The sequence below is a fragment of the Hakea prostrata genome, chromosome 4 (genome assembly GCF_041222555.1).
Source record: "Hakea prostrata isolate BN-2017 chromosome 4, UWA_Hpros_2, whole genome shotgun sequence".
NCBI classification, from domain to species: Eukaryota; Viridiplantae; Streptophyta; class Magnoliopsida; order Proteales; family Proteaceae; genus Hakea; species Hakea prostrata.
The window spans coordinates 18,068,127-18,140,215 of NC_142603.1; the positions used below are offsets into that span (position 1 = coordinate 18,068,127).

The window sequence follows — 72,089 nt, forward strand, 5'->3', positions numbered from 1 at the left end:
CCAATCAACTGCCTCAAGCAACCGCCCTTAGTACTTTCAGTACTTGGGCACTTCGTACTCCCAGTTGATCCCTAACATTGCTGCAAGCTTAAACATTATGTAGGATGCTCTTACCTTGCTCATTGACATCTTTTTAACTGGACTCTCTTGCACTAGATATCTACCTGCCCAAACCATCTGGGTTCCGACTGAATTTTCTTTTGGTTCTAAATAAGACAGGTTCTTCACCATCTTCATCTAGATCCATGGGTTCTTGAACCAATTCATGGGCTTCAATTCGGAGGACCCACAACTTCTTCCAACTGGAGGCTTGGGTACTCGGACCTACAATTCGGGTTCCGAGTTAGTATCACAAGTGTTATTACAATAATGCATATGCAGCTTCTAAGATGGAATCCTGAATTCAATTGATGGAGACTGGTCCACTAGTTGTTGCTTGATTGCAATACAAGGGTGGCGATAAGTCCATGGACACCTATGGTCTTGTCAAGCAGATGCATACTTGTATGTCAATGTAGTCAAGGCTAAAGATCTCCCCACCATGGATTGAACAGGGAGTCTTGATCCATACGTCGAAGTGAAGCTTGGGAACTACCAAGGAACAACAAAACACCTAGAGAAGAATTAGAATCCTGTGTGGAGGCAAGATTTTACTTTCTCAAAGGATAGAATAGAGTCTTACTTGCTTGAGATTGTGGTGATGGATAAGGATATTGGGAAGGATGATTTTGTTGGTCGAGTCTTCTTTGATCTTTTGGAGGTTCCACTTCAAGTTCCACCAGACAATCCATTTGAAATGCCCATTTTAAACAGAACGTGATATCATTGCACTCCAAGTAATGTAGTTCCTTTTACAGATTTCTTTGAACAACCGAGCTGATAGCCCCAGCTCACCGCTCTTGGCGTGTAAAAAAAGGATTCTGCATGTTCACCAAACCAAATCTCTATGATGCATTTCATCAAACACTTGACGAGCATGTCCACTAAAAAGACACATTGTTTTCAAACCCTATCTGAATCACAGGAGAGTGAACCATTTCTCCATAAAAAGGCACTGTCTAGATTGTCAAACATGGTGTAAAGGTTTATTAATTTAAGGGCAATAGCAGTGCATTCAAACCCATTGGAAAGGTTTGTTTTAGCCTTTGTAGGTTTGAGCATGAATTCAGCGGCAAAGAACACATGGTCTGGGCGAGATTCCGTAAGATGCCATGAACAAGGACCCTAATATCGAACAGCCGAAGGCGAGAGATTCCAAACAAAATAGTCCCTCGAAGCAAAATAAAGTAGCAGCGCTGAGAGATTCATTTATTGCAATGGGGGTTTCGATTGATATATTTTGACGATAAGATTTGAGAGGAGAAGAAGAGCCAGGAGGTTACCCGAACACATCGAGTTGCAGAGAAATTGTTGAGAGAAAAGCAAATCCTCCCACGAAAGTACAGTTACAACAAAACTGTTTTTGGAATGAAAACTAGTTTCGCAAAACCTATTTTTCCAGCTAGAATTAACACCGGTTCCGTTTTTTTAACACGTAAACACGAACCAGTTTACCAAACATATTTCAGTTAATTAATTTTTCGTTCTCACAGCACATGAAAGCATGAAAAACATTTTTCGGATTTCTACCTCCATTAAACTGAAGCAATTATTTGTTGTCAAATTTATTTAATACTAGATGTGTCCAAAATCTGCTCAGTCTTGAGATGCTTGAGGAATGACTTGCAAAACAGTATTAGACGTCGAGCAGTGGCTCGACTGTGGGGTCGGGAGGCTACCTCCGATGACTAAGTCAATTAAAGAGGCCTCTGATGGCTAAGTCAGTTAAAGAACTGATCGCAAAGCTCTGGCTAGTTGCAGAGCAGAAATTGAATATGATAGTATAGATCGCTTGTTTATATAGGTTTTATTTCTTGTTCTCGGTCGCTGGATTCGTTGATGATCATTCTTGGTGGTCATCCGATTGTAGGATTTTACCATTTTTCTCGGGGTGGAAACAGTTTCTTTATGAGACACGATTTCTCCCATGCATCAGTAGTAGTTTTCATGTTTAACACAATTTCTGACTCTTTTGAGTAGTAGTAACTATTTATAACTCAATCAAGTATTCCAAACTCTTTGGATTCACCTTCATTCTTAGATTCGCAAGGTTCCTTGTGTAATGATGATTCAACCAGGTGTTCGAACCTGACCGTGGCTAAGCCGTATTTGACCGGAGTCAAAGATTGAACCAAAGGTAGACTTTATTTAGTAGTAATTTTTCCAATCAGATTCGATAATATTTTATCCACATCACTACCAAAAAATTTAGTCCCAGAAAATTTAGTTAGGATAGCAGATATGCATGGGAAACTCAGAAAGTTTGTCTTTCACCAGAAAAAGCTGCACCATTTTTTATTATTATTTTAAATTCGTAATTAACAATAAATTAATTTGCATTTTTCAGTTTGTGATTTCTTTTTAGGGGTAAGTTCTTGTTTTTGTTTTTATTAATTACTGGTTTCTTCAACTGCCAGCAATCCTCCTAAACGTCAACGCCAATCAATCCCCACTTTTCTTAATGCTGCGTGACACACATTTCCTCTATCTCAACGCATCTGAATTCTGCATTCGTTGGTGGGAGGTGAGTTGTGAATGGGACCATAACCATTCTTGGGTATTAAAAAGTTGTGGCAAAAAACAAAAATAATTTGAAAAAAATTCAATCGAAAAGCAAAGAAATATACAATTCTTTTTTTTTTTTTTGAGTTAGAATCTCTCATGTCTTACTAAACTGATACATCAAAGTTTCTTTTTGGCTGAAAAGGCTTTCCTTTAAAGAAGAAGAACAAGAAGTTACAGGGGAATAAAGACCTTGTAGCCATGAAGAAGAAGGGGCTAAGATAAGATATCTCATTCTGTAGGGATAATGACTTCTGGGTTAGGGAGTTAGATATAACTATGAGGTTGATGGAAATAACTGTTGTTCTCTTACAATTTGAGTCAATAGGTATGAAATTTGAATTTGGAACCCTGTTATCACTTATTAGTCTTAAAAAAACCATAGTTACTAATGACAGCAAAAGCTTGAGGGCTATGATTGTTACAACTGAACACCTTTTTTAAGAGACATATCGTCTTGTATCGACTATTGTATCGCTCTAGCTAACGTATTTTAGTATAACTCAATGGAGAGACATATTAAGATGTATCGTATCGGTTGGTCAAATATGGATACATATCGGCTAGTATCGTATGGTATCGTGGGGTACTTTAAACCTTGGTCATACCAGATTGACTCAACTGGCTCACACGTACTTCTTTTTCTTTTTTTTTATAAGAACTCACACACGCTTTGATGGAGATCTTCCTTCGAGTGATCGACTTCTATGGGCCTTGCATGCAGCATGACCTCTTTATTAAATTCCTTCTTTTGTTTTTTTTGGGTAACCCTTTATTAAAGCCAATTAAAGGGCTCACCTTTAAAGATGGAGCTTTTTGCCGTATCTGCCCAAAAGTTTCATAACCATTTGAATATTCAAGAAGATCACATGCAAGAGGGTGATAAAGATTCTTTCCTTTCTAGTTTGGTTATTAGATTTTGTTCCATTTGGTTTTTATTGGCCTTTGATGCTATATTTCCAATATCAAAAAAGAGAACACTACTGTCTGGCCATGTTTCCTCTACACCACTATTAAGGTTAATAGAAATATACACAAACATACATCCATGAGTATCAGTTTTTAGTAGTAAGACCAAGAAGATTTAGAATTTGAATTTTATTTTCCCACACTTTCTCTTCCCGAACAAATCTAGTATTCAAGGCTTATGCACAAGTAGAATTTATGAGAATAATTTTTCTGTGCAGTTTTATCTCAACGGTTTCTATTGAAAGATTGTTTTGATACCTTAATCTCAAGCTACGCTTATAGTCCATCAACCATTATGCTCAGAATGCAATTTCCTTTTTAGTGTCATTATATGTGAATTATACAAAAGCACAAGAACTTTTTCCCCCTACTTTTTTATGGAACTGAAAATTTCCTTAGTAGTTAAGGATATAACAGGAGTCTCTGCACTTGAATAATTTAACTTTTTTTTCTTCTTTTTGGTAGAAGAATAATTTGACAGATGCATAGCTTTAAAGAGCACTTGACCAAAAATTAATTGGGTTCAAAGGATTGACTCGGGTTATTGACTCAGCTGAAATAAAAAACCACTCAGGTAGTTGCACTTGTATCATAAAGCATTCATTTTGAGTTTTTCTTTTCTGCTTTCTACCTGGGTTTCACTTTTCTCTTGACCTTTTTGAGGGGTAGAAAATGACCCACTACACCTAACTCATTCCTTACAGTTCTGCCTAACACTCTTAGAATGGAAGTATTCTCTCAATAACACAAGGATTGTGTGGTAAGATTTCTTTATTTCTTACTACCCAAAACAAATTATTTATTTATTTATTTTCAACTTACTTAGTGATTAATACTTGTTTATCCCAACTAAATTACTGATTAATACTTGTTTATCACTACTTAGCTAGCCTTTCCTTCTTCAAAAGATGATTACATCACTTCCTTACATCATAATCTCAAAGAAAGAAACCAAAACCAAAACCAAAGAGTCTCTCTCTCTCCCCACCAGATATTCTCAAGCAAAGTGTACAACTCCTTGGGACCCATTTCATTCCACCAAACGACAGTTCCTCACTCCTCACACAATCCCTGGCTTCTTACTTCAGAATGAACTTTTCATCAGCTACCGACCATTACAGTTCTGTTTAGTTTCCACTTCTACACACCAGTCTCTCCCATTAACCATTTCCAGTTCTCAGAACTTGGGCGAGGTGAGGTGAGATCAATTATCCTGCCATGACAATGTTAGTGGTGGAGGTTCTTGATGCCAGTGATCTCACGCCCAAAGATGGGCAGGGATCAGCAAGTCCATTCGTGGAAGTTGAATTCGATGGTCAGCAATACCGCACGCAGACTAAAGCCAAAGATCTCAACCCAGTGTGGAATGAGAAGCTTGTGTTCAATGTGTCTAACCCAATAGACCTTCTTACCAAGACAATTGATGTAGTTGTCTACAATGACCGCCAAGGCCATAAGAATTTCCTTGGCAAAGTCAGGATTTCTGGTGTCTCTGTTCCCAATTCTGAATCAGAAGCATCAATCCAACGTTACCCACTTGAAAAAAGAGGCGTCTTCTCCACAATAAGTGGTGACATAGCTCTTAAAATCTATGCTGCTCATGACAATTCCAACTCAGTACCACTACAAGCCAATGCCACTGCTGAGTCTCCTCCACAAGGATCCCACGCTGGTAACACGGGCAGCGAAATCAAGTCCAATGAGAAGAAGCAGCAGCAGCAGAAAAAGAAAAAGGAGAAAGAAACAAGATCATTCCACTCCATTGGAGTCAATAATGGTGCTCCATCTTTTGGTCCTCCACCTTCGCTGTTCTCTGGTTTTGGGATTGATTCACAACACATGGAGAAACCAGAAACCAGGACTGATTACGGTCGTGCAGCTCAGCCTAACCCTCCAGCTACTGTAATGCATATGCAGTTTCCAAGACAGAATCCTGAATTCAATTTGGTGGAGACTAGTCCACCACTTGCTGCTCGATTGCGATACAAGGGTGGTGATAAGTCCATGGGCACCTATGATCTTGTTGAGCAGATGCATTACTTGTATGTCAATGTAGTCAAGGCTAGAGATCTCCCCACCATGGATGTAACAGGAAGTCTTGATCCATACGTTGAAGTGAAGCTTGGGAACTACAAAGGAACAACAAAAACACCTAGAGAAGAATCAGAATCCTGTGTGGAAGCAAGTTTTTGCTTTCTCAAAGGATAGATTACAGTCTAATTTGCTTGAGATTGTGGTGATGGATAAGGATATTGGGAAGGATGATTTTGTTGGTCGAGTCTTCTTTGATCTTTTTGAGGTTCCACTTCGAGTCCCACCAGACAGTCCATTGGCGCCACAGTGGTATAAATTGGAAGACAAGAAGGGAGAGAAGACAAAAGGAGAGGTGATGCTTGCAGTGTGGATGGGTACACAAGCTGATGAAGCATTCCCTGAAGCATGGCACTCTGATGCTCACTCCCTCAATCCTGAGAACCTCTCTAGTACTCGGTCACAGGTCTACTTCTCACCTAAGCTCTGTTACCTTCGCATTAATGTCATAGAAGCTCATGACCTTGTACCTTCTGATAGAGGAAGGGTTCCTGAGCCCTATGTGAAGATTCAATTGGGGAACCAAACCAGAATAACTAGGCCTCCACAGATACGGTCTGTGAATCCATTGTGGAATGACGAACTCATGTTTGTGGCTTCAGAGCCATCGGATGAGGTCATGATCATCACAGTAGATGACAGAGTTGGACCTGGAAAGGATGAGATCTTAGGGAGACTAATCCTTCCTGTTTCAGTTGCTGGCCTGAGATTAGACCACCAAAAATTTCCTAGTGCCCGTTGGTTCAATCTTGAAAAGCCTTCTCCTACTGAAGAATCCATTGCTGTTACTGAGAAGAAAAAAGAACCAAAATTCTCAAGCAAAATTCAACTCAGGCTTTGCTTGGATGCTGGTTATCATGTTCTTGATGAGTCCACACATTTTAGTAGTGATCTCCAGCCATCAGCAAAACACCTCAGGAAGCAAAGCATTGGAATTTTGGAACTAGGCATCTTAAGTGCTAAAAACCTGCTGCCCATGAAAGCCAAGAATGGGAGGACTACAGATGCTTACTGTGTTGCCAAGTATGGTAACAAGTGGATCAGGACCCGAACACTTCTCAACACTCTGCATCCTCGGTGGAATGAACAGTACACCTGGGAGGTCTATGATCCATGTACAGTCATCACCATTGGTGTTTTTGACAATTGCCACATCAATGGAAGCCACCATGAAGCAAGGGATCAAAGAATTGGAAAGGTGAGAATTCGATTATCAACATTGGAGACCGATCGTGTATACACTCACTTCTATCCTCTGTTAGTCCTTCAGCCCCCTGGTCTCAAAAAGACTGGAGAGCTTCACTTGGCAATTCGCTTCACCTGCACTGCATGGGTGAACATGGTAAGCCTGTATTCCATGCCACTGCTACCAAAGATGCACTATATTCAACCTATTCCTGTTCGCCACATTGATTGGCTCCGTCACCAGGCAATGCAGATTGTGGCGGCACGGCTTACACGTGCTGAGCCGCCTCTTCGAAGGGAGGCTGTGGAGTACATGCTTGATGTGGACTACCATATGTGGAGTTTGAGAAGAAGCAAAGCCAACTTCAATCGCATAATGTCACTCCTCTCTGGGTTAATGGGAGTTGGAAAGTGGTTTGCTGATATCTGTAATTGGAAGAACCCAGTGACAACAGTTCTAGTTCATGTGTTGTTCCTGATATTGGTCTGCTACCCAGAACTAATTCTACCTACTGTCTTCCTCTATTTGTTCGTGATTGGGATATGGAACTATAGATTCAGGCCAAGGCATCCACCCTATATGGATGCTCGCCTATCCCATGCAGATCGAGCTCACCCAGATGAGCTGGACGAGGAATTTGACTCATTCCCAACGTCACGGCCGGAGGACATTGTGAGGATGAGGTACGATCGGTTGAAGAGTGTGGCAGGGAGAGTGCAAACAGTGGTTGGAGACCTGGCAACACAAGGTGAGAGGGCTCATGCTTTACTAAGCTGGCGTGATCCGAGAGCCACAGCAATCTTCATCTTCTATGCGTTGGTTTTGGCAATTTTTCTGTACGTTACACCTTTTCAGGTCACAGCGGTGTTAGCAGCGCTCTACCTGTTAAGACATCCCAGGTTCAGAGGCAAGCTCCCCTCTGTCCCTTTCAACTTCTACAAGAGGTTACCTGCAAAGGCCGATATGCTTCTCTGAGTATTAAAGTTTGCAAATATGTTACTAGTAGGTACTTCTCTGCCATCACGCACCATTCTAAGTTTAATAGCAAGTACAAAGAACCTTTGCTACTGCCACTCAAGAAAGGATTTCCGGCTTTCCCTCAATGCATATATGTTATCCTTTCTGCATTACTATGAAACAAATTATTCTTTTTGGCTCTAGCTCAGAAATTCCAGTTATCACATAGCAGTACGAAGATAAGAGTCAAATCTGTTACTTGTCAAATACTGCTGGTCTAACCTGGGTTTCCATAGCAGTAGAAAGAAATAAAATCAATCTACTGATTAATACAAACATAAAACAGTGCCTGGAAAATCACTCACAGTAGCAGTTCATATTGGAATTGGTATCAACTGGGGTTTCGATGAGTTCTTCCCATCACAAGATAACACTCCAACCATAGAAAAATGGACATATGGTAATAGAGATCCAAGAAACAAAGTAGATTGAGATGTTCACAACCCAAAAAAACCCTATATACATCCAAGGGGTCCAATAACTACCAATTAAATAACAGCAACAGCACGGATTCAGATCCACAGAAATAAAAATAAAATAAAAAAAAGAAAAAGAAAATATAAATAACTCGGTATTATTGCTCCAATAAATTCAAAATTGCGGATTCCTGTCAGTAATCCAACTCAAAATTGACTGGGTTAATGATGTTATAATACACTCAACGTACTCTTCACTATGACGATAATGTCTGGGAACTCAGAAGTAACAGTACAGTTACAATTGTAAGGGAACTAATAAATATCCCACCTAGTAGAGCCCAGTCAGTAAAACCCAAGTTGCCAATGCTTCTACCCTGCGTCTGTTGCTTTTCCTTTGATTCAAAGAGGTGTCCCTTTGTCTTTTCTGCTCCATGGACTTTTCGCCTCCTCAGGAACCATCCGATGACATTTCTTTTGTTGTGATCTTCCAGCCAAGTTTGTTCCTTTTGGATACTGCTTTTGCACAAACTATCTTGTTTTTCACAGCTTTGCACAGCGCAAGAACAAGTCTCCTCTAAATCCAAGCTAGAAAGACATTCAATGGGGAAGGTTTTGGTCCCAATGGACTTAGTGTCCACTTTCAGATGATCAGGAGTATGAATAACCTCAGCAAACACTGACCATCTTCCAACAGATGTGATCTTCACATCAGTTGAAGTCCCCAGCATGCTTTCAGAAGCAGCAACAAGCACCTGCACATATCCCTTGGTATGGCCAACCTTAAACCACAACAGGGAAAAGAGAAGGGGAAAGATTAGAGGAAAAGATCAAACAATACAGAGCCCACACAATGGGTAAGAACAAAATTGGCGCCCTGAAAAGCTGGTAAAACTAGAATCAACTTAAATCATTGCACCATAAACACCATGAGTCAACATGTACAAGCTTCTTGCCCTAATCTGTAAACTAACACATCTTTTTCACCCAACTGATGTGTAAACCAAGGCATGTTTGGCCAAATTCAGCAAAAGAAACCAGAAAGTCATTTCTGGTTACTATTTTGGATGGGCTACGCAAATGAGCAGGAAAAACAAAAGATAATATTGCAGCATAAAAGTTAACCTAGAACCTGTAGGCCATGAGTTCCAATTTAAGCAGTTGTCTTACCAAGTGAACTCCGTCAGTGGCAATTTCAGTAATCCATATCTTCTCCACTTGCCCTTCCATTCCTTGATAAGGAGAGAATGATTCAAAAACAGAAGTTAATTCACGACTCCGCTTCTTAACTACATTACTAGGAACTTTTTTCATCCTTGCAGCAGGAGTGCCTGGATCCACAATAAAATAATGCCAATTGAATTAACTACATTAGCCAGTAGCAATATTATTAACAACAACATAAGTTTCAAATGTATAATTTATTACTAGAAAGGATCTAATCAATATTTCCATTTTACAGAACCAAAGCAATGAATAAATCAAGGTTTGGTACAATATATTGGTAGAAAAAGCTCAATCACCTCCCTTTAGTGTGGATTATTGACAAAGGAACCTGAGCATCACTCTGGTACCATTTAATGGTTTGATTTTTCCTGGGAAACACGAAATAAAAGCTCCTAGCATCTTTTTACTTTTTTTTTGGGGGGTGGGGTACCACCCAATCCAAAACATAGTCGGGACCAAAATGATCTCCCACCCCCATAAAAGGTGAAAACCCTGCCTCCCATAATGCTCCTGCGTATGTTGTATTGACCCGTGCACAGACGGGAGCCACACAGCCGCCACAGAAAATGCTACTCTTAAACAATTCGGGTTTCATTTTAAAGGATTGTATCGAACAAGCATACGGTGAGAGTTGCACCCTTCTATAAAATCTCTATCTTCAAAATGCCCTCTCACAATTTGCTACAAACAAATTACTTTGCTATCGGAGAGTTTCTGTTACCCAATATTGTGTCGGAGACATGAAAACATTACTTTGGTTTTGGTACCCAGTAACATTTTTCACCCTCCAAAGAAGGCACTAAAATAAAGATGTGCCTTCTAATATACTATTCAATATCAGTAGAATCTAATCAATCAATTCAACAAAATTAAGCATTCAATAAATTAGGCTTTCAGTAGAAGATACCATGTAGATATATATGCTGAGAGCCTTTATACTATAATCTTAATCTTCAAAACCCAAACAACTTCCTCTTCATTTTCTACTTGTAGAATCTCTTCAACCAACCTACTTAACAAAATCAAGGTATCTAATATGTTAGGCTTTCAGTTGCTATAGTTGTGATTTAGAAGTAAATGTTAGGCAAGAGTTGGGTACAGCACTTGTACAGGGTTAGAAAAAAGAAGTTTATTTTGTTCTTCTCCTTTGTGGAGATTCAGTGATGTAAACCCCGTTTTAGGGTTAGGGTTGTAGTAGAATTTCCCTAAAACTAAGGAATGCCCAGGATTTTCCAGCAAAGAGAACGAACTATATAGGCTGTATAGGGTGAGTTTTAGCACCTGAAACCTTGCTGAATCACGCATTCCAGATCTGATTTTTAACAAGAAAGGACAGAAACATCGAGTTTAAGGGCTTCGGCTAGGTGGGAGAAGGGATTATTACTGCTGTTTTGTAATTTCAGAACTCTTCCCAAGGGTTTAGAGTTTAGGAGAGGGACTAAGTTGGATTAGGGCTTAGGTTTTAGAAGTAGAAGAAGAATTGCAGAATTTTCTGTTGAAGAAGATGGAAATGCAGGAAATTTCAGACTTAGGGAAACAGGATTTGTTAAGGTAAACAACAGTAGTACTAATGCCTAGAGGTAGGTGCGATCCTAGTGGGAGGAAAAGGGAGGCTCAGAGGCTGGTGAAGAGCAATTGGCAGAGGGGTGGGGTTTGCTGCTATTGCAGGGAAGGAGAAGAAGTGGGGAGACTTGCAGATGCTAGGGGTGGGGTGAGGTGGAGAAGGGGAGGGGATTATCGTCTTGCGCAGATGGGGGAGGGGTTCAATGGGTGTTGGGAGGGTAGGAAGGGGATGAGGGTCTACTGTACTTCTAGTCTGGTGTAATTCTTGAAGAAAATGGAGGCTTGAAGAAAGTGCTGGAATTTATTAATGGCTGCTGGAACTTGAAATTGATTGCTGATTGTTGATGAAGAACTCTTCAAAAATCTGCCCTGGCCCTCCCAAACAGAACCACGACCCTATGTCTCACACAAACTTTATTTTTTTTTATTCAATCAGACTTAAGTTTACAAAGAAATAGTAGGCTTATGTATAGCCCACTAAAAGACCTTAACTCTAAGTGGGATTCCTTTATAGATTAGGATCCCCCACATGATTCAATCTCAACTGACCAAAATATAAGATCTAAGGGACACCAAAGATACATGCTGAAATAAAACTTTACATAACTTAAAACTCTAATTAGCACATGCTAAATCCTATTGAAGTAGAACTCTAATTGACATGTGTTGGACTAATGACTCAAAACAAACTCAATATAAGAAATAAAACCAATTCAAACTCTAGAAGTAGAGCTGGAAATAATTCCAGCAATAAAAGAAGGCTAAAAATGCCTACATATCCCTACTAGGGGGTTGGGCCAGCTCAAGGGGGCTACTTGGAGCCATCTAGTGGGCCCCATTTAGAGTTCAGCCAAGGGGGGTCTCTCTGCTCACATCATTCAGTCTTGGTGTGCATGTCACAGTAAAATTTCAATTAGAGGCTGCAAGTTGGGCTGAACCAAATAAAGTGTAATAGGGGCCAATTTCATTTCCACCTTCTTGCTAGGGTATTCATATCCAGTCACCGTTTTGGTTAGATTGCAAAAAGCAAAGCCACTATCGCTATCAAACAACACAGATTCATATGAAGGGTTTAGCACATCAACAGTTGTCAAGTCATCACCTGGCTATCATGCAGTTCTTTTAAGATTGAGGTGAATGTCACCTTAGTGCAAGTTTATTGGCATCAAACCAAGTACTGAAGTAACTTGTGACAGATATTACTTAAGTAAATATTTTTATATTTATAATTGTTGTCAAGGTGTCGCCGCCTAGGCAGCCAGGCACTTTAGTGGCGGCGCCTAGATGTCTAGTGTCACTTTGTCCCCTAGGCGACGCCTTCATTTAAGATGCCATGACAATGATGATATTTATACTTTCATTTACTCATGAGATTATTCATGAATAAGCAAATACCATTTATTTCAATCCAACAAAAATAGCCAACAAAAAAAAATTCTAAATGGAAAATTGAAACTGGTCAAAACCACCAAAACTCGTTGAAACTTGTTCGAACTGCTGAGATTGAGTTGGTTGAAATTGGCGATGACTCGGCATTTATTGCTTGAAACTACCGAAAATTCCAAAATATGAAAATATTAGTTGAAACTACCAAAATTTCTGAAATATTGTCAAGACATGTTGAAATCTGTTCTCAGCAATTCCAATTCCATTTTGATAACATAAGGGCTCAAAAGGAATCTCTTCAATAGAAAAAAGAATAAAGAGTAAGGATAAGGAATATCTTTTTGATTTCAGATTTCAAGTCCTTTCTTTTATTATTCCCTCACAGCCATCAGTTCTAGCTCTTGCCCCTTACTTTACCTATCTTACTGGTCTTGACTATCTTTCAAAGCTAGCAAGAAGGCTAGCTCTTCCACCCTCAGCCCAAGGAAAAAAGTACCTCTGCCCCCAACAAGTCCATACATAAGGCGGCACCTTCTTCTTATTCGGCGGGTGAAAGAGTTGATAATTTATTCGGGTATCCAGCTTTTCGTTGCGTATAGTATACAAAGAGAGGCTCAAAGAAAGAAAAAGAAAAAAAAAAAAGAGTTGATGGAAGCAGCACTTTAGGTTAGCTGCAAGCAAACTCCGGCTCTAACAAGCCCCATTATTAGTAAGGGTAGCGAGCCAATCGGCGATTGAGAATTCAATCAAACTTGGGAACAAAGGGTGCAAAGCAGGAGACTTTTAAAACTAACCACAGTTTTGTCTTGGTTTCCCAGGGAACCGAGATTTTACCCAAAATTTTAGCCCATCTTGGTCGAAATTTGAACCATCATGATGGGTGAAAATTTTCAAATGATTATACCAAAGCATAACTAACAATTAAAAAAAATGATCTAATGACATTTTTGTTTTAATGTCTAAAAACTTATTTTCATCCAGAGCTATCTTAGATAGCATTCATGCACATCATACAAGGAGTGACTAGAACATAATTCCCTTAAGATAAATCAGACTTTAACCAACCTTGAATTTGTTAGAAAGCAAGCTTTGCATAAGGTTGCTCCATTGTGACCAAGTGGACATAGGTTTAAGTTCGGGAACAGCCTCATTATGAAAGTAGGGGTAAGGCTGTTTACATTATGAGCCTGCCCAGAACCTAGAGTGGCAGGAACCTTGCTAACTTCATACCTGTTTTCCTGGTTCTGCACTTTACTGAACACAAAATGTCTCAGCTAAAAATCAAAATCATTTGACCAATCCCACTTATTCGAGAATTTCCCTTTTTTTAATCAAGAGCAGTTTAATTACTTGGAGGTAAAATTATAATATCCATGAACTATACTATAAAGCAAAAGTAGAAGGCAGACCTTGATGCAATGGTAAAGGTTGTTGATCTGTAACCCAATTCTAGGGTTCGCCCTTCTTTATGATTTCCTTAAAATTAGGGGGGCTGCCCAGGATCTTCCAGCAAGTAAGTATAATATTATGGGATGTTTGGATGGTTTTAGGGTTCATAAGCGTTAGGTAAAGGCGAAGAAGAATTCGGCCAGGCTTGGGTTAAGGAGCTGAGGGTTTTAAACTTGAAACCTTATTGTAATGACAATTTCAGATATGGATTTAACAGTTAGGGTTTAGAAACTAGGGGCTTAGGGTTTTGGTTAAGTTGTGAATGGGGCTGTTGATATTCTGTAATTTCAGAATTGATCCTAATGGGTATACGTTTAGTTGGAGGTTTCCTACTCAGCATGGGACAATTAGGAAGTCAACTACGGATAGGATTTGGAAGGGGAAGTAGAGTAGGTGTAGGAGAAGCTAATCCTAAGTAGCTTGGGACTGTGGCTGAGGGTTTATGTTGACCTAAAGTTTAGGTCTGGAGGTTAAAGATGAATTGCAGAATTTTGATGAAGAAGATGAAGTGCAGGAAGTTTAGAAGGGTTAGGGACTCAGACTTTAGAGGGAACCATGGTACAAATTTCGGTCGAAACCAACGAAATTTAGGATTTTGGAAAAAAGAGAGAAAACCTGGGTGGAATTGAAAAAGTACCAGGTTTCAACTGAAATGGTCAAAATTTCCACCGAACCAGTCGAAACCTGCAAGATTTTGCAGGTTTTGACAGCTTCCGCCAGGTTTTGCCCTTTGAGTTTCTACCCTCAAACCACTTTTTGGCTGGATTTTGTGATTTCCACCTCTGTTTCACCTAAATCAACAACTCATTTGTCAAAACTTGGGGATAAATGCTGGAAATTTGTCAAAACTTATCAAAACTTGGGGAAGAGTTCCATTCGATCAAAACCCCCATATCTCTGATTCTTGGATGGTTGAAATCGGTCTCGAAACCAAGACTGCGGTCCTTGATTGTAATCAGGTGTGGAGATTTGGGAGTTCTACTCCGCTTTGATCTTTTATAAATACGGGAGGACATGAGACACTAAATCCCATAGGTTGGATTCTACTATTTTCATCTCTCTTCACAGTAGCAGGCATTGGTTTCAGGCCCAGTTCTCCAGAATGGAGAAACAATACAATACCTTATATTGCAACTGCTAATTTATTATCATGTACAAATGTAATTTTATAAACTAAGCATAAAATCTTTTTTTTTCTGTACTAAACTACAGTAGATTTTTAGATTTTTTTTATTCATTTGGTGTGTCAATGCCTATTAATTTTCATACCAACAAGTTGGATATACTACCATCTTATGGTGTATCTATTTTTTGTTCAAGAACTGAACTTTGCTCCTTTGTTTTCTTGATGGTAAATAACAATATTGATAAAAAGAACAAGTGGTATAAACAACAACATTAGGTCAACCAAGAAACGCAATGCAGCCAAATATCTAGAGTCCCATCAGTGACATTTTCTACACACTGTTTACTCAACCACTTCACCCAAACAAGAATTCGTTACTTCTATTTCCCTTCCCTAAAAATCCCCCCCATCCCCTTTCTCTTTTTTCTTCTTCTTCTTCTAACTATCAAATGCTTTTCTTTACGGCCTATAGATTTCATTTTAGGCCATTGCCACAGGATTTGTTCTTTAGATCTCCTACATCAACCTTTCTCTTACTGTCACGACAACGTTAGGTTCGTTAACAATATGTCATACATATACATGTAACGACGTGTATGCAGATTACTCGGGTGCTTAGGAGGAACAGAAGACCAGATAAAAGAGTAATTTAGAAAAATGATTACTTTTTCCGTGGCAAGAATCTGCAGTAGAAAAAGGGAATGGCAATTGCAGGCAAATGAAGCTATATAACACATCAATGAGTTGATTTAAACTAGGAGAAAAAAAATAAAAGCCAAAGGAAACTAACCAGGCCTGGGATAGAACTGGGAAATATGAACTTGAGGGAACTTGTATTCAGTAATCAGGCTGACTGTTTGGCCAAAATCTTCATCCGTTTCACCTGTGAAGCCAAGACATGAGAATCATATTTAGTGCTGGGAATGCAATAGCCATGAGCTTCTAATCAACTGGTAGAAATTTAGGTATTCAGAAGAAATATTTGTACAAGCAAGGAGTACATGTTTAAACTCAAGCACAAAGTTGAAAATGTAACCGTTTCATGTGGCAGGCAAAAAAAGCTTGAGTTATGGACACTAACCAGGGAATCCACATATGATATCTGTTGCAATCTGCATCCCTGGTACAAGCTGAGAAAGAGTATTTACCACTGTTCTGAATTCACCCACAGTGTATTCCCGATTCATTGCCTGGTAATAGATAAACAAGAAAATGAGCATGCAACCGTACCATCAGCATCCTACACCCATGGATCAAATTGGTTGTCAAGGCGACCAAGGCGGGTGGGGCTCCGCCTAGACGATTAGGTGACAAAGCGGTGGCAATAAGACAACCAAAGCGGTTGGGTAAAAATTTTTAAATACATCTACTTTTAGATTACTTTTCACTACAACTACTTTCTATGATAAGCTAAACAAACATTCAATAATCACATTCATTTAAAAAAATATATCTCATTATTCCAATTTCCAAGTCATTGCCCATTCAATAATTCATTGATACTTGATGTTGAGTATGGCTCATGGTTCACATTCTGTTGCCAACAGACACGGGGGTTCCTTTGCAATTTGGGCCTCGATTCCGAAATGACTAACTATTAAATTTATATATGATTTTGTAGAATAAATTTTGATTTGAAAATTTTAAATTAAGAAGAAAAAAATCTTGTACAAAATGTCAAAAAAGGGCGGCTTTAGTGTCTAGGTGGCAAATCGGTAGTGCCTAGACAAAGTGGTAAAAAAAAACAGCACGTCAATTAAGCGGTTCAAAACAAGGCGGTTGAAAAACTGCCCTTGCCACCTAGGCAAACGCTTTGACAACCATGGATCAAATATGGCCAGACTAAATGCATTCAAAGCAAGATAATCATATGATTTCCACTTACACTTAAAACAGAGTCGCTGCCAGATTGGACAGGTACATGTAAAAATGAATATACACATGGGTGACAAAGAATTTTGGCAATTTCTTTCAAGTGTTCAAGAATAAAAGGAGGATTAGTCATCCCAATCCGAAGCATTGTGCTTCTATCAGGTGGAAGTTCCGCAACAATAGCATTCAGTAAAATTGGAAGATTACTACCAATATCACGACCTGTAAGATCATCCAAATTGGGGAGTTAGACAAGATTAAATACATACAGCACTTGTCTGTTAGCTATATAGTTAAGAGGAGAAGCTAGTACAGAGACAAAAATATAACATCAGAAAATTTTGACTTTATCAATTGTTATGCTCAAGAAAGTTGTAACGATCTAAGCAGCATAGTGGAAAAATCAGGTAATTGTCCCTACATGAAAAGAAAAACTAAAAGCAACAGATGCTGGTAATACAACATAAGATCAGCAGTAAAGGTTGAGCAGTCACTCATATCTGGGAGCTCTTGAACCAAGAAACCATTTAAAGTAAACAGATTAAGAAATCCTGAAACTTCTAATCATTCAATGTAGCAATGTCAACATATAAATAGGATCTCCGGCACCAAAGATAGAGGAAGAGAAGCAATGCCTCTACATACTGTTGTCACTGGAAGCCTGTAAATAACAACAGTAACAAAAATCATCATTAAATACCATATGCTCCAGTATCTTCACTGCTTAACCATATCTCCTTCACCCCCTCCAATATAACAGTTCGTACACGGTCTACCTGCACATGAAGCTTTGAATGATGACTACACAGTTGAAACTAATTATCATAGAGTAAATGTAATGGTACTTACAAGGCTGTCCACTGTGTAGCTACCTAAATGTCCACGAGCATGTTTCGTCTTGCAATATGTGCAAGCACCTAAACAACCAACATTAATTGGAAGAATCTCAATAAACTTGTTCTTTCTCACCTGTCAGAAGAATCAAAAAAATTACTCTTTTTAATAAATAAAATATACATAACATCAAAACAATATGAAAAATAAAATAAAAAGTAAAGGTGAAAGTATAAGAGAAGAACACAAATATTGATGTGGATAAATGTGTAAACTGCAGGAGATTTATATGTCATGCCTTTGGAAGATCAAGTGCCGGCAAAGTCTTCCGAGTCAAAAGCCGGACTTCATGGCCTTTTAGGGTCTCTTCCACTACTTCAACTACACGATCAATTTGTTGTACCCCAACTATACTAACCCCTTCAAGCTCCTTCAAATCTCGACTCCCCTGAGGCACACATCCAGCCACCACCAGGGGCTTTTTTGCACTTTTGCACTTTGATATCAGTGTATCCATGGCAGACTGGCTAGGAGATTTTACTGTGCATCTGTGTTGGAAGAATGTTCATTAAGATGACAATGATATGAGAGAAAATACAAAATAAAGCTTGAAAACTTGAAATTCTAGACTTAATAGTATTATCACTTGAATTTTCGTATCAATCAAAGACTGGGAAGGAGATTTTACCCTGCATCTGTGTCGGAAGAAAGTACATTAAGATGAAAATGGCATGAGCAAATATAGGATAAAGCTTGAAACTTGAGATTCTAGACTTAAAGTATTATCACTTGACTTCTTTTTTCTTTTTTCTTTTTTTTCCTCGGATGGGGGTGCGAGGTGGGGGCTAGATGATCATTTGTATTAAAAGAAGATGGGAAAATAGTGAGGAAGTACAAACCCTGCTAGGATTTCCCAAAGAGAAAATAAAAAACCAAACTGCACAAGCCCTCCCCCACCTTCGGCAATGCCACCGGTAGAGGGATGGGCCATGCCACTGAACTTAACCATCCACACTACAAAATCTAGGGCTTTTTTAGACATCGATCAATAACTCCTAATTGATGGAGGAAACACCATATCCATGAACGAAGCACTGGCTGCAGCATTTTTGGGCAGGAAATCCTTGATTGGATTAGCTTTTCTAAAACAAAGCATGAATTTCAGGAAAGATAAACCCATGAGTCCACAATAACCACACGAGATGAACCTGGATTAGTGAATTGAAGTTGGCCTAAGGTGTAAGAACTCCAGTTACTGCAGAGTGCAGAAGATCTTATACTGAGGGAGGTTGACAATCCCGGCTGTTGGAACGATGTGAGCCAGGCTGGGCCTCAACTCAAAAAGATCAAGGGTCAGAGGATATCAGGGGCAGAAGCCAAATTGACACCTAAATGAGATACAGTACCTTGTTGCAGAAACCACGGAACAGAGTCAGCATGCAATGCCATGGCTATGGAATCACATTCAATTCAAAGAAGCAAACACAACCATTCATCCAAGAGAGAAGAAGAAAAAAAGAGAGAGAGAGAGAAAGAAAAGCAAACACACAACCTTCTAGGATCATTAAGAATACCATTCATCAGGGCCTAAACATCTGCCTTTTAGAGTGTCCATGCACCAATACTCACCAAAAGAGGCAACCACACAACCACATGAATTTCAAAAAAAGACAACAAGGTCCACCTCTCCCTAAATTACCAAGAGAAGAGCCATCTACATCTAATTTTACCCCATAAAAATCAACCATTCATTTAAGCAGATGCCGCATTCTATTTTTATTGATTTAACATTTATTTTTATCTCACCTAATTTTACTTTTTGTCTCACTTCTACGAATTACTCTTTTTTTTGGGGTTCAATTTACCGAATACTCTTGTTCTGGAGTGAGAAGATGAGTAGAGAAGGAGATGGAAGAACATTTCCAAATGGTAAAAAGGGAAAATACAGATTAGTAAATAAAATTCAAAATGAATAATTTTATAAACCAGCACTCATTTGATTAGGGATGTAAACGCAGAGTTGAAAATTTGAATTTGATTTGTATTTGTATCTGCTTAAGAGCATCCGAATTTGGATTAGAATTCGGATGATTCGATTAATAATTGGATACGAATTCAGATATGCCAATTTTAAGTCAGATATTATCCAATTCGATTAGATATTTAACGGATACTATCCATATCCAATTAAAGTTTAATTTTGGGGAATAAATCATTATCACTTCATTAATTGTAATTTATTACATTAAACTATCAATATTTACTCTATTCAAATGTCGGATATTTGAACTACATTCGAATATTTTTATCAATCCGATTGCTTTGAATTCAGATCAGATATTATCCGAAAATCCGATTAACTAAACAAATTCAAATTCAGTTATAACTTATAAATATACATATCCGACGGATATCGGATTCAAATTCAGATAAAGTGTTTAATAATCGAATTTGGATTCGGGTATTACCATACTCGAGCAAATTCGATTTGTTGACATCCCTACATTTGATTCTATTACCTTGGATTCAGTGACGGTGGATTAGGAGGTTTGATGGTTGTGAATAGTATTTATAGAAGAGAGGGGCGTCCGTCAGCCAGAGATACAAGTTTTTGGAAAGATGTAGCTTTTGAGGAAATGGTAGGAAAAGTTATATCTAGTGGGGGCAATATGGATGTTTTACTCTAAGTAACTAAGAGATGTGGATTTTGGGAGGGAGGTCTCTTGTAACTAGTGAGGATACGCCTCGTATTTTGGCCTAGTGAAAGAGTTTGTTTAGCCGGCTGAAATGCTGCATTTCCTCGTTACCAAAAGACTAAGGGATGTGTCTGTTGAGGGTTAGCAACATAGGGGTATTTGAATGGTGAACTATGGGAAGTGATCCTCTTAAAAAAGATGTAATTTTTCAGAATAAGGGTAATTTGGTCTACTGAAAGAGTATACCAAAACCTGAGTTTGTACTTTTATATAGTAGTACGATAAGATAGTATGATACGATGGTATGATAGTTTCTCTGTTTATGACATATTTACATCTGTATCCCTTAAAAACCAAGTAATCATTGCATCCTATCACATGTGCTGCCCCAATAAATCTAGCAGTCCCAGATCACATCGCCCAAAGACTAAGAGGATAGAATATATAAGTACTTGTGATGCAGGTAAATCACAAAACGGGCTTATTTTATTATAGGTTCTTTGGCTAAAGGATTTCTGAGGCTTCAAACACCCGTGAGTCTCCACCAAATAGACTAGCATTTTGGTTGGAAACTAACATGGTATCTGGGCAAGCTTCCAATGCTGATGTAGGTTCCGAACTTCCCACTGTGATCTTAGCTCATTTGGCATTGGTCTGATCCACCTAAACATGAGAGGAAGCATTAGGATCCCACATTGGCAGGAATGGGATTTCAGTGTTCCCAAGAAAACGGGAGGTTTTGTAGACGGCTAAGTGACTCTGTAACCACATTGTTTAATAATCAAGGGGCTTTTCCCCTTTGTAGAACGGCTAAGGTTAGTTGAACTCTTTCACTTACCTTCAACCAACTAAGATATTTCGTAACCAAAATCTCACTTTCTTCGACTAAGTTATTCAATAACCGCATTGTTTAATAATCAAGGGGCCTCGGCTCGGCTAAGTGACTTCATATTCAAGAACGTTAGCCATTCGATTCAGTGGGGGGCGTGTGCGCATCTGTTTTTCAGCTGGGTGAGCCAATAGCGAATAACCTTTTCTCGGAACAAGGGCGACCTTCACTCCCATCCTGCCAAGCTGAGGCTAGACTTTTGGATTGGAAGCTGACAGAAATAGCCTTGGGTAGATTACATAAATGTTGGGGATTTCGAGTAAAAGTTTCCACTGTAATATGTCACTTCATGGCCTGAAATATGGGTAGAAGTTAGGATGATGAGATTAGTCAAGTAGGATTACCTAGTCAGAGTCTTTTTTTTCTTTTAATGTCAGACGGTAGCTAAAAGTCAAGCCCCAGAGAGAACATTTGGAATGTGAAATAAGTTCTCATCGACTCATTTTATGTCAGAAGTCAGCTAAAAGTCAAGCGCTAGAGAACATTTGAAATCAGTTTTCTTTCAAACTCATTGTTCTATACTTATATTTTCCGGTTCCTAGTTTGAGTAGGTGTGTCAATGCTAGTCAGTTTTGACTATTCCGAGTAGTGGTTCAGGGCAGGCAGGTCAGTTTAGGACTGTTAAACAGTCAATTTTTGAAATCTATACAGAAAATATGGAAACTAACTATCAGTTGAAACCTGCAATATGAAAGCCAAGATGAGATGGCTTTTTACTCTGGGGAAAAAAAAACCCTGGCTTTGACAGGGTTGTACAATATTTCAAAATTCCAATAGTTTTGACCAATAAATACAAAGTTATGACCAATTCCAAACAACCCAGTTTCGGTAGTTCCAATAACTTCAATGGTGTTGACCAGTTTAGACCAAATTTCAGTTTATGGTTGGTCAAAACCTTGGTCAGCCCCGAATCTTCAACCTTGTATATAAATGTAGTGGCCGAAGCCTCAGACATGAACTTAAGAAATAAATACAAGGTTATGACCAATTTCAACCAATGCAGTTTCAACGGTGTGACCAGTTTTGACCAGATTTCAATTTATGATTGGTCAAAACCTTGGTCAGCAGACTCAGCACCAAAATCTTCAACCTTGTATATAAATGTAGAGGCCCAAGCCTCAGACATGAACTTAAGAAATACATCTCATTCAGTTCTGAATGGATTTCTAAACTTCCGGCAGAAAGAATTACAGAAGAACAGAAAAATAAACAGATCACAGGGAATAACGGTAAAAGAATTGGAAACCATATAAGGCTGGAACTACAGTTCAAGGGTTAATAAAGTCGTCAGAATAGGTGCGCAATGTTTGAACAGATTCTGATACCGAAATAGTAATCTTCTGAGGAATCCTACTGTCACTGGGAAAACTGAAAGCCTAAAAATAAAAAGAGTTGAAGCAATTGACCAGCAGTATCAGAAATCAAAACAAAGCCTCAGCAAGAACTAAACCAGAGGAGTAACGAAGCTAACTGTTCTCATGTCTAGCAGATGTAGAATAAGCATACAGATCTAGAAATTGACAGAACACTAAACTAGGTGTCATGTTAGTAAACAGCATTAGTAGTTAGATTATGACTATCATCATCTAATATAATTCAGTTTTGGTTTTATTTACTTTATTAGCCTTTTAGAGTAACTAGATCTCCTTTAATGAGTCAAGTAAGAAATTTTAGAAAGTCTACGTATATGCAATTAGACATGTAAATGGATAGTCAAAATCGGCCTCTGTATTCATATTCGTATTTGTATTTGTTTGAGGGTATCTGAATTTGAAAATTTTCTTATCGGAAAATATCTGTATTTGTTGGATAAGCAACCGGATTCAAATAAGGATAATTGCTTATCGGATCAGATAATATCCGGTTAAAATTTTATCCGGTAGGGTAAAATGTTTTTTCTTTTTGTTTAAAAAAATATAGTGTTTAAATTTTAAACAGGATCTCACAAAGTGACATTTTGACATTCACCAAAGTCTGAACCGGTTAATCTTAATTAATAGGTTGAACCCTAAACCCCATTAATTATCCATAGCCAAATAGCCAAACTATGGAAAAACCATTAGATTAAACATTTTGTTTCAGATAATCAGATTCAGAATTTGGTAATCAGCAACCGGAAATAGGAAATCAAAAAATGACAATCAGCAATCAGTAATGAGATAGGTTATCAGATCGGATAATTTTCAGATATCCGAAAAAGTTCTTATTCGAATTTCGATATATTCTATAAATTTCCACCAGATATCAGATCAGATTCAAATAGCGATTTTGCTTGTCGGATTCAGATAAAGATGGTGGTGTATCCGAGCCGAATCCAATCCGTTCTCAAGTCTATATGTAATGCATATCCCATCAATTAGAAATGATTTCAGTAAAGAATATAAGTTTTACTGAAGACTTTTTCATGCTGTTGAACAATGCATATGGGATTGATATCCCAAACCTGACTTCCACTTCTTCCTCCCAAGAACATCCTCAAAACTTAAATCATTCAAGCTTCTGCTCAAGAAGATTTCAAGAACAATAAGTCAAATCATTCCCAAACCCAATTCTTCTTCTTCTAATCCTCTAAACTTTTAATTCCTCATGTATCCTCCATCCCTAAAAATCATCCATAGACCCTATAACCTACACAGAAAATCGAACCATCAAAATACTACCATATTCAGATCAGAGCTCCCACAAAGCCCAAGGAGAACTAAGTCCGATGGAGCAAAATTTGCGCTAAACCTGGGAAATTTTGCACGAAATTAACCTGGGAAATTTCGCACGAAATTTGAAACTATAGGGGAACGAAAAAAAGTCCCAGGTTTCCCTCAAAACTTGGGAAAACTCAACCAAACCATGCGAAACTAGGAAATTTCCCTGAACTAGATCAAAACCTAGTTCGACCTGGCTGGACCAGCTGGTTCATGAGAAAAAATTCGAGAGAAACTCAAGTTTCGACCTTGTGAAAATGGAAAATTTCATGAAAACCTGGGACCTTTTCCTGTAAGCTTTGATAGGTTTTAGGGGGTATTTTGGGTTAGGACTTTGCATATAAGCTAATTAGGCTTTAAATAATACATTGGCACATTCATTTTGATATAAAAATCAATGTAGATATTTCATTCAAAGTACATAACATCAATGTAGAATTTTCCAACAAATACACTATAAACTTAACTCAATAGGCAACTTCTAAGTTCAAAACATCAAATACAAAGTAACTGACTATAAAAGGAAAGTATAACTCAATGCCAAAAGGAGTGCTTCAGTGGATCCATCCCATGAGCCGAGTACTACTGTGTCTCTCTCCTCCGACCAACGAACATAGACATCTCATGGCATGTTATGCCTATAGTTATCAAGGTAATCAACAACTGTAGCTCTATAAGTCTGGTCATCAACATGCTTAAGATAACCAGTCTGAGGGAATACACAATTTGGATGGAAAAGTCTTGATGGAGAGGGTATTGGTTGTGGTTCCCCAAATTTTCGATTTTTTTCTTTCTTTCATGTTCCCCCAAATACCACGACCAATACCCCCTCCATCAGGACTTCCCTATCCAAATTGTGTATTCCCTCAGACTAGTTATCTCAAGTAGGTTGATGACGAGACTTGTAGAGTTGCAATTGTTGATTACCTCGACAACCATGGGCATAACATGTCATAGGATGTCTATGTTCGTTGGTCAGAGGAGAGGATATTACAAGCACAGTACTACTCGGCTCATAGGATGGATCCACCGAGACACTCCTCTTGGCACTGCGTAATACTTTCCTTTTATTGTCAGTTACTTTGTATTTGATGTTTTGAACTCAGAAGTTATACATTGAATGTTGAGTACTTCAATAGTAAGTTTATAGTGTATTTGTCAAAAAAATCTACACTGATGTAATGTTAGCTTATATTCAGTCCCACCCCAAAATACCTCCTAAAACTTGTCGAAACTTACAGCAAAAAGTCCCAAGTTTCCATGGAATTTTCCATTTTCACAAGGTCGAAACTTGAATTTCCCTCGAATTTTTTCCATGCTCAGTCCAGGCTACATTCCATTCTGACCATTAGAAACCCTAGATTCCTTCATATTTTTACTATTCAACACCCGAAAACCAAACCCTATGCTCACTGACAAAAATTATTGTTTGTATGTTTTAAGTACTCTGATTTATATTGAGTCGTGAATTTACTATTTTCACCTCTTGTTCCACTAGGCTTAGCATTTAGTTTCTGAACAGACCATTGGATTGAGTTCAGGTTTTCAGTGAATGAAATGTACCCCCTATTGAAATCGACCTGAGTTTCAGTTTCATCTGATAAATTGAACGTGAGTTGTAATAGTTTTCTCTAATCTAGTTTATATTATCCAGAAATTCAGTTTTCGTTTGGTACTCTTTTGCTCATGGAAGTACAATTTTGCATTACCAAGGGCAGATCCAAAATGACTCTAGGAGAAATGGTAAAGCAAGACACATAGTCTAGTATTGCACCAAGTATGACCTTGAACAAAGCTGACTCGAGAGGAAAAAGATACACGTAGCCAACCCTATTTAGCATGCATAAGGGTGAGCTGTTGTTGTTTGGCAGGTACAGCCAGTCCTGCCAATTGCACTCAAATGCTGATTTCTTAGGGTTTCAACAGCCAAACATCAAAATTACCTCCTTTACAATAGTTTTTCTACTGTTTCAAAAACCACAATGATGGTAACCATTGCACCCCCACCCCCCCCCCCCCCCAAAAAAAAAAAAAAAAAAAAAAAACCAACACTAAAAAATAAGGGGGGGGGGGAAAAAGAGAGAACAGAAAAGAGCAGTTTGAGAAAAAAATGCACTACTAAAACATGAAGGACCATTCTTACGTATTTATCAGCCAAAGGTCTGCCTCATCAGGGTTGTCGCTCACAGTATATCCAAAAGCAGAAAGCTGACCAGCCATGTACTCACTGTCACTCTGTAATACAACCATATAATGTCAACTGATTAATTCACCATAGTGAAAACTGTCTAGGGTAGATTCGTGAAATGGCAAGTTATATCCCGAAAACACGTAGCTTGGTTGACATGCTAAACTCAAATAAGCATAAAAGCTAAAGAAAATACATCATTTTTTTCACTTGGTAGGAGGGAATGACTACTTCAAGCACAATTTTGATACGTAAAGATAATTCATCCCACAATAAGCGTAGATTGGTAGATTCCTGAAATGGCAGACAAGTTATATCCAGAAAAAACATAGCTTGGTAGACATGTTAAACCTAAATAAGCATAAAGCTAGAGAAAAGACAAATCATTTTTCCACTTGGAAGGAGGGAATGACTCCTTGAAGCACAATGTTGATACACAAAAATAATTCATCACGCAAAACCGTAGTTGACATTGTTTATTTTCTTATTTCTCAGACTTGCATAAACTCTTTGATGGAGAACTGAAGACATATACTAGTACTAGAAAGAAAAAGCCCAATGGTCAGGCCCATTAATGGCCAAAGGATACGATCCAAATCAGCACATGGCTTTCATGGGCTAGGATTGTTTTAGTGGGTTTAAGTCAGCTCACATATTATAATCTTAGGGGCTAGACGTAAGCCAAGTCTAGTTCTTGAGAAAGTCAATAAAATGGGTTGTACAAAAAACTCATTGTTAAAAGAGTTTTCCTTTGTCAAGAGTTAGATAATAGTTGAGTCATCATTAGGTGGGTGTAAGCTAATAATTGGATGGCATATTTAATGCTTATGTCTTATAGAGTGGCTATATAAAGGGTAGTATATAAAAGGCACTCATCATATTGAAATCAAAGTTGCTTTGTTAGTTCTTCTTCTCTATGAAGAAACCTTACATTTGATCAAGGTAGGTTGGTATTCAATCCAATTAATCCACCTTGCGGTGTGAAGCCCACGTGTTACTTTCTTGGTATTATCGTTTGTTGATTCCTCAATGTCATTGCCTCACTTTCTTCTTCTATTAACAAGCCTATTAGACACCAGTTTCTGTTACGTTTAACCCTTAGATCTGTGATCTACTTGATATCAAGTCTCACGGTATCTCTCCGCATTGCATACGAGAAATCTACACTTCAGACTAACTCAAATGTGGTCCCTAATTCTGCCCCTATATAATGTTATTTTCCTTTGTAATATCCCTCTAGTTTTCAGCCTTCTTTCATATCTGAATTTTGTTTCATACATAGTCTGTCAAACCTGAAATTTATTCCCTGTGAAAGATTCTTTTTGGCTACTGCTTTGATCATTCAAATACAGAACTACATTACTCTTTTATCTGTAACAAAATCAAATGAGAATTTTCAACTAATCAGAATATTTAAATACCAATGGTTAATCAAAAGTAAACACAAATGCTTAGATCTACATCCATTACTTATTGTTCAAGGAAAATAAAACTTTTCAATAGTTTACATATAATCGCTTCTGCTATCCCTCTTACTCTTCACCACAGTCTTGATACCATCTAATATGATATCTAAGCAAGCACTTAGGAACATTAACTGAAGTGGGAGAAAAGTTTAGTTGCAGATCTCTGATCTGCTGATAATAGCATAGTAATTTTAGAGGCAAAAGAGCATCAGATGCATCTTATAGAAAATTTCAAATGACAAACAGGCAAAATCATTTGAGGGAAAACAGTCTGCTCCATGTAAATCTAGAAGAGGGATTTGAGATTCTTGTTTTTTCATGTACATAAAAATCATCACCAAAAAGATACTTCGGTCTTCTTTAAGAATCACATCTAAAAAGGAATACTAAGAATTGATACTGAAAAGTTAAGAAGAAAATTGTTGGGTAGAAAAGAAAAAAAAAGTAAGATTGGTAGGAGAATCACTCTCATTACATGCACTGTGGTCAGTCTTGCTAGGGAATTGACCAAACTACCCTTGGGAAGACCGTTCAGGAATTGACCCAACTACCTTTGAAATGTTTTGATGATCACTAATTCACTAACACATATAATTGTGAACTAACGATCCACTTGCATGTTTAAGATAGACATTCATATGCAAAAGCCAAACATTCAAGCAAAGAGTATACATTGCATGGTAAGTAGTCCGAGCATTACAAAAAGGGTGATCTTGAGGAGTCAAGGAGTGGAAGACTAAGGATTGGACATCCCTACATGCAAATACAAGCTCAAGACTCAAGAATGACGAAAAGACCCGTCTTGAAGACCATGAATACAGATGAGGAAAGTGGCACATGTAAAAGCATGCATAGTTCAAGTTAGAGATTTTAAGAAACCAATCATATGGGCAAAGAGGACCATTCAGTCAGTCCTTGGGGATAGAAAAAGATCCTTTAAATTATTTTTAGGAAGCCCTAAAAAAAGCCAACGGTCTATTCATCGGTCAACTGTGAGCTAAGTAAGCTTTATTGACTATCACAATTCCAAAAAGCTAATTGTACGAACCGTGAGAGCCTCATGGCCAACCGTTAGACCTGACTAGCCCATGGTTGATGGTTATGGTCGCTCGACCATCAATCAACTACGAGAGACAGCTGGTTTGCAACGGCTAGTCTACAACAGCTATATTGAGCCATCGACAATGAGATGCCCAAGGTCAACTGTGAGATTAAAATATAAGACCACTTTATATACGTTGGGAACCATTTCACCCAACCTTTTGCCTATGAATAGAGGTCATTCTAACACTTTGGAGCACAAACCAAGGAGCAAAAAGCCCTCACTATCATGCCATCACTAAAGCCTTTTAGCCTCGCTAATATCCAAATCCCTTTAGAGATTCATTCCCTTTCGTCAAAGAAGGTAGAGATCTTCAGGTAGAGCTTGGAGAGTTGAGGCTGATCATTCATTGCATTAATTTCATACAAAGGGAAGTCCACCCCTGAATTATTAGTAAGTGATTGCTTTTTATTTACTTCAATTGTTCTTTATAGTTGGTTACTCTTGCCTAGAAGCAAAGATTTTGTAAGGTATTCTTGCGCAAAAATCCACGATTTTGTAAAGGTGCCTTTGCCTAGATGAAGATTGTGAGAGAAGGTGTTGTGTCCCACCCACTGTACTAAAAGTACACATACGGGTGAGACCTTCTAAGATTTAGAAAGAGTTGACGCAAATTAGTTGAATCAAACCACTATAAAATCACACTATCACATGTCTTGCTAGCTTTGAATTTTAGCAAAGACGAGCAGATTCATTAGTCACAATCTATCCCCCCCCCCCACCCCAAAAAAAAAACATCTAGATTGAGTTTAAGTCTTGCAGTAGGTTAATATTCCAAATTTAAGTCACAAGACATTTTGGGACTAGTTCATGAAAAACTAAAAAGAGAATTGTCAACTAAGAACAACTAAAATTAGGATGATAGAATCACTCCTGATCTCATCCACTATGGCTAGTCTCAAAGTATGCTAAAGTTAAAATTTAAGGCATACAACCCCACCAATGCCAAATTAGAGAGGCACTAGCAGGAATTTGAGTTTTCAAAATTGACAATTAAAAATTAAGTAGAGAATTGTGGGTTGAAAGGAACTAAAATTAGGTTGGTGGAAGAATTACTCTCATTACACCCATTATGGCCAGTCTCCTAGTATGTTAATGGTCCACATCTAGCGTACATGCTAACATCAACACACAAATAGAGGGGCCAACAGAAACTTCCAAGTTAAACTGGAAGCATGACCTTGTTAACCAAGAAACTCTACAAAAACTAATACAAAGAAGTGGCCTCGGATAAGAAACTTGAGGAAGCTGAATGAACCATTGCCTGTCACAGCGCTATTAAGGTTTCCAGTTGGATCGAATAGCTTTTGGTACAAGATCACCGTGTAGAAGTATAAATGTGCGAAGCCATTCATCAAAAAAAAAAAGCGCGAAGCTAGTGACAAAGCTTCGGCGCGAGCAGAGTCCAAGATGCAATTTTCTAAACAGCCTTACCCCCAACAATTTTTGCTGAGAGGCTATTTCATTGGGTCAAAGTATGGTTACCCAATAGGACAGCCTTTAAATCCAGCTATATAATGAACCATACAATTTACTATGGAAGAAAGGGAATGCAGAGATTAACTCAAGGGGAAGGAAATAAAGACGGAATACGAAAGAAAAGCAGGAGGCCAAACGAGAGATTTAAACCTGATGGGAGAGAATCAGTTTGCAGGTGAAGATGAGAAGCAAGATCAAGCCAAATCAGAACACAGGAAAAAACTGGGGAGAGAGGGGAGGCGAGAACAGACAATCACAAGCCAAGCAGCCACACAACTCAATGATTTTACTATGCAAGCATGAGTTGATTCCAAGACACTTCAAGAACATGTCATTATCCATGCCGGTTGAGCTTGATGGCACCTTAAATTTTACAGATTTTATTGGTTCTACCTCCTATTTTTTTATGAAGAGAATGAATCTTTTTATCGAAGGATCAAAAAAAAAATCGGCTCGGATCTCCTGCAGGAATGATTTGGAAGGTCCAAAACCAAAAAGAGTGGTAATATAAGCACAAAGAAATGATCATATAGAACTTGAAAAGAAAAACAAAGTGCTTAGTTTTGCTCGACATAAAATTGTCACTCACCAAGGCCTCCATCATAAGACTGACGTCTTTTCCTTAACGTCCCATTTCAAAATATGCTTAAATCTTAAGTAATAGATAACATAAAAATTGGCAAAGAGATTTCAAATAGGCTCTACCACTCAAGGTTGTCAAGGTGGCAAGGCAACCAAAGCGATTGGGGCTCTGCCTAGGCAATTAGGCGACAAAGCAACACCTATGCAGCAATAAGGTGACCAAAGCAATTGGGTCAAAATTTTTCTATACAACTACTTTCTATAATAAGCTAAACAAACATTCAATAGTCACATTCATCCAAAAAAGAAAGCATTCAAGAATCATAATTATGAAAAATTATCCAAAAAATGAACACAAACATAAGTCCATCTCATCAAGCATCATAACAAAGACTATCTACTAACAAAGTCAACATGATAAATTAATAGATCTCATTATTCTGATTTCCAAGTCATTGTCCATTTAATGATTCATTGATTCTCGATGTTGAGTATGGTTCATGCTTCACATTCTATTGCCGATGAGCACGGGTCCCTGGGGCTTGTAGATGTCCTATGTCACGTTAGGCCTCAAAGTTCCTTTGCAATTTGGGCATCAATTCCGAAATGACCAAGCTATTAAATTTAAATACGGTTTTGTCAAATAAATTTTGATTTTAAAAAAAAAGTTAAGAAAAAAAATATTATGTACAAAATGTCAAAAAAATGGCTACTTTAGCATCTAGGAGACAACAAGGTGCACAAGGTAATAAAGCGGTAGCACTTAGGCAAAAAAACCAAATGCGTCAATTAAGCGGTTCAAAACAAAGCGGTTGAAAAACTGTTTGCCGCCTAGGCAGGCTTTGACAACAGTGCTGCCACTAAAAGTTATTTTTCGGAGACATACTTCCTGTTGAAAGTTGAAAACTAGAGACTAGACAACAATAGCTGGCTATGTTGACGTCTCTGATCTTTTCTTTGCTTCATAAGATCCTAACAAAACCTTATAAAGTGCAAATAGTTTTGCTTCCCATTCTAGCATTGGGATTCATCTAAGAATGTCCCATTGCGTTCTCGGAATTTCCTACTTCTTAGCTCTTCATTAGGATACAGCAAATTGTATAACAACCCACACCCCATTCCGTTCATAGTTTGAAAACTAGACTTCCTAAGGGCCTGTTTGGTTACATGAATCTAGATATTTGAAATCTCTGGATTCATAAATGTGAGATTTATACCCGTTTGGTTGTGAAAATCTCTGAATTCATGAAATCTAGAGATTCATCTTTTTACACTAAAAAAGCGAATGTATAGATTTATGGGTAGGGGGTGAAATCCAAAGATTTCATCCCTACCATAAAAGCGCTAAACATTTGCGCATTCACAAAAATCACAGATGAATCCACAGATATCATTCCACATATTCGGTTAACCAAACAATTAATTTTATAAATTATGACTCCATAGATTTGAAATCTCCAGAGAGTCATGTAACACAATATTTAAAAACAAGTGACTATACTTCCATTGAAAATGGTGATATATTTTATTTAGCCTCTGTTTCTGTCTTGCGGTTAATGGCAATTGAAAATCAGTGGGACCAAAAACAATCTTAACTGCATGTATTATTCTCTTCGTGTGACCTCTGGTTTGATACGAAACGAAGGAATAACAAACCTACATGAAGAAGATGAAAAAAAGAAAAGAAAAGAAAAGAAAGGAAAAGAAGAGACTTACCTGATTATGCGAACACCCAAATGTCTTCATGTAAATAGTCTGCAAAATCAGAGAGACGAGAAACATATATAAACATAAACGCTATTTACAAAAAAATCAAAAGACAAAAGCCAGGAAACTAAAACACATAAAACCCATCGAGGATGCATAGAAAGAACTGGGGGACCTGGGTGCCTGGAATTTTAGGTGAGGGAGTGGATAAGCGGCTTTGGAGTTGAGGGGTCTTCCTCTTGGGCTTCAATCCCACGGCCATCACTGGTAAGCGGAAACCAGGTGGGGCTCCTCCTTCACTCCCAACCAACAGGTCCTCTATATCCTCCATTTAACTGCACCAGTTTCGACTTTCGACCTCTTCTCTGTCTGCAACACCCTTGGAAATCACTAAAACCTAAAATTTCTGCTTCATAAGCTGATCTCCATTTCGGCATTTCCTGCAGCCGAAAAGCTCAGAGTCCATGGGGATTGGGATTTGGGAGCGAGAGAGAGAGAGAGAGAGAATTCTGATTCTCAGTTCATCTTTGACGGTGGAAACAGCATCTCTCCCCATCCTTGTCTCCAGATCGAGGGCTTCCCACCGTTCATCGTATACTCCACTCATGAACGAGGAAAAGGCATCAGAGAAGTATTTTTGGTACATACATGATACATGTCTATATGTCTATTTACTTAAATGCCCATATTGTCATTAAAGCTAAAACTTCAGGGAATTCTTTGACCTCGACCGGAGAGTGGATCAATCGAACCGACCGGTTTTACAATTGGTTGGAAAAGGAAAACACAAATTGAGGAAGGCCAGTGTAAAGTGTTCCGAAAGATAAAAGTATAAAACTGACCAATGAAAGGTTAATAGAATAGTTAAGAGCTTGACTTCTCAATGGAGTGGTCGTGGGTTCAATCATTATTGCCGGTATATGTATACTCATTCCCAATTACCTAATATATAAAGGGAGTCCATGTACTAAAAAAAAAAAAAAAGTATAAAACTGCCTCTTGAGGTAGGACATATTTTACAAGTCAAAACTCACAAAAGAGACCATTTCTCATGCACTTTGCTGGATGAGTTCGGACGGAAATTAAACGGTAGAATCTATGTTATTTGTATGGATAGAGGATTGTACTATTCTTACACTTTTCTATCACACATTTAAAGAAATGCGTCAACAATTGAGTATTGATGAAATGGACTAGAGATGAACCTCCATCATAAGTGTGTGGTGCAGTAGTGTGAAGATAGTGTCCGAGGATAGAGGATCCCAACTTGTTTTCTTGAGTTTAAACTTTTTTTAAGGCAAAGACCATACTGTTGTTGCTTCTTTCTTTTCCTGACCTAAACCCATAACCACAAGGTCATAGTGGATCATTCTGACATTATCTCTTTGAGTCTACTATGATACTAATTTCAGAAATGTTGACATTGAAAATTATCAAGAAATTCACCTAATCAACATAATCCAAATTTCTTGTCATATTTGCATCTTTTTAATTTTATTGATTTGCATTAAGAAATCCAAGAATCTAAGTGCATCTTTTTAATTTTATTGATTAGCATTAACCAACCATTGTGTTTAGAATTATCATCAACCATCAAGTTTGGCAGAAAAATAAGAAGGCTTCTAAGTGAAAATGAATGAAAATCGATATGGATATTAGTAGATATTAATCGTAGTAGGTGAAACCCACTACACATTGCACCCAGGGTGGTGACAAATTGGTTATATATATTCCTAAATAACTATTCATCTATTGTTTTCCTTCCTTTAGTTGAGTCTAAATGAAGCTCTAATTAAATAATTAGAGTTGAGGGAAAGAATATTATAAATTGAGAGATGGAATACAAAACAAAAGATTGAAAATTTTGAAAATTCTTCCTTGCTCTCTTTGTGACTTCTCTTTGGAAAGAAGTTAATTATGACATTCTATCACTGGGGTTCATTGATTTGGAAATGTAGAATAATCTACAGGAGTATGAAAAAACAAATCAAGGGAACGGAAAAATAAAGAAACACCTCCTATGTCTAGATCCATTGCAGTTACGATCACTAAGATATATGATCTTGAACCCATCTTTAAAGTAATTGTTTAACAATAGATAGACACTTTCTCCTTAGATTCCGATCCCTCCCTAAAGTTATAAAGCAAGTATCTTACAAGTCTAGGTTTCTCTATCACAAGAATCGGGAAAAGCACTCTAAAAGGTTCACCAAAATTGATGTTGAATTTAAAGGGAATACCGAGAAGCAATGTCTTATTCTTTCGAATCTTAAGGAACTACACAAAATAATGATATATGAAAAAGATACTTGTGCTAATGACTAAAATGGTCATTCTATATCTTCCAGTCTAAATCCATGACTGCACGATCCGACCATATTCGTTACTTAATATGGTTCGGCCAGGCGGTTAATGGTAAGACCGACCATACAACAAGCACATTCACCTAACAAGTTTAGGGAACCTGACAAAGGTAGACTCCTACCATCTATCGAATTGATGGAAAGATAAGTTAGTTAAAGAACTCTTTAGAGTTACATTCCTAGAGCAACTCATCATAGAGTCACATTCCAAATATAACTCTACTATCATATATAAAGGCCTTAGGTAAACATATATTATGGGGTAAGCATTCATATTCTGAGAGATCAATTGCTTGAATTGGCTAATGAGTAGTTGAGATCTTATTATTGGTACTGACTTGCTCGTTGGAGACGTACCTCGACCCCCAAGGTCAAGCTCGTATTTTGCAGGTTCGTGATAGGGAAGGACGAGTGAGATTCCGTATCAACAACTTGATTTGACAAAATAATAATAAACAAAAAAGAGATTTAATTTAAATCTCACTCCCTATTGCTCTCTTTATTCAAATTATAGGGTTATGATATGATTAATTGGTCATTGGTTTAGCAACTTGTCGCAATAGTAAATGTCCAAATTACCCTAATATTTTCAATCTGCAGGGAACAAATACTAAATGCTTCTTCTCTGAGAAAGCCATGCAGAAAAACACTGCAAATCTACACGGCAAACAAATCCCTCTTTGTGGTTGCTGGAATCCTAAGTTGTCCTCAGTCCCATCTTACTAAAAGTTACATGGACTTCTTCTCGGTCAAAAGTATGAAGGGTTTTCGAAAGCTTGCAGTCTCAGATGCTAATCCTTCTCCCACACCCCTTGCAGTCAATACTATTCAATGGTCCCCTTTCTTCCAAAGACCTTGGCTCATCCTCTAATGGCCAAGTTTCATCAAGAAGTCGTGGCGGGCGTGGCCGATTTGGCAATATTTAAGTAAGTTCTCCGTAAAAAAGAGAATGGCATGATCATGTACAGTGGGCACCTTCCAATTCTCTGTTATGAACATGATTGATTTGGATTGAATGTACTAAAGGAGCAGTAGTACTTAGCAAAGATAGGTACAGATATGGCATAAAAATAGAGCTCATTATGATGAAACGATCTAAGTAATAAAAGCTTTGTTGGATTTTTAGAAAATTAATAAAAAAAAAACATAGTTATATTGAAGTCAGTAATCTGAACTCGAAGTACAGATAATCATGCAGGGCAACATGCAGTGAGATTTAAATATGAAGTTCTAGAATTAGAAACAAATTTGGACTATAAGCTAGATGAAGTTAAGGGTAATATCTGGAGACAAATTAAAAGCTGATAAAGCTGTTGACATGAGCAACTATTGTACTAAACATTCTCATCCCAATATCCCTCTTCTCCACCTTCAACTGCCCAGTAACCGGATCATAAAATACAAAATGTTCATTGTGGGTACCAAAGAAGAGTATCACAGGTCTAGGATGCTGTGTTATAAAAAACAGCCTGCGAATGCGGAAGTCATAAGGATCAAACTTATCAATGATTGGTCCAAAATTGATAGTAAATTCCTTATTCCATGCATGCGAATGCTTCACAGCATCATTCAAAACCCACAAATCCACCTGATAAGAAGAACAAGCGACCCCAAGGCATAGAGAACCTTTCATCTTTTGTGTAGTGTAAGCCCAGATACACTCGCTGGGTTGGGGTTGGTGTAGTGCAGGGCCATCAATTAAACTGAATTCTTCACTTGCAATATCCATCTTTAAGACGAACACTTCCTCCAATGGTTCTAAAATTATCGTCCAGTATACTCCTCCATCGGTTGATTGTGTTGGAGAGCATATCTTCATCTTCTTCATCTTCCTAGATATGACAGGAAGATCCAATGTTCTCCATAAACTATTACGACTTCTACTGCCATCACCACCGCCGTCTCTGTTGCCCAGTGTAAATACTGCACATTTGTATGAGTCTGGAACTAAATCGCTATAGACGATCAAAACTTTATATTTCCGATTCAAACTGTCGTAACTCAATGATGTTCCAGAAATATTATCTGAGGCGTGGGGGAATAGAGGAAGCTTCAAATACCAAAGAATGATGGGATTGCAGACGTAAAATTGTTCGCAATTCTCATCCCTCATTATATTAGTTTCTCTTTTTTTTAAGAGGAGAAGACCATTGCAAGAGTCTTGAAGGAGCACGGAGCCACCAACAATTTATTCTCTTTACGTTGAAGTTGAAATTGCTCACAACTCCTCTTTCTACATCTAAATCGACATGAGAAAGCGTGCCTAGGTTTGCTGGTTCACAAATGATTCCAGGTACAGACGATGAATGTTCGAGATGAAATTGTGCAAACTGATGATCGCAAATCAGGGTGCACCATTCATTGCACGCACACTTAAACCTCAACACAGATTTCACCGGCAATTTCAAAAGAACTTCTGTTACAAGCTCTTGAGGGAGACGGGCACTGCATTCATATCTAGTCATGGTTTAGTGCGTTTGTTTGCAATTCCTAAAGTGTAAATTTGGTCATTTGTAATATATAGGAAAAGGTTTCTTAGCGTATAAGACTTCCTACTATACTCAAATACTAAAATGTACAACCCCCAAACGGTGGCTTCCATTCCATACGCGGGTTAGAGTTCCAACTGGTGACGAAACCCATTATATCAATTTTATATAAAATTGAAGTACGTGTAAAATGGCCCCATGAACCTCAGATCCCTATAATTAAATTTTACCATGCATATTATTGCTACAGATCTCAGGATCCTTTTGTTTGAGATTATGTCAACATGCCTTTAAAGGGGATTTTTTTGGGGCTTTTCTCAAATTCGTGAGGATGAGAGAGAAAGTGAAGAGGGGTTTTTTCAGAGTTTTGCACGGAGGAGACACTGAGTCGCTGAGAGACGGAAGAGGAAATATCGCAGAGGATTCCGTGTTTTTCTGAATTTGGGGAAGAGAGAGGAGAGAAGAATACAAGGATGGGTTTAGAATTGGGAACCGTTGGATTATCTAATGCCACGTGGTACAATCTCAAGAGAGAATTACAGGGGAATTGCAGGGAAGAGAATTACAAACAATGTGAATCAGGAATTACAGAGGATGCCGATCCCAACATGCTTAAAAGGGTTTTTTTTTTTTTTTTTTTTAGTTTTTACGTATGGGTCCCCTTGGTGATTCAATTTTTTTGTATTCCTTCTGGTGCCAGGGCGCCAAGGTTCAATAACAAATGTATTTTTAACTCACCCAATGATCAACCAGTTGGGTACCAGATCAACCACAGCCACCTGGATCAGGGGGGGAGCGTTGATCCATCCCCCGGTACAATCTTGGTATTTTTTTTTAATTATGGAAATGCAATGCCGTCTACAAGGGTCGAACCCAAGACCTCCCACTGAGAAGTATGGATCTTTATCACTCCACCAACCCCGCAACAACTTTGGGCAAAATGGGGTTCTACCGGGAAACCATGGATTTTTGAGTTTTTGCCATTGGTTATTAGTTAAGCCACTCAAATGGAATAAGATAAGAATTGCTGGTTTTGAAAAAGCCTCCTGTCCTTTATCCGTACCTTTCCCATCACGCTGAGATCATGTAGCCACCTACGAGCACCCACCTCTCGAAAACAAACGTCTACCGAGACTTGCCACCGTTCGTTCACCTAGACAAGCTAAGATCGCGCCACCTGTCCCTCCATCAGGCCAAACCCGGCGTAGTAGTTGTAGATCCAAATTCTTTTTTTTATCGTGCCGCCCTCGAGTTCCATTATCCTCACAACACAAGAAGAGCCCCCTTGCATTGGCAATCAAACTAACACAGTTAGTCGCCATTAAGTATATTCAAATTTCAAACATGTAGGGACCAAAATGCCCCTCAGATTGTTTAATATATTGTATTATATTTTTTTCCTTTTTTGGATTTTATATTTTTTAACCATATAATTAATGCTTAATGCTTAATGATCAATTATTATTTTTGAAAACCAAGGTTTAAAGTATCCCGCGATACCATACAATACTAGCCAATACGTATTCATATTTGTCCCAACCGATACGATACATCTCGATATGTCTCTCTATTGAATTACACTAAAATACATTAGCCAAAGCGATACAAGACTCGATACAGGACGATATAGAACGATACGTCTCTTAAAATCATCTGACCGATACAATACTCGATACCGATACTTTAAACCTTGTTGAAAACTATATATTAACATAATGTATTAAATAACTTGAAGGGCACTTTAGTCCTTTTACATTTGATTGAATATACTTAATGCTGGCTATTGGGAGCCACACGTAATATATTGCATTAAGGGATTCAACATTAGATTGTAGTCCCTTTACACTAAAGGGACCACAAGTAAAAATTCTCTTTTCTTTTATTAAATTATGCATAGGTCCATTTAGTAAAACATAAATTTTTATTAAATACCCTTAGTACAATAAATTATGTCTAGACCTCATACAAGTAACATTGTTTCTAACCATCAATAAAATTTAAATTTTAAATATATAAGGTTAAAAAATACTCCTTAAGTTGTTTAATACATATGATATGACTAAAACACCCCTATACCCTAGTATTATTAAACATATAGGAGGGTGGAGGGCAATCAGATTCTTCAATAAGAAATCCATGATTAAATTCAAATTCTTAGCTAGATATCCTCTAATTCAGATATGTAAGAAAACCAAGAACAAGATTGTGAATCAACATGGGAAATTCCTTAGGGAATTGAACCTATGACCTCTCCATTAAAAAATATGGATCTTACCACTCTACCAACCCTACAAATACAGTGATGAATATGTATAAAAGAGAAATACAAGTACAATGATTAATCTGTAGATGCCTAAAAAGCTACAGATCTAGTTTATCTAAAGACGCATTTGGCTTCCAAAACCTTGAATCAAAAATTAAGGATGACAGCCTTATCATTTATCTAACTTCAAGTCAATTGAATAAGCTATTAACAATTCGTTTTTAATAATTACAATTTGACATCCAACCCTCTGATGAAAACCCTTTTCAAGAAGTATAGAAACTGAACAAACAAAATCCATAATAAGAGAAACCTCTGAACCATGAAGTACTCCTACGAAAAAAAATCATGATACCTTGGAAACTAGCAACCATTTGCTAAAGAATTTGCAGATACAACTGAAAATTTGAAAAAAAAAAAAAAAACAAAACCCATCCCAACCCAAACCAACAACACTCCATTGACAGCCCAACAGAGAAATTAACTGTGAGCACTTGAATAATGCTCAGCCCATAAAGCTAGACTGTCAATTGGTATGTGAAAAATGAGGGGTTTGTTCCCATTGATGATAAATATACAATCGTTCCCCAAAAACAATTACTATTGCATTATAGTTACCTATTCTGTTTCCACCTCCCCCAATGATCTTGTCAAATGAAAACATCCAATGTTGAATCATTTTTCTACATGAGAAAAAACTGAATAAAGTTCATAATGTACTAGCCATCCAACAGTTCTGTGTTATTCATCAAAGAAAAAACAAAACAGTTCTGTGTGTTGATTCATATATTGATGCCCACAGCATTAGCCACTCAAGAGTTTGCAGGACCCTATAAATGTCCTAGCAAATGGTCCCAGCCATCAATTTAATGGAAGCTAAATCCATACAAATATTAAAAAAAAAAAAAAAATGTTGGGCTTTTAATAATTAAAGATAATTTTGGTTTTAACTATCGTGTTTTGGTTTTCAATAATTATTTTAATTGAGGATAGTTAATATTTAATTGTTAAGGTGATTACGGTAATTTAGGGTTTAAAATAAAAATAAAAATATTTGTACCCAAGGGTAGTTTGGGATTTTAGAAAAATATTTAGCGATAAAAGTTAAATTTAACCGAGAAAGTTAACAGACGGGAGGTCTTGATATATTTGTTAGGTAAGAGGGAAGGTAAGTGATATTATCCAAATAAGAGGGGGTGCAAGTGTTATTTGTCCAGCTAAGAGGGGAGGTAAGTGATATTTACCCAACTTATAATTTATAATGAAAGATCTAGCCTCCTTCTATTATAAAGTAAAGATAAATTTGTAGTTGACAATAAAAGAAAAATAGTTTTATGTACACATAAATCCTACCATCAAATTTATTAAATTAAATTTGAACTATTTATGATGGACGATCCAGATTGAATATTACAAACTTTAATGGTAGGATTTCCAGGACCGTTCAACCAAGCAATTTAAACCGCCGTTTAGTACCTCCCCTAAATTTAATTCTTTTTGGCAATTACACATATATAATTTCTAGCGCATCTTAAAAGGGAAAAAAATCATATCTTAAAAAAGAAAAGTAGCAATATTATACCTTAAGTTTTTTTTGTACTATAACACAATTCTCTGATAGTCTCTAAAAATATTCATCTCCAAGTAATCTCCGAGATCCTCAAAGCTGAGATATTGTTGCTCCACTATCTTAGGGGAGTATCCACTATTTTTGGGGGAGATACTCATGTTATCATTTATCCAAACTTAAGGGTGATATGTTTGACCATAGTAGTAAAGTGTCATTTTTAGTCCGTTTGCAACCACCATTATGATTAGGCATCACGAATTTATAGGTTTTGGACAATAATTACACTCAGAGAAAAAAAAAGGTTAAAATTTGTAAATTACACAAATATAGCAATATATTCATGAACACGTCACCCGTGCATCTACACGTGTGTTATTACTAGTATTTGAAAAATGAAATTATAACCTAAAACATCCATAATTTTGGTGTGCCAAGTTCAAGGCAAGACTTGAAACAACTTTACAGTGCCAACTTAGATCCATTGAGACCACATTTACTTTTGGAGCTGAGGTTGGCCTAAGCCAGCTCATGTACACCTTCACAGAATCTTTAAGGGTTGCTTTTACATATAATTTGAATTAAAGGTATGATTTTGCCGCTAACCTTGAAAGGAATTGAACTCTTAACCTCATACTATAAGGCATTGGTTTTTTACCGACTAGGCACCCTCTCGTAGTTAGACACCACATTTTTTTGTAGGTAACGTTAAATATCTATTTAGTGTCCACTAGACGGTTTTTGTAAGCCATGTGGTAAAAGCATTAGCGAAGGAGACTGTTCCATATTTCAGTTCGTGGATCAATTCTCCACCCATATCGAGTTAACCAGTTTTAGTCTACATTTCGGTTCGTGTATCAATTTTCCACCAATATCGAATTATCCGGTTTAATTGATTTTGAGACTTTAACCGGACATATCGAGTTAACGGGTTTAATTGATTTGAGACCTGAACCGGACGGTCGTCAATAGAATAGATGGTCTGGAAGTCGAAAGGTTGAACTTGATTTGACTTTCTTATTCAAAAAAAAACAACCGTTATTCTTCATTCAATTTTAAAGTTTTAAAATCCGACCGTTACACTTCATTCAATAAAACCGTTCGACGCTCCCTCTCCCCAGCCAAGTCGCTCCCATCGTTTCTCTTCGGTCTTTTCTACCAAAGCCCTCAAATCTGCTGCTGGTCGGAAGAACTCGCTAACAACAACAGCAACCTCTGCGAACAAATCGGAACTTCAATAATCGCAACAAGATTTGGAGCCGAACGCCCGCCCGGGCCGGGGAAGAACCGCACCAACCTGCGAACAAATCGAACTTCAATAATCGTCAACAAGATTTGGATGTCTCGACTTTTCAATCCTTTTTTGATCCTCTCACTGAAGTCTTCTCCATTCTCTTCGGTCTTTTCTACCAAAGCCCTCAAATCTGCTGCTGGTCGGAAGAACTCGCTAACAACAACAGCAATCTCTGCGAACAAATCGGAACTTCAATAATCGTCAACAAGATTTGGATGTCTCGACTTCAATCCTTTTTTGATCCTCTCACTGAAGTCTTCTCCATCCTTGACGAGTCTTGACAGGAAATAGTTTTGAAGCTGAGTTGCTCACCACAATCCTTGATCGTTATCCTTCCGTTTAGCATATTCGTCTTACTTTACATCCTCCTATTACCATCAATTCACTCATCGTTCTCTCTTCTGTTTGTAAATCGAACATGCATCCTATTGATTTATCGAGATCTGAGTGCTTCACTCATGTTGGATTGTCTAATTTGGTTATCAATTCGTCTTTGGTCTAGCTTGATCTGGCTATTGCGAAGGCAAGGAACTTGGAAAAGTTATGGTTGGTGAGGTGTAAATTGATTTCTAATATGGGGATGGGGATTGGATGTCTTGTATTGAGTAATCAGGTAGAAAGAACCTATCTACACCATTATCTGTACTTTACCTGCGTAATAAAGCCTTTTTTATTTTTTACTTTGCCTGTTTCTTGCATATTAATCTTGAATCAGAGTTATTTATTTATTCTTATTGTTGCCTTCTCTTTGAATGGTTGTCTCCGTTTTGCATTACATAGGAAAAAAATCCATAAAAAGAATGTATTGATTTCCTTAGGGCTCTGTTTTTTTTTTTCAATGTTCAACTGACCGAAGTCATAAGAGGACTAGATGTTGTCCTTTGTTGGGATCTTCTTACTCAGATGTTCCCACCAGATATGAAATTCCATAGCGAGCAGCGGGTGATTGTGTGTATTTTCTTTTATCCCTTGTCTTTGTGCTCCTTTATTTGGCGGAGTCTCTGTCTTTTGTGCTTCTTGAACTTATTGGCTGAGAAGTTTGCAATTATGGAGTTTGTTTCATAGGAAGTAAGGGGAAAGGATGTCAAGTTCTATCAGAAAGCCTACTATTTCATGCTCAAAGATGTTAAAATACAATATTATACAGATGGAGACTGAATGGAGATTTTATCTTGGTTTTAGGAAATAGACTGGTTACTAGCATTTCATCGCTGGTGGTTGATAATCCTCATTAACTAAACCAATCCCCCACCCCCCACTGAAAGAAAACGAGAAAAAGAGATAGAAGAAAAGAAAAGAAAGCAGTTTATGAGTTTTCAAAGGTACTAGTATACGTTGACAAGGAAACACAGATGGTCAGAAATAATTGGGATGGTCAGAAATAATTGGGTCTAAAGACCAATTCAACGACCAAAGTGGGTTTCAGCTTATTGTGCGCTGAAACGGGTGGGCCAGTTGTGTAGGCTACATGGTTAATCAGTTATAGTGGTGGTTTTTGACTACCCCTTGTCAATGTTCATGAATTCCCTTCATTTAGTCGAATTGTTTTTTTTGGTGTTTTCCCCCCAAGTCTGCTGTTAAATTATTCAGTTAACGGTCCTTAGGGTGTTGAAGAGTAATTCTGATGGGTCTCAGACTGGCTGTTTTCTATAGTTAATGATCACTCTTACTATATCTTTCGTTTGACTAGCAGGTAACCCATCCTTTGTGTGATAGAAGCTCATTATGTTGCGTTTGAACGCTGTTTCTGAAATTGCAGATTCAATTGGACTGTGTGGAGCTGTACAGAGTTTGGTGGAGCTTATGAGAAAGATCCATGTGTGGCTGCACGATGTAAAGTCATATCTTTGATTTCTTCACCTCTTATTCAGTGTGGGATTTCAAGAATTTTCCATCGGACTGCCACAGAATCTGAGGTACTAAAAAGTCTTTCCAGGACATATTGTAATATTAAATTCAAGGTTTAAAGTATCAACCATCATGTATCATATCTTGGTGATTTTAAGAGGAGTATCCTATTGGTAATGCATATCAAACACTGCAGATATGCATGTAAATGGTCAAGGTACAAAAAAAGAAAAAGAAATATGTACAGAGATAAGCAATATATAATCATTATATAACCATGAAGAGCAGTGGATGATGGACACTTGGAAAGGATGGTATTGTAGCAGTCCTTGATTTATTTTTTAACCCAAAAGCGTGAAGGAAAAAAAACCATGATTAAGTGCTAGATATTAGACTCTTGTTAGCGAATTTATTAAGTTCTGAATCAAAAGGGGTTTTTTATGGAACATATCGAACGTTTATCGTATTGGTACGTATGGAGATGTATCAACCAGTGTTGGCGGATGCATCTTGATATGTAGTATGTACACATGCATATATAGGTATTAACAAATCCACAAACCTTTTTATAGATTGAGTCCTTGGTGTCATTAGATATGAATTGTATTGTATTGGCTGATAGAATTTGATGGTGTATTTTGTAGAAGAAGAGGAAGGCGATGATGAAGACTAAGAGGAGGCATTTCCTATAATGCTGGCCTATACAGATTGCTGCTTATTTGTGTTATGCAGGCATCTAAATAGCTTACCTATTTAAGATGCTTCCTAGGTACCACTGCATACTTCATCTTAGAATAAATGAATGAAAATTTGCCTTTTAGATGGTTTGTCTTCATTCAGAAATAATAAGCCTGCTTATACTTATTTTGTCCTAAAATATCTGTTTTATCATCAAAACTAGGCAATTCAAATGCATTGAATATTTTCTGGTCAATTGAGTACTGTCAAACACTGCTTTGGATGTACACCAAATGTACTTTGCCAGTTCATCTTGTTTTTTCTGTGTATAATATCCAATTTTATATCATTTCTCTCTTCCTCTCTCCCTCTCTCTTCTCTCTTACTTCATTCATTTCATGAAGTCCTGCACATGTTTCCCAGACTTCTGAACCTTGCTTTTGTCTAAGCTGCTGCTATGTAGCTCAATACTATCAGTTTGTCATCTTGTCCCTGTGCGATGACGTTTACTGTGCCAAAATGCTACAGTTTGTTTCAGTGATGCATGCTACTTCAGATGCCGGGAAACAATTTCAGCAACTCAATATTGAAGAAGAGGACTGCAGTGGGAGAGTGGAGCAGCAGGTTGTGTATTAAGCTCTGCTGAGATGATTTTGACAGTCTCATCATCCAATGTTATTGGTCATGCAAAGCTATAGCTGACCAAGGGGATTTGGAGGACTTATTTAATGTTTCTAAAGGACAAAACCCAGAGGCGAGTGCAGACTTGTCTTTCTGCTTTAACTTTGTGACTTCTTAACTCGTTTTGTGTGCTTATTTGAGATACTGAACAACTGCATAGGTCTGAAGGAAAATTTGATTTATTAATTGATCTTTATCGGAAACAGCTTGGGATTCACAATTTGGAATTCATGTCTGTATCACAATCCACACATCTAATAGAGGTAATTTCTTTTCTTTTTGGATGAATTAATAGAGGTAATATCATGACATTGAAATGTTGAAAAGAAATATTATGGAGTCAGTTGTCATGGATGTACCAGACTTTTTTTAATTTTACTGTCCTCCATAACCTTCTTTTTAACCAATCAATTCTAGTCTGCTTGCATTAGTCTGTTGTCATGGATCAGTACCCAAACTTTTTTTTAATTTTACTGTCCTCCATAACCTTCTTTTAACCAATCAATTATAGTTTGCTTGTGTTTGCTTTAGTTCAGTACATACTTTGCCATTCTTAGTACTTCTATTTGACTGTTTTCATTGGATTTAATTTATTTGCTTATTTTGTGAAAAGTAAATGGAATAACATTCAAATGATATTTTCGTCAATTCTGGTTTTGTACAATTTCCAAGAACAATATATAGTATCAAACTTGGGTTAAACATGCATGTACTTTTCGAAACTTGGTTTGGGTTCACAATGTCAAAAATGGGCAGCACGAAAACCTTTTGAGACATGGAAATAAGTTTCGAGTTGACCTCAAGAAAGTTCCTGGTTTTGACTGAGATATATGGTTGAAACCTGGCCTATCTGGGTCTCGGGGGCTGGGGTGAAACTAAGGTTAGAACCTTACCGACACTTAATTACAATATAATAAGAAAAGATACAAAGTAACTTAATTCTATGACTCAACTCACATCACAATGTGGACACTCCTCTCTGTTGTGAATGGTCCTTGATAATATCGATAAGAACCTGAGACTGTTTTCTTTTCTTCTCTTATCTTTTGTAAGGTCTTATTTGTAAATGGTACTCGGGGATTTTCTTAGTCTTATGGTAATCGGACTAATATGCTGGGGAGATCAGCCTTTTTTTATTTATTTCAGATTGGATTCAAGTTTTCGTTGATGTTCGTTATTTTAATGCCTAGTTTTCATGAAACAATTTTAGCAGGTGAGGACTCCTACTAAGGTAGAATTCTTGGGCTATTTTTTAGTTATTTTTTTTCCTAATGTTTTCATCAAAGTTAGTAGGTGATTTGTTCAATAGAAGTTCTTCCTTTTCGCTTGTTAATTATATACACTCTACCTTTTTCGTTTTTTAATTTATTTAGGATAATATTATCTTTTTGTAGCTAAAATTTCAACTAGTTGATGGCATTGTTTCAATCGGTAGTCATTTTAGGCCGTTCATGTAAGTTTTGCAAGGCTCATGATTTCAGTGAGTACTGCTTATATAGTAAACTTGAAATTTCTGGATAATTTATTCATCATTTTGGTGTTTAGTTGGAGGTTAAATTGATTCAGCTTTGGCTGCAGTTGCCTTTGAATGTAAAGGTTTCATTAAATGGATTGAGGTCAGTAGTACCAAAATGACGGTTCATTATCACCCTCCTGAAGTTTTGACTTTAGGTCAGTAATCACTCGCCAAAGAGTGGTGTTGGTATGGCATCTATGGGCTGCATGGGAGATTTTCTTAGTGGACTTCTCTAAAATATTATCCTGAATTTCGAGCTGTTGTACAAGCCTTAGCTGCTTTGGATTGTCTGCAATCAGTTGACAGCCTTTCGAGAAATTAGGTTAATTCTGTCATAACTTATATCTTTCTTAGTGGCATACACTAATTTTTTCATGTCATTTGTTACTTGTTGGATGGTCTGGTTATAATTTAATTCTCTTAAGTATATGTGCAGAATCATGTTTGTCCAACCTTTGTGGAAGATGATGAACTTGTCTAAATGCATATTTGATCTAGCACCATCCGATATGTATTTCTAGTAGATTTTAACTTCATTTCAGATATGCTTATACTTCTTTCTTCTTCAGACTCTAGTTAAAATTGAAGGTGTATTTTCATGTGTTGCTTCTATTCATTGATGATGCATTTGCAAGGTAGGACTGATCTTAATAGGGGCCTTTATAGTTATTAGGGGTTATTGTTGTCATTTAACATTTGGTCTTGTTTTAGTCTGTGCTGGAGTTCGAGTTCAGCGCACTTTTCTGTTCCGGGGTATGAGCTAGGATCTTAGTCTTTATATTTTGATGCATGTAACCATCTAACTTCAGTGTTGGAAATGAATAAAAGGTTTTTCTGTTTTAGGCGCACAAGTATTGTCATTTCTTCAACTTTTGTTTCCATAGTTGGTCCCCAATCCCCATACTCTATTGACCTAGTTGAACTTGGCTGGTTCATGCAAGGTCCTCGTGTACTGGCTGACCGATAGTTGATCCCTGTGAATCTAGGTATACACAAATGTCCTTCACTGGTAGGAGTGATGTTTGAAGCATTTGAGGGAACCACTCAAGAGGATCCTTCGACCATCTCCCCATACTGAGTTTTATTTCTGGAGTAACATTAAAAATCTTCAGTTTTTTCAGGCTACTATCACAGAACTAAGTTTTCCAAATTATCTCAATTATATCTCTAGGTTTGATTTATAATTTGGGAATTGATTAGATCTCCTAAAAGCTCAAGAACTCGACTTTAATTTGAGTTCCTGATTTTGATTGATTACATTCATTACTATCTTCTAGGTATATCCCCACTACTTGTTTGTGATTGACAATAGTTTGACCTTGAGAAAATGTTGACTTCTCTGTTGACTTTTAAGATGATTTATTGGTTTGTTTTTACTGGGGTATGTTGTCCAGGAGGCGTTTAGCCCAAGCTCAACCTACCTACTGCCTGCCACATCTCCTTATTCCTGGTTCTTGTTCTTCTTTGATTCTGTGCGGCTTTAGATTAGTATTTGGGAATATCATGCTTATGTGCATTTCTTCAATTTCTTTTCTTCTAATATTGTACTTCTGATTGTGTGTTTTATTCTAAAACTGCAACTTTAAGTTTTGTCTGCAACTTTGGAATTGTGAACAGACACACAGAACAAAGGAAGAAGAAAAAAATTAAACAGAGCAAAGATCACATGCAGATTTAATGTAGTTTATACACAATTAAGATATGCTTTCTCCCAAGTGATGCTGAAGTTGGGAAGAGAGGGACATCGGAGATCTTTCAAATAGACCAATAGTCATGGAAGAACATTTACCCGGAAAAGTCTCAACTCAAAAATCCCCAAGCCAATGAAGTATGTTATACTCCTACAAGATAGGTCAATATGTATTGTATGCCTTCGTTTTGCCTCTGCACCTTCAAAATAGGCTTGATAGGTGCAAGCCCACTCTACCATCACAGTCCTTGGTAAAAATCTCTGAAACGCGTATAAGAATTCGAGACACAAATACCAGAAAATCTTCAACTTTGCACCAATTTCAAGGAATCTTTTCTAGTAAGATTTTTTGAAAATTTTAAATTTTAATAAAAAGGTTTTCTATTCTGATTTCGAACCTATCAATCTATTCATTTGTTCACAATCTACTTTTCACATTGATTCCTTGAGAGTCCCATTTGTCTAATATTTTAAATCTATGAAGCTTGATCTTTCGTCTGTTGATTGCTGTTATCCTTAGAAGTCTCATTTTGCCTACTGCTTTGGAAAACCTGAAGGCCAGAATCATAGTGGCAACTCTAGATCTGACTATCAGAGCTAAGTCAAACTTTTAGTAGCAATTTTATCATATTACTGTATGGATTGTCTTAAATCTCTTTCAAGAATTTGACTCCATGTGACTGCTTCAATCTATCTATTGAATTCTTGAAACATTGGCTGATTTGTTTATTGTTAGTTGGAGGTTCTATGTAGATACAAATAACTATCAACTTCATGCTGACTGTCCCAGATAAGCATATAAAATGGACGGTATTTCCCCTTTTGCTGAGAATGAAATGGTTCTTATAGATGATAATCACCTTGTTAGTTTTACCAGAATGTCCAAAAGCTTTTCTATTAGACTAGACAAATAAAAGTTACTGTATTGGCTTAGTGTTGGAATATCTCTCTTTTAGCAGGGGCATATTGGCCATTCTCTGTTCAAGTGCTTACTTGTAGTTTGTGTTCATTTAGAGGGGCTTTTCAGTCCTTTCTAGTGTTGTATATTTAAACCTCTGTTTTAGTTTTAGGGTTTCATATGTTCAACATTGGGTTTTCTTTCTCTTTGAGTTCCAATTCTCTCTAGTACTCTTGCTCTCTTGTTTGAGGCTTTGTGGCTGGTTTCCTTTGTGATTCGATGGTGTTCTAGCTTTCTGTGTTACTTTCATGCTGTGCGTGGATGTGCTGCTGCTGTGCATGTTCCAGGTGAGATCGTTCCTTTGGTATTTGGTTGTGATGCCATGTCATCTTGGTTGATCTCCTGAAAGTTCCTTTGTAGAGAGGTTGTCTCGTTGTTTGAGAGTCTCCTTATACCCAACTTTACATTGATTTAGTTGTGCATATTATCTTAGTCCTCTGGACTCATCATTGGATGTGTGTCACTTGACCGAACCAAGTAAAATCATTGTCTCTTGTCTCTCTTTTATGCTTGATTCTGCTGCGCATTTGAGGTTATTCCTAACACTTATCTAGGCCTTGAGTTAATAAAAGTTCAGAACCTATCACACTTTGTGAAGTTTCTTTTACTGATTAGGACACCTTAAGATTGGATATATGGATCATTGCTCACAATTTACTATAAATTCTTTATTTTCAAACAATTAAGTTTTGATGTTCAAAAATAATGTTCTTAAATTGCTCGTGTTATTGTATTATTCTTTGTGATTTACTACCCATCCCCCTCCAAATGAAAGAAGAAAAGATGGGTATATACTAGAAGGAATGGGTGTGAATCTTTTTGTTTCTTTAGTTCCCCTCCCCCCCCCCCCCATCTTGACCAAGTTGGTAGGTAAAATTATATAACCACTATAAATGTAAAGTTTCTCGTTTTAGTGTTGCTTAAATAAGCATACAATCTTTGAACATTGATCAAATATTTTATTGCATTGCATCTTGGTCTATGTTTGGATCTACTTGTTTGGTGCTTTGGTCGGTTACTTTGCCTTCACAATGCAAGATGTCAGCCTTTTTAGCGTAAGAAGCATTATTCTTTGATATATGATGAACATCGTTTACATGGTATTGCACAAAGGAACACAACTTTCAATACCAAGCTGAAGATTGCACGGTTTTGACATCTTGGTCGGTATTTTTTATGTCATTTGTTTGTTGGATAGGAGGCCTAATTATTTGATTTATGATACATGGAGGTTATACAATGATGTGCATAGAAACACATGCATGTCAGAGGATTGAGGAGTGCACGGTATGGAGACTAGTTGAGGTATTGAAAGCATCAAACTTCTCTTTGTTCCTCATTTTTTAAATTGATTTTGGCGTTGAATTACATTTACTTAGCGATATAGGGATGTTAAAGTTGGTGTTGAACCGTTTACTGTCTTTCCCTTTCCATTGACCGGGAAAGATGGTGGTTCTTTGATTAAGATTTCATGGGTGGGATGTGCATCCCTTTCTTAGCGATATAGGGATGTACAGTTGTCTGTTCATGATCTGTTATGAAATGATGCATGATTTCTGTGCTTGGGTTGCATTCTCTGATGCACTGATACAAAGTGATGATCATTAAACTAGTTTTGAGCTGTTTTTCTTATCTTTTATTCTTTTTATTTTGATTAGGTTTGGTGCTCTTTGAATCAGTGTGTATATTGAAGTTGCTTCTTATTCCTCTTTGTGATGGCTTTTTATCCTAGAACATGGTTTTGAGTGGATACATTGTTTTTTTATACAAGGTGGTTCTTCTTACCCATCCTATGATTATGTTTGTGGTGCTCTTATTCATTAATATATTCCTTTTTCTGATATTAGACCTAATGTTTGGTTTGTGATTTTCAGTCTACACTCCGGTGAGTGTAAAAATAAGATGATATTGGAAGGGTAAGACGAGTTATTGTTTTGAGATATAAGAGTAGGTTTACCACGGTTAATAAAGTCTTTTTCAGCTTTAAGGTTGGGTCTGGGATCATGGAACTCATACAAGATGCCTTGTAAGTTGTCATAGAAATTGAAGAATGGTGGTTTCCTTGAAATTCTGTGGGGTGTATTTGGCTTGAATCATTCTGAAACTTGTCTGTTGTAACAGTTGCATTTTTATTTATTCTCACTTGTTTAGTGGGTATAAAATTGATGTTACGAAGTTGACACAATTATCTGTTGCTGTAGACAAGATAAAATTGAAAATTCATTTATTTATTCTCAGTTGTTTAGTGGGTAAAACTCTATCTCTCTCTCTGATTTTTTCCCCTTTCTAATTCTAAGTCGACTATGTTTTCCGATAATTTATTTAATATAACTTGATGCTGCCTTTTTTGTCAATTCCTGCTAAGGTTTGGATTTGTTCAAAATAGATTTTTTTTATTAGAAGTCTTAGTTATAGGATATTACTCGTTCTTTGGTTTTATGCTTTCACAGTATATTATCATTGATTCTTTCGAATATAAGAGTTATAATTTTAAATATAATTTGACGGTGCCTTAATCTGTGTTTTCATCAGGGTCTCAATTTGTTCAGAGGTGTTTTCCAGTTGAAGGTGTTAGTATGAGGATTTCCCCCAATCTCTCTCTCTCTCTCTCTGTTCTCTAAGAAGACTATATTCAGATTCCTTTGAATTTTAAGTGTTATATTTTTTAATACGATCTGTTGTTCCTTATATATTTGTTGTCACTTGTCACTAAGGTTTCGATTTGATGGTACCCTTATTTGTCTCCTTGTCATCGGGTTTTAATTTGTTTAAGATTGGTTTCCTGTTAAAGGTTTTAGTCAAAGGATCACTCTCTCTTTGATTATATGCTCTCTTGGTAGACTATATTTTATGTTTCAGTCGAATTTTATTGGTTTAATTTTCTGACATGAACTTATTAGTTGTCAGCAACATTATGTTTTGTGCAAGAAAATATTCTTCGTTGGATATGAGACATTTTGAGACCTAATTTTTCATACATGAATCATGGTGTGCACATTGTGATGAGTGTTGAGATTCTCTTATGATACCTGATTGACGGTTATGTATAGTTGCTGATGTTGGTTTTTTTTTGGTGGGGGGGGGGGGGGGGCTTCTTTTGAAATATTTAATATGTTGAAGGGTTTGGATTATTTGCGATGTTAGATATTAAATTTTTAAAACTATTGAATTTGTTTCCTCTTCAGTTGGTTATTGGATCCCTAGATACTTATTTTTTGGTTTTACTACAAATTTGAGTTCATTGGTGGCTGTCGTGCTTTAGACACTGTCACAATTGGTCAATCTCCGAAACCAGTACAAGAGTTCAAGACACAAATGCCGGAACATCTTCAACTTTTCACCAATTTCAAGGAATCTTTTCTAAGATTTTTTGAAAATTTTAAATATTAATAAAATGGTTTTCTATTCTGATTTCGAACCTATCAATTTATTCATTTGTTCACAATCTACTTTTCACATTGATTCCTTGAGAGTCCCATTAGTCTAATATTTTAAATCTATGAAGCTTGATCTTTTCTTTCAGTTCAGGTACCAGATTGGAATTATATTGCTATTATTTTAGATCTGTTACTAATCTGTTCGTCTGTTGATTGCAGGTTTGGATCCTTAGAAGTCTGATTTTGTCTACTGCTCTTGAAAACCTGAAGGCCAGAATCATGGTGGCAACTCTAGATCTGACTGTCAGAGCTAAGTCAAACTTTTAGTAGCAATTTTATCATATTACTGTATGGATTGTCTTAAATCTCTTTCAAGAATTTGACTCCATGTGACTGCTTCAATCTATCTATTGAATTCTTGAAACATTGACTGATTTGTTTATTGTTAGTTGGAGGTTCAATGTAGATATAGATAACTATCAACTTCAAGCTGACTGTCCCAGGTAAGCATATAAAATGGACGGTATTTCCCCCTTTGCTGAGAATGAAATGGTTGTTATAGATGATAATCACCTTGTTAGTTTCACCAGAATGTCCTAAAGCTTTTTTAATAGACTAGACAAATAAAAGTTACTGTATTGGCTTAGAGTTGGAATATCTCTCTCTTAGCAGGGGCATATTGGTCATTCTTTGTACAAGTGATTACTTGTAGTTTGTGTTCATTTAGAGGGGCTTTTCAGTCCTTTCTAGTGTTGTATATTTAAACCCCTGTTTTGGGTTTAGGGTTTCATATGTTCAACTTTGGGTTTTCTTTCTCTTTGAGTTGCAATTCCTCTATGGTTCTCTTGCTCTTTGGTTTGAGGCTTGGTGGTTGGTTTCCTCTGTGATTCGATGATGTTCTAGCTTCCGATGTTAGCTTTGTGCTGTGCGTGGATGGGATGCTGCTGAGCATATTCCAGGTGAGATCTTTCCTTTGGTATTCGGTTGTGACGCCATGTCTTCTTGGTTGATCTCTGAAAGTTCCTTTGTTAGAGAGGTTGTCTATGTTATTTGAGAGTCTCCTTGTACCCATCTTTACATGGATTTAGTAGTGCATGTTATCTTGAGTCCTCTAGACTCATCCTTGGATTTGGTCACTTGACTGAACCAAGTAAAATCGTTGTCTCTTATCTCTCTTTTATGCTTGATTTTGCTGCACATTTGAGGTTATTCCTAACACTTATGTAGGCCTCGAGTTAATGAAAGTTCAGACCTATCACACTATGTGAAGTTTCTTTTACTGATTAGGACAACTTAAGATTGGATATATGGATCACTGCTCACAATTTACTGTAAATTCTTTATTTTTTTATTTTTAAATAATTAAGTTTTGACTTTTGATGTTCAAAAATAATGTTCTTAAATTGCTCGTGTTATTGTATATTATTATGTGTGATTTGCTACCCAGCCCCCTCCAAATGAATGAAGAAAAGATGGGTATATACTAGAAATAATGGGTGTGAATCTTTTTGTTTCTTTAGTTCCCCTCTCCCCCATCTTGACCAAGTTGGTAGGTAAAATTGTATAACCACTCTAAATGTAAAGTTTCTCATTTTAGTGGTGCTTAGATAAGCATACAGTCTTTGACCATTGATCAAATATTTTATTGCATTGCATCTTGGTCTATATTTGGATCTACTTCTTTGGTACTTTGGTCGGTTACTTTGCCTTCACAATGCAAGATGTCAGCCTTTTTAGCGTAAGAAGCATTATTCTTTGATATATGATGAACATCGTTTACATGGTATTGCACAAAGGAACACAACTTTCAATACCAAGCTGAAGATTGCACGGTTTTGACACCTTGGTCGGTACTTTTTATGTCATTCGTTTGTTGGACAGGAGGCCTAATTATTTGATTTATGATACATGGGGGTTATATAATGATGTGCATAGAAACATATGCATGAAACACATGCATGTCAGAGGATTGAGGAGTGCATGATATGGAGACTAGTTGAGGTATTAAAGACATCAAACTTCTCTTTTTTTAATTGATTTTGGAGTTGAATTATGTTTACTTAGTGATATAGGGATGTTAAAGTTGGTGTTGAACCATTTACTGTCTTTCCCTTTCCATTGACCGAGAAAGATGGTGATGCTTTGATTAAGATTTCATGGGTGGGATGTACATCCCTTTCTTAGTGATATAGGGATGTTAAAGTTGGTGTTGAACCATTTACTGTCTTTCCCTTTCCATTGACCGGGAAAGATGGTGATGCGTTGATTAAGATTTCATGGGTGGGATGTACATCCCTTTCTTAGTGATATAGGGATGTACATTCTTCTGTTCATGATCTGTTATGAAATGATGCATGATTTCTGTGCTTGGGTTGCATTCTCTGATGCACTGATACAGAGTGATGATCATTAAATTAGTTTTGAGCTGTTTTTCTTATCTTTTATTCTTTTATTTTGATCAGGTTTGGTGCTCTTTGAATCAGTGTGTATATTGAAGTTGCTTCTTATTCCTCTTCGTGATGGCTTTTTATCCTAGAACATGGTTTTGAGTGGATATATGCTGCATGGTTTTGAGTGGATACATTGCTTTTTATACAAGATGGTTCTTCTTACCCATCCTATGATTATGTTTTGTTGGTGCTCTTATTCATTAATATATTCCTTTTTCTGATATTAGACCTAATGTTTGGTTTGTGATTTTCAGTCTACACTCCGGTGAGTGTAAAAATAAGATGATATTGGAAGGGTAAGACAAGTTATTGTTTTGAGATATAAGAGTAGGTTTACCACGGTTAGTAAGTCTTTTTCTGAGATCATGGAACACATACAAGATGCCTTGTAAGTTGTCATAGAAATTGAAGAATGGTGGTTTCCTTGAAATTCTGTGGGGTGTATTTGGTTTGAATCATTGTTAAACTTGCCTGTTGCAGCATTTGCTAATGTTGTAGCTGTATTTATTCTCACTTGTTTAGTGGGTATAAAATTGATGTTACGAAGTTGACACAATTATCTCTTGTTGTAGACAAGATAAAATTGAAAATTCATTTATTTATTCTCAGTTGTTAGCGGGTAAAACTCTATCTCTCTCTCTGATTTTTTTCCCCTTTCTAATTCTAAGTCGACTATGTTTCAGATAATTTAATTAATATAATTTGATGCTACCTTTTTTGTCAATTCCTGCTAAGGTTTGGATGTGTTCAAAATAGATTTTTTTCATTAGAAGTCTTAGTGATATGATATTACTCGTTCTTTGGTTTTATGCTTTCATAGTATATTGTCACTGCTTTTTTTGAATATAAGAGTTATAATTTTAAATATAATTTGACAATGCCTTAATCTGTCCATTTTCATCAGGGTCTCAATTTGTTCAGAAGTGTTTTCCAGTTGAAGGTATTGGTATGAGGATTTCACCCAATCTCTCTCTCTCTCTCACTCTCTCTTCTCTAAGAAAAATATATTCAGATTCCATTGAATTTTAAGTGTTATATTTTTTAATACAATCTGTCATTACCTTGTATATATGTTGTCGATTGTCACTAAGGTTTCGATTTGTTCATGTTGGTTAAGGGTTAAAGAACTTGATGGGTCTACATGTAATTTTCCCTTTAAAGGGCACCAGAAGAAAGAAGGGTAAAATGGGCATTTAATATATTTGTTAACTGTTGACATCATCATTTAACCACAACCCTTAACTGTAGGGGGGCATTTGTAATTGATTTTTGCCCACGATACTAGATGTAATTGATTCAAAATCCAGGGGGTCATATGTAATTTGCCCAATAATATAGTATCAAAACTCGTGCAAAATATGCAAGTACTATTTGAGTGTTTGTTTGTGAAACCAATGCATGGTTTGGGTTCAAAAGCCAAAAATGGGCGGTACGAAAAACTTTTGACTGTGATATGGTTGAAAATTGGCCTATGTCGGTCTCAGGGCTGGGGTGAACGTGAGGGTATAACCTTACACATAATTACAACATAATAGGGGAAGATAAAAACCTGAATAAATCTACAACTCAACTCACTTGATAATGGGGACACTCCACTGGGGGTGGCCGAAATATCAAAAACCTCGAAACTTTTCTTTTGCAAGGTTATTTGAAGGTACTGGAGTTTCGGAGTAGGGAATGGCTAATATGCTGGGGGAGCCCATCAGTTGGATAAAGGATTTAGTTGATGTTTGTTCTTTTTCTACCTTTTTGTTTGTTAGTTATATGCACTCTACCTTTTTCATCTTTAATGTGTTTAGGATAATATTTTCTTTTATGGCTAAAATTACCACCTGTTGATGGCATTGTTTAATCCCATTCATTTAAGGCTCTTCATGTATGTTTGCAAGGCTCATGGTTTCAGTGAGTACTGGTTATGTAATAAACTTATAATTTTTTGATAGTTTATTCATCTTTTTGTTGTTTAGTTGGAGGTTAACCTGATTCAGCTTTGGCTGCAGTTGCCTTCAAATGTAAAGGTTCCATTAAGTTGGATTGAGGTCAGTAGTACCAAAAAGACAGTTTTTTTTTCTTCTTCTTTTCTTTATCACCAATTATCCATCTTTTTGTTGTTTAGTTGGAGGTTAACCTGATTCAGCTTTGGCTGCAGTTGCCTTCAAATGTAAAGGTTCCCTAAGTTGGATTGAGGTCAGTAGTACCAAAAAGACAGTTCTTTTATTTTTATTTTTATCACCCTCCTAAAGTTTTGAAAGCTTTAGATCAGTTATCACTCGCCAAAGAGGTACTTGCTGTTGCTTGTCTGACTGAATGGGATAGTTTCTTAATGGGCTTCTGTAGAATATTATCCTGATTTTCATGCTGTGGCACAAGCCCTGGCTGCATTGCATTGTCTGCTTTCACTTGCCATCCTTTTGAGAAATAAGGTTAATTCAATCATAACTGATCTCTTTCTTAGAGGAGTACACTTATTTTTCATTTTAATTTGATACTTGTTGGATAGGTAGGTTATTTTTTTTAATTCTTTTAAATATATGTTGCTGAATTATGTCTGTCCGACTAATGTGGATGATGATGAACCTATCCAAATACATATTTGATCTGTGCGTCATCTGGTATTTATTTATAGTAGAATTTAACTGCTTTTTAGATATGTTGATCGTCAATAAGTATTGCTTGTACGTCTTTCTTCTTCAGCCTCAAGTTAAAATTGAAGGTGTACTTTCGTGAACAATTTAAGAAACGTTGCTTCTGTTTATTGGTGATGCATTTGCAAGGTTGGACTGACTTCAATGGACCTATATAGTTATTAGGGGTTATTTTTGTCATTTAACATTTGGTCCTGTTTTAGTCTGTGTTAGAGTTTGAGTTCAATACACTTTTAGTTTCAGGGTATGATTTGAGATTTTGGTCTTTATATTTTGATGCATGTAACCATCTAACTTCAGTGTTGAAACGGAATAAAAGGTTTTGCTGTTGTTGCTGCCAAGAGCTGTGGGCGCACAAGTATTGCCGTTTCTTCAACTTTGTTTCATCAAGTGGTCCCATACTCTATTGACCTAGTTGAACTTGGTTGGTTCATTCAAGGTCCTTGTGTACTGGTCAATAGTTGATCCCTGTGAATCTTGGGATACACAAGTGTACTTCATTGGTTGGGGTGATGTTTGAAGCATTTAAGGGAACCAGTCAAGAGGATCCTTCGACTAGGGCATCTCCTCGTTCAAAGTTTTATTTCTGGAGTTACATTAAAAATCCCTGTTTTCAGGCTACAATCAAAGATCTAAGATTTCCAAATTATTTCAATTATATCTCTAGGTAATTGATTAGACCTCCTAAGAGCTCAAGAACTTGACTTTAATTTGAGTTCCTGATTTTGATTGATTACATTCAATCAGACAGTAAACTCATTACTATCTTCTAATGGGTATCCCCACTACTTGTTTGTAATTGACAAATAGTTTGACCTTCATATGTGAATGTTGACTTCTCTATTAACTTTTAAGATGCTTTTTGGTTTGTTTTTACTGGGAGATCTCATCCAGGAGTTGTTTAGCCCTAATCTAGGTTTCATCCTACCTACTGTCCACTTCATCCCCGTATTCCTGGTTCTTATTTTTTGTTGATTCTGCACGGGTTTAGATTAGTATGTTATTTGAATTCCTTCATTTTCTTTTCTTTTCATATTGTACTTCTGATTGAGTATTATATTCTGAAACTCTCAGGCTTTAAGTTCTATTTATCATCTTCAGGATTTGTTTTCAAATCACTATTTGGAATTGTGTGCACAAACACCAAAGAAACTCAAATGAAAAATAAAACAGAGCAAAGTTCACTTGCATATTTAATGTAGTTTATACACAATTATGATGTGGTATCTCCTGAGTGATGCTGAAGTTGGAAAGAAAGGGGCATCAAATATCTCTTAAGGAGACCAATGGTCATGAAAGAACATTTACCCAGAAAAGTCCAACTCAAAAAACCCCAAAACCTCTTGTTTCATTTTCTTATACAACAAGCCATAGGAGTATGTTAATACTCCTAGAAGAGGTCATTTTGTATTGTATGCCTTGGTTTTGCCTCTGCACCTTGATAAGTCCAGGCCCTACACTACCATCATATTCCTTGGGAAAAGTCCCATTTAGGTTGCAACAATAATGTCATAATGGGTCAATCTCCAAATGGGTACAAGAATTCGAGACACGGATACTCTTCAACTTGACATCAATTTCAAGGAATTTCCTAAGGAGATTTTTTGAAAATAAAATTTAAATTTTTAACATGGTTTTCAATTCTGTTTTCTAACCTATCAATCTATTCCTTTGTTCACAAGGGCCTTGAATTCCAAGGATGCACCTCTATGGTGCAGCAAGGGTCTTGAATTCTAAGCTAATGTGGTATCAAATCCCATATCCACTAATAAATGGCAGTGGAACACCATAGGATGGAGGTCATCGTTTAATGCTGATTTGGTATGATTTCCAAATCAATTTAAATTTCAATTTCATTGGGTGATATCTATATCTGAAAATCGTTTGGTTTGATTTTTGCAGCTTATTGGAATGAAATAGAGATTCTGAAATAGCTGAATTTCTGTTCATTTTTCACTCTTGTTCTTTGATGTGCACATGGTTATTCTGATAGGAAAAGTAGTAATTTAATGTTTAAAACAAAAAACCGCCATTCTTATCCTAGTGTTCTCACTAATCCAACATCATATGTAACCATTGCCACCATTGATGAGCTTGATTACTTGGTGGAATGTTAACTGACATAGAAAGAATGGCACTTGTATGTTGATGATCAAATTGCTTATGACATATTGGTTAAAAGATTTATTTTGAAATTGATTTTAGAGGTACTACCATTTGAACTTATATATATTTTTTATATGCTGGTAATAACTTGTTGAACCCTACTTTGTGTCCACTCTACAAAGAATCACCTCAGTGGTCAACTGTTCACCAAAATTGACTCAAAATTATAGTTAAGGAGTCCTGTGAAACATGCTTCTGAACCTTAAGTGACCTAGAACATACTAATTGGAGCTTGGTTCAATGAATAATCGGGTGATTAAACCTATGTACACCATTTGTACTTATTTCCTGTGAAATAAAGGCTTTTTATTTTTTCTTTTGCCTGTTTCTTCCATAATAATCATGAATCAGAGTTATTCATTTTTCTTGTTGCCTTCTAGTCCTCTCCATTTCGCATTATGTAGAAAAAAATTCCATAGAAAGAATGTATTGATTTCCTTGGGGCTCTGTTTTGTTTGATACTTTGATGTACTAATGCTCAAGTCAAAAAAGGATATGTTGTCCTTTGTTGAGATCTTTCTACTCAGATGTTCTCACCAGATATGAACTTCCATTGAAAGCAGAGGGTGATTGTGTGTATTTTCGTTTTTCTCTTGTCTTTGTGCTCCTTTGTTTGGTGATTATCTATGTCTTTTGTGCTCCTTGAATTTATGGGCTGTGAAGTTTGCAATTATGGAGTTTTGTTTCGTAGGAAGCAATGAAAAAGGATGTTAGGTTCCATCAGAAGGCCTACTATTTTATTTTCAAAGAAGTTAATGTAGAATATTACACCTAACACTTTTTGTGGGTATTTTTTGTCAATACAGATGGAGACTCATTGGAGATTTTACGTTGGTTTTAGGAAATAGGCTGGCTACTAGAATTTCATCGCTGGTGATTGATAATCCTTTTAAAACCAATCCACTCCCCACCGGAAAGAAAATGAAAGAAAGAGATAGAAAAAAAATAAAAGAAGCAGTTGATGATTTTTCAAAGGTACTAGCATATGTTGAAAAGGAAATTGGGTCCATACATCAGACCAGTTCAACGACCCATAGTGGGTGTCAGCTGATTGTGTGGCCATATATATTCAGAAGGGATTGAGTCAAAGTGGTGGGCCGGTTGCAGAGGCTACATGGTTGATGTGTTATAGTGGTTCGACTACCCATTTAATGTTCATGAATTCTCTTCATTTAGTTGAATTGTGTTTCTTTGTGACCCCCAACCCCAACTCTGCTGTTAAATTAGTCCGTTAATGGTCCTTAGGATGTTGAAGAATAATTACTATGGGTTTGACGCTGGCTATTTACTACAGTTAATTAATCACACTTTTACCATATCTTTCATCTTTCTTGCAGCCTTGCAGGTAACCATTCCTTTGTGGTAAAGAAGCTCAATATGTGTGCCTCTGAAGTTTGAATGCTGTTTCTGAGATTACAGATTCAATCGGACTGTGTGAAGCTCTACAGCGTTTTGTTTATGAGAAAGAGTCATGTGTGACAAACACGATGTAAAGTCATATCTTTGATTTCTTCAGTTTTAACGACTTTAGGAAGGTCACCTGATAGAAGAAGATGAAAACAAAGACTAAGAGGCATTTCCTATCATACTGGCCTATACAAACTGCTGCTTATTTTCCTTATGTGTTATGTAGGCATCTAAATAGCTTACCTATTAAGATGCTTAATTTGAAATTTAACGAGTATTTTTTGTGTAAACTTGGTACCATTGCATACTTCATCTTAGAGGAAAGAACTAAAACTTTGCATTTTTTATGGTTTTTCTTCACTCATAAACAATAAGCCTGCATATGTTTATTTTGTCCCCAAAAGATCTGTTTTATGATCAAAACTAGGCAATTCAAATGCATAAATCTATTTTCTGGTCAATTGAGTACTGTCCAACTCTGCTTTGGATGTACACCAAATGTACTACTTTGCTAGTTCATCTTGTTTTTCTGTGTATAAAATTTTATATCATTTTTCTCTTCTTTAGGTCAATCATTTCATGAAGTCCTACACGTGTTTCCTAGATTTCTGAACCTTGCTTTTGTCTAAGCTGCTACTATAGTTCAATACTATCAGTTTGTCATCTTGTCTCTGTGCACTACGTTTACTATGCCAAAATGCTACAGTTTGTTTCAGTGATGCATGCTACTTTAGATGCTGGGAAACAATTTCAGCAACTCAATATTGAAGTCGAGGACTGCAGTGGGAGGGTGGAGGAGCAGGTTGTGTATTCAGCTCTGCTAAGAAGGTTGATTTTGACAGTCTCATCATCCAATGTTATTGATCATGCTTCTAAACTTCTTCTTGTTCTTAACAAAGATGTAGCTGACCAAGGGGATTAGGAGAACTTAATATTTCTAATAGACAAAACCCAGAGGTGACTGCAAAATTGTCGAATTGTTTCTGCCCTTGATCTGCTTTTCTGCTTTAACTTTGAGACTTCTTAACTTTTTTTCCTTCTGCTTATCTGAGATACCCAAAAATTGCACAAAGGTTGCTGGAGCTCAGGCGGCAGTTAAAATCGCAAAGGAAAATTGAATTTATTAATTGGTCTAACCAGAAACAGATTGGGTTGCACAATTTGGAAAACATGTCTGCATCACGATCCACAAATCTAATACAGGTAATTTCATTAACATTGAACTGGTGAAAAGACAAATTATGGAGTCAGTTGTTATCGATCAGCACATAGACTTTATTTAATTTTACTGTCCTCCATAACTTTATTTTAACCACTCAATTCTAGTCTCCTTGCATTTGCTTTAGTTCAGTACATATTTTGTTGTTCCCTATATTTCAATCTAAATCTTTTATTGGATTTAACTGTGTTTGCTTATTTATGAATAATATATTTAGTAAATGGAATAACATTTAATTGATATTTCCATATGTAAGATGTGTCGATTCTGGTTTGGTACCATTTCCAAGAATAATATATCGTATCAAACTTGTGTAAAATATGCAAGTACTATTCTGAGTCTTTGTTTGAAAACCAATGCATGGTTTGGGTTCAAAATGCCAAAAAATGGGAGCACAGAAAATTTTTGATTGACATATGGTTGAAAACTGGCCTATCTCATTCTTGGGGCTGGGGTGAACCTGATGTTAGAACCTTACACTAACAGATAATTACAAGAAAATAAGGAAAGATACAAACCAAATTAACTCTATGACTCAACTCACTTCACAATGGGGAAACTGTGAATGGTCCTTGATGATATCTATAAGAACCTGAGATTGTTTTCTTTTCTTATCTTATCTTTTGCAAAGTCTTACTTGTAAATGGTAATTGGGCATTTTCTTAGTATTATGGTAATCAGACTATTATGCTGGGGAGATCAAGCTCAAGTCTCAGATTGGATACAGGTTTTGGTTGGTGTTTGTTCTTTTTATGCCTGGTTTACATGAAACAGTTTGATGGGGTGAGGATTTGGACTCCTATTAAGGTAGAATTCTTGGACTACTTTTTTATTTATTAATTTTCCTTCCTAATGTTTTCATCAAAGTTAGAAGGTAATTTTGTTCAACAAAAGTTCTGTCTTTTTGTTTGTTAATTATATACACTACCTTTTTAATTTTTAACATGTTTAGGATAATATTATCTTTTTATAGCCAAAATTACTACTAGTTGATGGCAGTGTTGCAATCCTAGTCATTTCATGCCATTCAACTGGTCATGCAGTAAACTTAAAATTTCTGGATAATTTATTCATCATTTTGGTGTTTAGTTGGAGGTTAACTTGATTCAGCTTCGGCTCCATTTGCCTTCGAATGTAAAGGTTCCATTAAAATGGATTGAGGTCAGTAGTACCCAACGGTTAGTTGTCACCCTCCTGAAGTCTTGACAACTTTAGATCAATCATGACTTTCCAAAGAGGAACTTGTTGTTGCTTGGGGCTGCATTGGATATTTTCTTAATGGGCTTCTCTAAAATATTATCCTGAATTTCAAGCTGTTCTACAGGCTCTAGCTGCTGTGGATTGTCTGCATTCAGTTGCCATCCTTTCAAGAACTAAGGTTAATTCTGTCATAACTAATCTCTTTTTTAGTGGAATGCATTTATTTTTTCACGTCAATTTGTTACTTGTTGGATGGTTGAGTTATATTTTAATTCTTTAAGCATATGTTGCAGAATTATGTTTGGCCAACTTTTCTGGATGATGATGAACCTGTCCAAATACGTGTTCGATCTGGGCGCCTTACAGTATGTATTTCTAGTAGAATTTAACTGCATTTCAGATATATGAACCATCTTCAATCAGTATTGCCCTTACTTCTTTCTTCTTCTGCCTCAAGTTAAAATTGCAGGTTTACTTTTGTGGATACATTTAAGAAACATTGCTTCTGTTACTTGATGATGCATTTGCAAGGTAGCATTGACCTTAATGGTGGCTATATAGTGGTTGTTGTCATTTAACGTGTGGTCTTATTTTAGCTCTGTGTTAGAGTTCGAGTTCAGTACACTTTCAGTTCCAGGAATGAGTTTTGATTTTATTTTTTATATTTAAATGCATGTAACCATCTAACTTCAGTGTCGAAACAGAATTAAAGGTTTTCTGTGAATCTAGGGATATCCAAATGTCCTTCATTGGTAGGGGTGATGTTTTGAAGCATTTACGGGAATCACTTCAGAGGATCCTTTGACCAGTGCATCTCCCTGTTCTGAGTTTTCTTTCTGGAGTTACATAAAAATCTCCTGTTTTTGGCTACAATCACAGAACTAAGTTTCCAAATTATCTCAATTATATCTCTAGGTTTGATTTATAAGTTGGGAATTGATTAGACCTCCTATTACGTTCAATCTGACAGTTAACTCATTACAATCTTCTAATGGGTTTCCCCACAATTTGTGATTGATGAATAATCTGACATTCATCTGAGGATGTTGACTTCTCTGTTGACTTTTAAGATAATTTTTTGGTTTGTTTTTACTTAGGGATGTTGTCCAGGAGGTGACAAGCCCAAACCTAGAGTTCAACCTACCTACTGCCCACCACATCTCCGTATTCCTGGTTCTTATTCTTCATTGGTTCTATGCGGGTTTAGATTAGTATTTTGGAATATCATGCTTATTTGCATTCATTCAATTTCTTTTTATACCATATAGTACTTTTGATTGAGTTTTCCATTCTGAAACTATAGCTTCAAGTTCTGTTTATAATCTTTGGGTTTGTTTTCAAATCACTATCTGGAATTGTGAACACAAACCCCAAGGAAACACAAAGGAAAAATGAAACGGAGCAAAGATCACATGCCGATTTAATGTGGTTTATACACAATTAAAATATGCTGCCTCCCAAGGGATGCTGAAGTTTGGAAGAGAGGGACATCAGAGATCTCTCAATAAGACCAATAGTCATGGAAGAACATTTACCCAGAAAAGTCCCAACTCAAAAACTCCCCAAACGTCTTGTTTCACTTTCTTATACAACAAGCCACAGAAGTATGTTAATACTCCAACAAGATAGGTCAATTTCTATTGTATGCCTTGGTTTCGCCTTTGCACCTCCAAAATAGGCTTAATAGGTGCAAGCCCAACTCTAACATCACAGTCGTTGGGAAAAGTCCCATTCCGATTGCAGCAAAAATATCATAATTGATCAATCTCCGAATGGGTATAAGAAACAAGAATTTTTTTTGGATATGAGGTTCATCCGGGCCAGCTTGCGCGCACCACGATTTACATCATCAATGGAGCTTTTTATATTAATGCTGCCAAGTGGGTGCGAACCCAAGACCTCCCCTAGGGAAGTTGGATCTTTAACCGCTTTAACATACCACCTTTGGCAAAAAAAATACCAGAAACTCTTCAACTTTACATCAATCTCAAGGAATCTTTTCTAGTAAAGATTGTTTGAAAATTTTAAATTTTAAAATGGTTTCCTATTCTGATTCCATACCTATCAATCTATTCCTTTGTTCACGATCTTCTTTTCACATTGATTCCTTGAGAGTCCCATTAGTTCAATATCTGAGATCTTCATTTCTGATCTTTTGTTTTAGTTCAGTTACCAAATTTGTATTATATTGCTATTATTTAGATCTGTTACTTATTTGTTCGGTTTGGATACTTAAAAGTCTGATTTTGTCTACCGTTCTTTAAACCTGAAAGCCAGAATCATAGTGGCAACTCTAGATCTAACTATCAGATCTAAGTCAAACTCTCAGTAGTTATTTTATCATATTACTGTATGGAATGTCTTAAATCTCTTTCAAGAATTTGACTCTATGTGACTGCTTTAATATGCCTGTTGACTTCTCAAGATATTGGCTGATTTGTTTATTGTTAATTGAAGGATTATATAGATACAGATAACTATTGCAACTTCAAGCTGAATGTCCCCGATAAGCTTGTAAAATGGTCGTCATTTCCCCTTCTGTTGAGAATGAAATGGTTGGCATAGATGATAATCACTTTGTTAATTTCACCAAAATGTCTAAACCTTTTCTAGCATACTAGACAAGTAGGTGTAGTGGCTTTGCTAGGCCTTGAGTTAATAAAAGTTCCGGCCTATCACACTTTGCTAGGTTATCTCATATTCTCATTTTAGTGGTGCTTAAACAGGCATACAATCTTCGAATATATGTTTCTGTCCTTTAGGGTTGGTTGTAAGGCTTTGGTGATGAATGTGAGTTGTGACTGTACTTCAAAGCAAACATTGATAAAACATTTTTATTGCATTGCATCTTGATCTATATTTAGATCTACTTCATTTGTGCCTCGGTTGATTACATTGCTTTCACAATGCAAGATGTCATCCTTTTTAGCTTAAGAAGCATGATTCTTTGATATATGATGCACATCGTTTACATGATATTGCACAAATGAACAGAACTTTTGATACCAAGCTGAAGGTGCAGGTTTGACACCTTGATCTATATTTAGATCTTCTTTTTTTGTGCCTTGGTTGGATAGTTTGCTTTCACAATGCAAGATGTCAGCCTTTTTATCTTAAGAAGCGCTATTCATTGATATATGATGCACATCGTTTACATGGTATTGCACAAAATGAACACAACTTTTGACACCAAGCTGAAGATTGCACAGTTTTGACACCTTGGTCGGTACTTCTTTTTCACATTGCGTTGTGTCATTTCTTTGTTGGATTGGAGGCCTAATTTTTTGATTCATCATACATGGAAGTTATACAATGATGTGCATAGAAACACATGAATATCAGAGGATTGAGGATTGCATGGTACGGATACTAGTTGAGATATTGAAAACATCAAACTTATATTTGCTCCCCATTTTTTAATTGGTTTTGGAGCTGAATTACATTTTCTTAGCGATATAGGGATGCTAAGGTTGGTGCTGAACCCCATTTACTATCTTTCCCTTTCCATTGACGGGGAAAGATGGTGATGCTTTGATTAAGATTTCGTTGGGTGGTTATTGTACACTTTTCTGTTCAGGATCTGTTGAGAAATGAAGCACGATTTCTGTGCTTGGGTTGCATTCTGTGATGCACTGATACAAAATGACAATCATTAAACTAGTTTTGAGCTGTTTTTCTTTTCTTTTTTTCTTCTTTTATTTTGATCAGGTTTGGTGCTATTTGAATCAGTGCATATATTGATGTTGCATCTTATTCCTCTTTGTGATGGCTTTTTATCCTAGGACATGGTTTTGAATGGATATATATGTTGCATGGAATGAGATAATGTGATGCAACCACAGATTTAGGGTTAAGGGTAGAGCTGTAATTTTTCCTAGATTTGTGGCTGCCAGGAAATTCTGGCGAAGAGGGATGAAATTCCTAGGTTTTCAGAGAGTATTTTCTCACTCTCAAGTTCAGACACAGTGTGAAAGGGTTCAGGATTATTGCAGGTTCAGGTTTTAGGGTTTAGAGGGTTCAGCCAGGGATAGAATAAGGATACTCCTTGCTGTTCCTGCCGTTAGAATTGTCACCATTGTTACTCCAGCTAGAATGGAATCTAATTGACAAACTTGGTAGAAGTCAGATTTCTAGAAGTCTTAAAAATTCCACAGAATTCCAAGGTCGTAAAAGACTTGCAAAATTCTCAAGTTAGGGAAAGTAGGCTGGATGGAGCAACCGACTAGAAGATTGCATTTTAGTGTATGGTGTGATCCAAGAGAGGAGGAAAGGGGTCAAGAGGGCTGGGGAGGTGGGTTTAACCAAGGGAGGATGCTATTGCAATCGCAGAAACAGGGGAGAAGTGAGGGAGACTTACGGCTGCAAGGGGAAGGGTTAGGAGTTGTTGAACAAGAACAGGAAGTGGAGAGGGGTAATTGCAATGGGGTTGTCAGTGTTTCTAGGGCTAGACAAGAGGGGAGGGGCAATAAAGGAAATGGTGGAAGGGGAAGGTCTTCTAGTGTTGCACAGGAAAAGGGAAAGGGTGGGGGGAGGGGCTATGACTTAACGTGGCTTGCTAAGAACTCGAAGAAGGTTGTTGGACTTGATGATTGAAGCTTCAAAACTTGAATGCAGGCTTGCATAAATGCTAGGATTAACTTAAGAGCTCTCTCAAAGACTATTGCAAGCCCATCCCCATCTCCATCTGCACGCCATCACTCACTGGCCACCAAAACCAACACTAATGTAACCCAACCCTTGTAGCACACAACCTGACCTATTGTTACAACACACCATAGCTGCCAAATGTAACCCCATCTCATTGCACATCGCATCTCTCTTTCTATGATTCCCAAGTTTTCGTACTTCCTCAAGCAAAGATTATTTCAATTCTAACACATCAAGAGGAATATATTATCACATATAATACTTGTAGTAGATGTTGCATGAATTATCTTAATTCATTTCTAATATGAGAATGCAATTTCTTGTTAGGTAAGCTGGTAAGGCCAAGCCTCACACCAAGGAAAGAGAGGCCAGCATAGTAAGTAGGGCGGGGTGGTCATGGTTGCAAACTGCACAACAGATGGGGTCATGATCAAAAGATGATTGGACTTGGGGAGAGTGAGTATATCACAAGAGATGGTAAGTAGTTGTTGACATGGGTGGGTTCTAGATCTTCTGGGAAGGAGAGGGATTGGGCTAGGAGTAGTATTAGTGGTGGCATTGGCATTGGCATTGGCAGAGATACCTATGGTACTTATAGATATTGTTGGAACTATGAAACTAGGTTTCTAAAATATAATTTCAAAAGTGGTAGGCATTCAATAGACATACTGTCAAAACATTGAGTATATCAAATGTTATCTACGCTTTTATTTATTCTTTTAAGTAGTTGATTTTTGTTTACATTAGAATTGAGGCTGTAATAAAACATTTCAGTTTGCATCGCAAGTACATTTTATTGATGACTCCGCTATTGATTGTTCTCTGCAGTCTGCACTCCTCTTCCTTCATACTTAGTATTGTAGTGAGTTTCAAATTAATGGTACAAAGTTCACACAATGGACGAGGATTCCTCAAGAAATTGGTCGGGGTGACCTCCTCTCATGCATGAAGCCTCATAGGCTTTTTTTTTTTTTTGGTCTTGTTTTCCTATCAACTTTGAGAGCTCATTTATTTATTCTCAATTGTTTAGTGGGTTTAAAGTTGATGTTACAAAGTTTACATAATTATATCCTGCTATAGATGGGATAAATTGACAGTTCATTTATTTATTCTCAGTTGTTTAGTGGGTTACTCTATCTCTCCCTCATTTTGGCTTTCTAGGTAGACTATTCTCAGATTCTGTTGAATTATATGAGTGTTGTATTTGTGACTACAATTTGATGGTGCCTTTTTTTTTTTTCTTTCTTTCTTCTTTTCCCTTTCCCAGTTGTTGCTCGTGTTCAAGATGGGTTTCTAACCAAAGGTCTTGGTTAATGGAAATCACTCGCTCTCTGGTTTTATGTTCTCATAGTATATATCATAATTCTAGATTCTTTTGATCTTATAAGAGATTTTTTTGAATATAATCTGATGGTGCCTTAACTTGTCAATTGTCACCAGGGGCTCAATTCGTTCAAAAGGGTCTTCCAGTTAAAGGTGTTGGTCTAAGGATTTCACTCTCTCTCTCTCTCTCTCTCTCTCTCTCTCTCTCTCTCTTTATATGGTCTCTAAGAAGACTATATTTCTAATGCCATTGACTTATAATTGTTGTATTTCGGATTACGATCTAATGGTGCCCTTTTACGTCTATAGTCACTAAGGTTTCAATTTGTTCAAGATGGGTTTCTGGTTAATTGACTTGTTCTAAGGATATCAGTCTCTTTCTAGTTTTTTGTCTCTTAATGGGCTATGTTTTAGATTCCTTTGAATTTAATAAATATTATAGATTCTGAATATAATTTGTTGGCACCCTTATTTGTCTAATGTCTCTAGGGTTTAAATTTGTTTAAGATGGCTTGTTGGTTAAAGGTGTTGGTAAAAGGATAACGCTCTCTCTTATGTTATGCTCTCTTAGACTATATTTTATGATTCAATTCAATTTTATCAGTGTACTTTTTTCTGACTGTGTTTTTATGTGGCCTTATCAGTTGTCATTAAAGTTAATGTTTTGTGTAAGAAAATATGAATTCTTTATGGGATATAAAAGTTAATTTTTCATATCAATCATAGTGTGCACATTGTGATGAGCATAGAGATCCTCTTATGACACCTGATTGACAGCCATGTAAGGTTAGCTTTGGGGGCAGGGGGGGGGGGGGATAGGGGGAAATTCTTTTAAAATATTGAAATATGTTGAAGTGTTTGGATTATTTGCGATCTTATGATATTAAAGTTGGGGTAAAATTATTGGATTTGGTTCCTTTTCTATTGGTTATTGGGTCCCTAAAGGCTTATTGTTTGTGTTCTACAGCAACGTGTGTTCCTGATTGGTACATGGTTATCATGCTTTAAAAATTCTTCCAGATTTTGGAAAGAAGAAGATGTTCCCTTTTGCTGGGTTTATTCTGTTTTGATCATTTTCATGCAGGTCTGAATCTTGAATTTCTGTTCACACTTAGAACGAGAGGTCTCCACTATGGACATTGATGCTATTTTTCAGCTTGTGTCACATAGAAAGGTGAATTGACCTTTCTCCTGCTATTCGTTTTTTGGGTTTCCTTGTCTTTGGCTTCATTCCTTTGATGAAGAATTTTTTTTTTTTTTTTGCAAACTAATGTTTGTGGCTGTTGAACATTTTGATTTTTTGTTACTTATCATCCATTTTTCACTTTAGCAACTCAGTTTCTTTGTTTATTGCTTTTTCAACTTCTTGACCAACATTTATGCGTGGAAGTAGTGGGTTTTTGCATATGTCCCTAAAATTTCAATGTGCATGTACCCATAAATTTATTGTGCATTTATCTGATCTGTCATTAGTTCTACTACTTGTTTTATGAGTTCTTAGGTGTCGTCTTCGAGTAAAGCCATTTTGAGAGTGAGTGCCTATTTATTAATGCATTTGTCTGATCTCTCATTAGTTCTGCTCCTTGCTTTCCTAGTTCTTAGGTGTCTTGTTCCTTTGTTGATCTGTTCAACTCCCAAATCCCATCATTCACTTTACTCCAAACTCAATCATAGATGTGGTCGAAGGAACCCTCATCATATCC

General features: G+C 36.8%; 2 protein-coding genes across 2 annotated transcripts; one reads left to right on the forward strand and one right to left on the reverse strand.

Annotated features, from left to right (window-relative positions):
- Window positions 1–4,611: 4,611 nt before the first annotated feature.
- On the forward strand, window positions 4,612–8,124 carry LOC149018287 (FT-interacting protein 7-like). Its single transcript, XM_089152587.1, is given in 2 exon segments — window positions 4,612–5,775; window positions 5,777–8,124. Coding segments are annotated over 2 exon segments (3,033 nt in total). The 5' UTR covers window positions 4,612–4,848; the 3' UTR covers window positions 7,883–8,124.
- Window positions 8,125–8,153: 29 nt separating this feature from the next.
- On the reverse strand, window positions 8,154–33,136 carry LOC149018288 (Methylthiotransferase). Its single transcript, XM_089152589.1, has 11 exons — window positions 32,781–33,136; window positions 32,615–32,653; window positions 26,225–26,316; window positions 18,096–18,345; window positions 17,813–17,932; window positions 17,664–17,739; window positions 16,977–17,185; window positions 16,173–16,281; window positions 15,882–15,974; window positions 9,511–9,671; window positions 8,154–9,122 (listed from the first exon to the last, which is right to left on the reverse strand). Exons 1-11 carry the CDS (start codon window positions 32,934–32,936, stop codon window positions 8,598–8,600), a joined length of 1,830 nt encoding a protein of 609 aa, XP_089008715.1. The 5' UTR covers window positions 32,937–33,136; the 3' UTR covers window positions 8,154–8,597.
- Between the last annotated feature and the right edge of the window lie 38,953 nt (window positions 33,137–72,089).

What these genes read in the sequence shown, in the direction of transcription:
- LOC149018288 (XM_089152589.1), bottom strand. Translation starts at nt 32,936, where the DNA reads ATGGAGGATATAGAGGACCTGTTGGTTGGGAGTGAAGGAGGAGCCCCA. An exon ending in GACCTTTGGCTGATAAATAC is followed by an intron (nt 18,346 to 26,224) that starts GTAAGAATGGTC and finishes CTTCCAACACAG; the next exon opens with ATGCACAGTAAAATCTCCTA. An exon ending in CGGCACTTGATCTTCCAAAG is followed by an intron (nt 17,933 to 18,095) that starts GCATGACATATA and finishes TTCTTCTGACAG; the next exon opens with GTGAGAAAGAACAAGTTTAT.